The following is a 71,840-nucleotide window of genomic DNA, read 5'->3' as shown; positions in this document are numbered from 1 at the left end:
CCTGTGTAAACATGGATAGGAGAAAAAAAAATTATTACAAATATTGAGTTCTCCAGGAACATGTGGTATGAAGATGATGGGAAGTGACTTCTCCTACTTGTACTTTTGTGTCCCAAAATAACATATTCCTCTACTTCAGAAAGAGATATTCAAATTTATGTGAATCTTTTATCCCATATGACAGGGAGCTAGCACCATGATTTTGACTGCTAAAGGAAACCTGGATTCATGAGTCTTTGTAGTACTCCTTGTAATAGCTGGATACCTGATATGAGCATGGAAATTCACTCCCTGTCTTGAGCTTGTTATGAATCCATTAAATAAAAACATACAATCTAAACTGGGTTTCTATTCCTGATATAGTTTGTTCTGCTTCCTCCTGGTAGAAAAGGCTGACTTCAATGAATCATTGCTCTTAGCAAGTCAGCAGAATGCAAAGCAGGTTTCACCATAAGAATGCAGGTAATAGAATGAAGATGCGTACAGCGACTTAAGTACAATTTAAATGCACAAGGACAGTGTATATGGGGTGGAAGATGAAGGCTCAGAAGCAGGATCATCTGCTGGAGAAGATGCTGGCTTTTTGGTAGCCAAGATGTTTCAGTGGATATGTCGCAGCTTGCTAACTGTCATCATTCCCTCCTTTTTCTATCTTTCATCCTGGACAGATAACTGAAATTGACTCAAGTTAGAGAAAGGTGATGACTATGATGAAAATGTAACCATTCAGAAATAGGCAGCAAAGCAGAAAATTTTAATTTAGGCTTTCAGTCTCACAAAAGTAACTGAATTTGACAGACACAAAGTCACAAATTCCAGGATTTGTGGAAATCCCAAAAAGCCAGGATCTCCTCCAGCTGACAAGCCTGATGATCTTACTGACTTATTTTCAATAGTTATGTTCTTGTCACTGTCATCATGTTCCTGAGATCAATTAAGGTCATTAATGCACGAAGGATTGAAAAATGAGTGGGTGGTGGGCAGGGAGGGCTGTTAAACAATTAGTGGTGTAACTAAAAAAGCAACAGTGCAGTGTTGTTGTGCTGTATATTGAGGAAGTGGTGTAAAACATCCTGGGGTTGGTGTGCATTCAGCAAAAAAGGCAAAGTCTTTCCTATGATTAACTGTGGTGGGAAGCCTACATCTAGCATAAACTCTCCATAGTGTACTAATACCAGAATTTACATAATGGAAGTCATGTTCTTCCTTCACTGACCCTGGACTAAGCTGCAGTGTCAGTATATAGCCACAGGCTTTTTATTCGGCAGCACTCCTGCTTCCTTTGGTGCATCAGATGAACGATGCTCACTTAATGAACAATAATCCAGTACTGGTTTCCCTTTGATACTCAGTGTGTGGCCCTCCAAATGATTTAATACATATTGTTTTGAAGACAGAGCTATGAATTCTCTTAGGAGTTTTTCTTACTACAGTGCATGCATGTGTTCCACAAAGTGAATTATTTCACCGTTGTTGTAAAAGAGGGGCTGTTCCACACAAAAGGGTACATTTCAAAATACCTGTTGATTTTGGTTGCCTAATCTGAGGCTCGATCTGGTTTTTCAAGGCACTTGCAATGAGTAGCCCTTAATATGCAAAAATGTAGATCCCATTACTCTTACTGCAAGTTCTCAAGGCTTTTGTAAGTAATAGCCTGAGATGTCCAGGCAGGTACATAGAAAATTAGGAAACACACAGTTGCAATCATTAAATACAGTGGAATTCAGTTCTTCATAGTAGTATGAGCTGATGCATTTTTCTCTCCCAGGATCCCTGTCTCTTACACAGTAAGATAAGCAGTATCTTAAAACACGGGAATTCTGAAACCAGAGTCCTTGCCTCCACAAACTCTGTTTGTGCCTAGAGACAAGGGCTACAAACAGCCTAGAGGGCTGAGAAGAGAAGACATGGGGAAAAGGAGCAGGAAGGCCACAGCACAGAATTCTGAGGTCCCTGTGGCAGACAATGGCAAGCCAGTGCATGCAGTCATGTTATAAGGACCCACACAATTCACAACAGGAGGCAGCTGAGCTATGGGTGTGAGGTGACTGTCTGCAGTGTGTGCTTCACACATTCAGCACTGTTAGCTGCTGGAAGTCACAAGATGAGCAACGAGCTGAAGGAGCAACAGAGGAGCTGAGCATACAGCAGCATCAGAGAGGATGAGCAGGAGAAAGGGCATTTGTAAAGAGAGACAAGATTCCAAGCCCTACATTGTGGATGGAGGAGTAATAGGACCAGTTGTCCCCGGGGGACTCAACCCTCTGAGCGGGAGGACAGGAGAGCAGAAAGATGCTTCCATAAACCATGGGAAAATGGTCAGCACCCTGCTATATCACACACACAGGTCTGTGGGGCTGAATGGGATCTGTTTACGAAAGGCAGGTCCTGCTGCTGACCTCCTGCTGTGACCAGGTGACCCACTTAGTGGGCAAGGAAAAGGCCGTGTATGTTGTTTTGTCTAGTAAAAAAGAGGTGATTCCTGGTGGACATGAGCCCCTGCAATGGTGAAGGCTGACTGCACACTGATCAGTGTTAGCCAGAGCATGGCAAGCAGGCTGAAGAAAGAGGTTATTTCTCTTTACCTAGCACTGAGGAAGCTACATCTGGAGTACTGTGCTGAGTTTGGGACCTTCCAGTAGATATGCCAGCACAAAAGGAAATCTAGAGGACTACTAAGGTAATTCAGGAAGATGGAACATAGTATCATAGAATCACAGAATGGTTTGGACTGGAAAGAACCTTACAGATCATTTAGCTCCAGCCCCCATGCCATGGGCATATATTGGCAGAGACTGAAGGAACCAGGTCTGTTTAGCTCGTGGAAAACACTAAAGGAGAAGAAAGAGAGGTGCACACTCAAGGTACTTAAAAAGAGCTTAGAGAATGGATACAGACTCCATCATCACAGCACAGCAAAGGAAGAAGAGGCAACAGCCATATTGCAAGAGGGAAAATTAGTTATGTGAGAATAATTGGGTATCATGTAGAAAGAAATCATGTATAATTTCCATCCCAGGAGAATTTCAAAACTCAGTGCTCTGAACAGCTTGATCTAAGTTACTATACTTTAAGCAGATGATTGACTTCAAGAGCTTCCTTCCAAACTATTTTTTTCATTATTCATCTCTATTAGTTATCCAAGTTCTCATTTACTTTAAAGTTATCTCCTTGTCACTACAGAGCACACTCTTCTGTTCACATAAATCACATTTCATTGTTGCTCTGAGATAAAAGTTCTACTCTTTGACATTTCACTGGTGAATGTTTATCTGTCTCTTAGTGCTTTGCCAGGGACCATAAAGGAATGCCATGGTAGAAATAGAGCTGCCATATCACCTAGTACAGTTATCCATATTCATAATGGTAAAACCACTCTCTGCATATGTTAACCAGATCTACCTCAATCTCACTTTGCAGGTCACTATGATAGGAATAAGTCACTGTAACAGACTGTGGGTTTATTACCTTCACAAAGTTCCCATAATTTTGTGCCTAATGGACACTTTTCATAAGTGACACATTGAGTAAAGGCAGTTACTGCCCTGAAACTGAGTCTGCAAAGAGATGGACATGCTTGCAGTTCTTCTATCAGTCTGTGCCATGATATTAGCAAAGATCCTCCACTATTAGGGGCAAAAAGTTTCTGGGTCACTCAGCCTCTAATACTCTCTGCAAAGAGGAATTATCTTGTGCAGTGAAGTCAGAAATAAAATGACGCAGTGTGGGACTTTTGGCTGAGCAACTAAGTGTTACATAGTTGAATCTTTTGAGGATTTGTGCAAGATGAATTCCACACAAGGCAAAGCTCATGGTTCTCAATTTGCTTCACTGGGTATTCTGCAGCACCTGTGAGCACAGTAACTGCTGGGATCTTATTTTTTTGCCAAGGAAGTAAGCAACTGTGAGGCTGCAATTATCTCATGAACCTGAGATCATGCAATCTAAGCAGTTTTTCACAGACACTGCAAAAAGCTATATATTTGAGAGCTGTAGTTATCTCTTAATTTAATCCAGTGTGGACCAAACTTGCCATGTCCCATAGTTCAGCTACCTTTAGCTCCAGAGAAACAGCAGGATAGAGGAGGCTCTGTGCTGAAAAGGACCTACCAAGTTTTAATTTGGTCAGTTTTAACATAAGTGCTTTCCTACCCTTTTACATACATCAGTTACCACTGGAAGCCTGTAAAATCACACACCTTTATGAAGTTTTATGAGGCAAAAATGAAAGGAAACACAACTATAAAGAGTTCATTATTATTATATGGTCTACTTATGAAAATAATCAAGAATAACACATAAAACTGGCCAGGGGTTCTTTTCCTTCAATGTTATATTTGCAGTCTGCAATTTCTTTTCTCAAGGAAAACAGGGTTTTAAGCATTGTTCTGTCCTAACCTATCAATAGATACCACAGATAAGAACAGTGTTGAGATTCTTAAGCCACCACATATAACAAAGCTGGTAAATTCTTTTCTAAAACAGTGGGCTAGTAAACGACAGGCAAAACAGATGTCACACCACAAACACAGCACCAAACGGGAATATGTGTGACTAGCACTTATCAAAGCTGACAATTCAGAAAACCATTAATGTGCAGGCAAATATTGCAGGATGCATCATAAGATTTTCCTACTGATTTTATGTATGTAATGGAAGCACTTGTGAAGAATATGTAGTAAAATGTACTGATGTGCAATTTTTTAGACTACTAGCACTGCAATTCTTTAGGCTTTAAGCCCTAAAAAAAAAAAAAAAAAAATAAAAAAAAAAAAAAGTAAGAAACTTCAGTAATTTACAGGTGGATACAAAGATCTGGTATGGAATTGAATGTTTTCTCATAGCTGTAAGCCTTCAGTAGAAAAAATCATTTGTCTGCAACAGTCAGGCATGAGATCTGTTTTGGCTCCATCTAGAGATTCATTTACAAACTGACTGTGGTACAATCACCTGCCATGTCCCCACAGGCTTTGTGTAAGTGACCAGAAGGTACGTGGTGTTGAGTACCTACAACTATTTTTGATATTTAGGTTATTACTTTCTTCTAAACCACGTGCCCTGCCTTTCCCAGCCATTCCTAGAATGCAGACCCCACGAAAGGGCCTTGTTCTTTCTCAGTGAACTTTCAGAAAGTGACCAAACCTTTGTCAGAGGTTGTAGCTTGACATGTGCTCTGTTACTTCATATTCATCAGCATCCAAAACATAAATTGATTACAGGATCTGTACTTCACTTGTGAAGGCTCCAGATGGATAATGGGCAGCTTTTGGACTGGGGGCTATTTTCTCTTCCCAACTGAGGCCTGCTCTGGATGCAATTCTAATGAAATTTCATGTAACAAATAGTAGTATTGTTGGACTCCAGTTTAAGCACAATTGCTTAAAACAAAATGGTTTCAACACACTAGAGCAATAGCCCTCAGCTATGTGTAACTTTGTACAAGGGTGTTACCAGGAGGAACATTTCCACAGCATGTTACTGCAGGAGCCTTTCTGTCTGATAGAGCTGTCACCACCACCAACTTTTGCATCTCCATAGGGTCCTGAAGGTCTTAAAGACCCAGAAGCAACTCATAGCACTTCGGTACTACAAAGACACAGGTTTAAGTTCAGCACCTCAAGAGTAGACATTGCAGATGGCTAAGTAACAGGAGCCCTTGGGAAAAATAATCCGTGGAGGAAGAATTTAATCATCCTGAATCCCAGACAGAGAAATAACCTGTTTTTCTTCAGGGACACATGGACTTTGTCTACAAATTTATGCCCATTTCCCATGTAGGACAACTGTTACCCACCCACCTTTATCTATACTGTTAAAAAAATCACATAAAAATAGGAAGAAAAACTGAATGTATTTATTTGGTTTATTTCAGAAGTAACAGCTTAACATTGAAAAAAAATATTCATTTCAAAAGTTCAGCTTCTGAGCAACAGTTAGGAGAAGTTCATTCCTATTGTGAAATTTTAGTTCAGGAAGACTCAGATTGAAAACATGAGAAGAAACACAAGAATCAAACACAATAATCAAAATTTGCATTCTGAAAAAGTAGAACTGAGGCAAAAATAACTTATTTTGCTCAATCATGCATGCTTTGTGAAAGCAAAAAAGAAAGTGACAAGGGAGTGAACAAAACCAGTAGTAATCAAGGCATTCAGCAAAAAGTGGATTTAAGTCTAACTGCATGTCAATGTTTTTAATGTAACATGATTCACTAAGATTGTATTTTGAAGATAACATGTATGTGCTATCACTTGATTTACAAGCTCTGCTTATTTTAGTTTATAGATTCTTCAGTACAAGTCTTCCAGAAAGTGCTGGTACATCATCCAGAACAAAAGCTCTGCAAATTTATCTCGGGTCTTTGCTTGTTACTCTGACAAAACAAATTGTAAATCTATATTACTTGTATAGGGAAGAATAATTGGGCTTGGTTTAAAATAACATGTTAAGGGAAGAGATAGAAATTAAAGTGTTATTTCATTTTCATACCCTGGGTTTTTTTTCATAGCTTTTCACAAAACACAAGGATAGAACCTGTAGGAATTTAAGTTAAAAAAAAAAACAAGTAGTGAGTGATGATCAAAAGAGGGTCTTGTTCATTTGAACAAACAAAAAAGAGCAGAGCTAAGAGGGAGCAGTCCAGGAATATTTCCCCTCTGCTGGTCCAGACCAACTCTCACTGCAGCTAAAAACCCCTGGCTAAGACCTGGACACAGTTCCCTTTACAGATAGGTACCCAAGCTGGAATTTAAAGCATTACTACAAGCTCAGTCCTGCAGGACTACTGCAGCCAAAATTGTCTCCTAAAATTCTCTTACTCTTAAAATTTACTCTCTCCAGAGTAAAGCACATTTTGGCAGGGCAAGGAATCTCTGTATTTAGATCAAGTCTAAATTTATTTAACATCCATGATAGATGTCTATAGACCAAAAGCTACTCAAGCCAGTAGGATAATTCGAACCATACGTAATGCTGACTTCAAAAGAAAGCATAGCCATTACTCAGAAAAACTCAATTTGTCAGAAGTGTGGGTAATTTTTACTGCAGAATTATACTTGTGAATTTGAACCCATCTCAGTCACAGAAAATTTCTGAATATACACAAACAACTTCATTGCAGTTACAACTTCCTCATGAGGGGAAAAGGAGGGGCAGGCATTGATCTCTCCTCTGTGGTGACCAGTGACAGGACCTGAGGGAATGTCCTGTAGTTGTGTCAGGGGAGGTTTAGGTTCAAAATTACAAAAAGTTTCTTTACCCAGAGGGTGGTTGGGCACTGGAACAGGTTCCCAGGGAAGTGGTCACAGCACCAGCCTGGCAGAGTTCAAGAAGTGTTTGGACAGTGCTCTTGGGCACATGGTGGTTCTGGGAGATGGTGCTGTGCAGGAGTCAGAATTAGTGATCCTTGCCGTTCCCTTCCACCTCAGGATACTACTCTATGATTCTATGATTATGCACTTTCAATTCTGATGGCTTCTCCCACAAAGCATGCGTGCAAGTGTATATCAGGAGACCATTCGTGTAAAGAAAAGCCTCACCTACTGTATTTCAGAAGTGGGAGGGAATATCAAAATTTTTAAAAAGCATTTCAGGTTAAAAAAGAGTGCTTAAAATTAGAAAATTAGGATTGACACACCAAAAAAAAAGGCCAGTATTACTAGTTAAACATGTTCTCTTACAGTTCAGTTGTTAAATAATAGCTAGCAAAAGAAGATAGAGTCTATCTGTTTTCCAAGCTAAAACCAGGTATGCCTAGAGCCTTCCTTGAATCCCATTTTCCTACTTGTCTTGGCTCATTGTATCTTATTTCTTTTTATCTTGGAGGCCTTGTAATAAAGACGTGAGATACAGTATTAGTATCAAAAAATTAAATAAGCATTGTGCTGAAATTATGAGGTACTACTGTGTTATTCTAGTCATGAGATATTTGGAATGATCAGGACTTGAAATCTTCAATTGGATTTTATGGTGCAATAAAGAGCATAATATTGTGGATAACAGCTGCCATCAGATATGTCAGTGAGGTAATCCTTGCACAGCTCCTAACAAAGTGCAGCAGGAGTGGAGATGTGCCACGGGTAGAGCTCCATGACAGTGCTGCAGGGCCTGGGCAGCACACACTCACCAGGAGACATCCAACACCCCAGGCAGACTCCAAGGACTGGTTAAGTTATACAACATGCCTCTGACTGCCAGAGCAACTCAGGATGGGAAGCATGTAAAGCATGTGGCATGTTGGCTAGTTAAACTGGATTTACAGCCCCTTTGGACTGCCAAAACAGTGCTAAGCTAGTGAAGAGTTACACTGCTGCTTACACCTCCCTCTGCTCCCTTTTCCTCCTCTACTTAACTTTTCATGTGACTTCCTCCCCATGTACACCCCATGGCCCTATGATTGCACATGCCCTTATTTTTCGTTGTTTTCCTCCAACCTACTTGTTTCATCATGAAAGATATTTTCTGCAATTAATATTTTATATGAAGAAATACTTAGCAGTATTCAGACTGCAAAAAAAATGCAAAAGCAGATTTTTTAATCTTTAGAAAAATAAATCAGGGAATATTGTTTGCAGCTTGGGACTTCAAAAATTTGCTCTTATTTGCAAGACGGCCAAGATCACAAGTACTTCGTTTTCACCAGTTAGGCTAGAAACGGCTGGTATGATCATCTATAGACAGACTAAAAAACTATGTGTAGAAAATTGTTTCTGAACATCCTAGTTCTTAGCACTTGCACTTCAAGAGCTCAGTACTTTCTCAGGCTTTTCACTCATGAAAAACTGCAACATGTAAAAGCTTACTTACATCTAAACCTGCATGTTTTAGGGATCTAAAATGCCTGGAATAGTCTGGAGTATTACAAATGCTTTTAGAAAGAATCAAGTATGCCAAGAATGGGAACATTATAGAAGAGACCTGAACATAATCATGCAAAAGATCCAGGAAGACAAAGAAAATGTCACCACAATTTAGACCTGACAAAACTAATTAAGCAGAACATTTTGCTTGGGATTTGGGAGATTAAGATTTGGTTATATTCTAAACTTGACTGTTTTCAGATTCATACCTGTCTGCTCTGGAGTTTCCTAATCTAAACTAAAACTTCGATCCTCTGCCTGCCTTAGACTTTTGGTGCAGCTTCAATAAGGAGCAACATGCTGAGATTTTCTCACCTACAGCTCTGTGGAAAGGACAATCTTCTGGAAGATGGGACATGGGAGGAATGGTTTGAACAAATCCATTGCCTAAGTATAAGCAAACCTGTTGGATGAAGCAGAAACACCATTCTGCTTGCTGGGGCCTCAACATGGACAGCGCTACTCAATTCTCGAAACAGCACATGGGTCCCAGTTCTATAGAACAGAACTGCCAAATCTGGATTTCAGACAGAAGCAGCAAAGCTGATAGAGGTATATGAAGTCCTACCATCTCTCTCCTGAGCCCTGCTTATGCTGAGGTTTAGGTGATTCACCCCTTTGTGCACTATGCTTGGACTTTGTAGTCCAAGTTCCCTTATGAAGTGTGTAACACTCTGAATAACCACTCTGAATGTCACTCTGCATGGCCAGACCCCTTAAAACCAGGCTCTAACTTGTATCTCTCAAGTACCTGAAGGGCCTGCATTTAGTAACTTCTGCTGAGCAAGAGAGGCACCAGCACTGCCCTCAACAAATCACTTAGAAATATAGCATACACTTCAAAGAAAGAAAAACCCAAAGTTTCTATTTAGAAATGACCACTAACAAAGAATCTGGCACACCACTGGTTAAGTGTTCCAGTGTCTAATTATGTTCCATTAAAATTGTTCACTTAAAGCCCAACATTTATCTGGATTCAATTTCAAGACATTTTATCCTATTACAGCTTTGTTAGATCAAAGAATTCTCTATTATCAAACTACTTTTCTTCATGGAGGCAATTATAGGTAGATACTCATTTTGTAACCATGTCTGCCTTTAAAGTAAGGGCTGCAAGTATTACAAGGCATGTGCTTGATTTTTGGCACAAGAACTGGATACTGCATTTGGCACTTGTGTAAGCACTACTGGAACAAAAGTAGTATTGCCTCCCCCATACCATTTGATATTCTCTTTTTAATGCATCCAAGAATTGCATTTGGCCAAGTGGGGGCTTATGTTCAGCTGACTATCCATCATGTCTCCGAACTTTCTCTCGAAACGCTGATCCTTGGGATGGGCTCCCATTCCATTTCCAGATGTATGACTTTACACTTGGTGATGGTGAAACAGGCTGTATGAGCTGGACACCAGCAAAGAAAGGCATATCAATTAACTGTAAAGCGTATAAACCTTAGCATGCCTGAAAAATTTGTGAGTTGTTAGCATTTCAGTCTCCTGTTGCTTCTCCAATAGCTATTAGGTAAAGCTTCTGGCTTCAGTTCTGAGGAACTAACAGGAAGATGTTGGTCATTCTGAAAGGGGAGAGGAGTTCACAGAAATTTTATTTCAGAACGTGTCAGCAGCTGGCAGTTATGGACAGTGAAGGAGTAACAACATGTTTCCAAGATCCTGAACTTTATCATAGAACGTTACAAAGGATCTGAATTATTTTTTGTTTAGGGATTGTCTTTGTCTGCTACATTTTAAACTTAAATTGCCTCATAAATGCTCCAAAATGCATGCATTGAGTAAGTAGACTGTGCCACATTTCTAGGGCAAATTCTAACCTTAGCTATCAGCTAAGATTGTGAGCTATTTCTCTAAACGCCTACTATGGGAAATGCCTGAAAAGCAGCACCAAAAATCCTGAAAGCTATCCTATAAAAGGTGACCAATTACACCAAATTACTGCCTCAAACATAGCTACACTTTAGTATTAGTTTCCACATTGTACTAACATTTTGCAGCTGTTACCTGAAAGAGGATTTCAGAGACAGGCAAGAAAAATGAGCTGCTTAAGTACCAAGAAAACCAAATTAACTTTCTTCTCACTAATGCTTTACAATGTATCCTTTAAACAAAATCTGGGATCTATAGGACACTCTTATCAGACAAGCAAGGTCCTACAGAACTGATTAACTTAAAGAGCTAATATTTTATGCTCTATACCTATCACACAATGTCTGTGATCCATTTGTATGGCTTTATTATGTTCACAAAATGCTTGTCTGTTAAGATACTAAAACATGTGTGTGAGTCAGAGGAAAATAAGTGAAAATGCTGTAGGGAAGTAGTGAACACACTACCAACTGAAACAAATTAACAGGGATACCAAGGTCAACAGAATTTTCTTGGGTACGTCCCCCCAACATGCAAAATTCATTGCTTATTGGTGCAATTCTAAACTGAAGTAAGACTGTACTCTTACAAAATCAATTCCATTAATTATGCAGTGATTATTGTAATTTTCACCGTAATATTTTTTTCCTTCATGCAGCAACTTCACAAAAATGCTTTTCTTCCTTGTAAAACAGCTCATCACTCACTTTATGAGGATGCCTAATAAAATACTTTTATGGTTTCAAACTCATTCACACATTAAACCTCTTTCAAGCATGTAGTCCCATTATTTGCACTGAACAGCTATAAGGAAATGCTAAATTTTTCTGATGTAATGCAGTTCGCTTAAATGGACTAAGGTGTTGGTACTTTTGTATTTACATTTTGGAGCTTGGCTCACAATAGGGGAATTATTAGATCTGGTTTTAGAACTCTGTTGTTCAAGTAGCTAGAAACACTGACCAGTGACTGACACAGCTCGTCTGCCAATGTCCAAACACATTCACAATTAACTATTTTTAGTTAAGCTGCCATCATAAATTTCCATGTTATTTAAAAACTATCTTCTGAGAAACTTTAATAAACTAGCATTGTTGTTAAGTTTTATTTAAATTGAAGTGCAGAACTAAGCCCTTGCAGAAATAGTCATAAAAATCAATGATAGTGAATTTTATAAGGAGATCCTTCACTGGTAGTTTTAATGCAGCTTGCCTGTACCTGACCTGAAAAAACCAAAATATTTCAGTCAGAGCAGACACAACTTGTTGATCTCTTGCACCAAATGCCTCAGCAAGCTAAGACTCCTCCAGTAAAGTGCTTGCAAGATGAGAAGTCAATCTGAATGGTTACATGTTTTACCAGTCCATGGCTTTCTAATCTGCTCTCTGCTACACCTACGCATTTATCAGCAACTGCTCATATCCTCATGAATACTGTGCTCTGTCCACTTTATAGTATCTGCAGTCTAATACTGCAAACAAATTATGTCATTAAACTGAGCGATTATGTTGAATGTGGAAAAAAACTACTATTAAGTATTTTTTCCTTGGCAAAAAAAATACCTGAAGATGTTCCAACCCAGAAGTAAATATCCAGCTCAGAGGTCCCCAGTACTGGAAAGACAGCAACCAGTTGGAGGAGGGTCATTAGGAAGATTAGGGGGATGCAGCACCTCTCCCATGAGGAACGGCTAAAAGAACCAGAGAAAACTTCAGGGTGACCTAATTGTGGCCTTCCAGTACCTGAAGGGAGCCTACAATAAAGATGGAGAGGGACTTTTTTACCAGGGTATGTAGTGACAAGACAAGGTGCAATGGCTTCAGCCTGAGAGATTTTATTAGATTTTAGGAAGAAATTATCTACTGTGAGGATGGTGAGGCACTGGAACAGGCTGCCCAGAGAAGCTATGGATGCCCCGTTCCTGGAAGTGGTCAAGGCCAGGTTGGACTGAGCTCTGAACAGCCTGGTTTAGTGAAAGGTGTTCATGGTAGGGGCATTGAAACTAGATTTTACCTTTGAGACCCCTTCCAACATAGGCCACTCTATGATTCTCTGATCTTAAGATGTTAAGAACAGATTTACACTTGCTGCTTCTTTACATAGCAAGATTTTCACACAGCTTTCTGGTGCACTACAACTAAGCAGGAACCCTGCCCACTCAACAACAGCACACAGCTCAGTCTGTCATTTGTTGTTGCAACTCAAAACCTCATCTGTTACCTGCACAAATCATTCCAAATTTTCTTCCTCCAAATGAAGTTTAAGCAGTATCTACATACACACACCTACTGCTAATTCAAACTACGGCTCTTTGAAACATGTGACTCTAGAATGAATCTCACAAACGCTGCCACTTCTGAAGAGGATCTCAGAAAGAGACCAATCAAGAAAACAGACGTTTTGTGCAAGATTGTTTTATTAATAGACCAGACTTTGAAATATTGCAGCTGGGCATCTTTACCTGCAAGGCAAAGAAGAAAAAGGTATCATTAGGCACATGTAGATCTGAAACAACTCTAGCCACATGAAAAACTAATACATGTTTATAGTTTGTAATTTTGGCTGAAAACACATTTATTTTATTTCACTGGATTTAAGACTGCAGTAGTCTCACACACAGTAACTAATTTCTACATTAACATCTCTTCACTGAAAACAGAGATTTTGACTACCAGACCTAACAGGATAAACATTTCTACCTTGAACCACTGATACCTGTACTTGACATTTAAAGACATGCCAAGACATTGTGCAGATTCTAACTTTTGCTGCACTCTCATTTTTGGCTCATGTCAGAGACTGTTTACATACAAATATGAAAGCAAAAAAGCTGACTTGGGTCCAGTTCCTGTAAAGTTCGCTTGAAAAATTGATGAAATTCAGTATGTTGCCAATACTGATTGTCAATATTTGCTTTCCAGTACTATGCTCTTTCCTCCCAGTCTATACGAAGGAATCAGTACTGGAAGTCTTTTTTTCATTCACTTGATACTACCACTTAAGAAATAAACATCAAATAGAAGAAAAAATAAAGAGAAACAGCAGGAAACTATCTACTTATAGGGAAGAGGAATACTCTTCTTCAGATACACAGCCCTTCACAATGACATTACCTGGAGAGTACTGCCAGCATGTCACCTGAACCTATTACTCTAGTTTGCCCATGATCTCAGTAGAAACTACAACATTCTTATATTTTGTACATGTAGGCTACTTGAATTTTAAACATGCACTCTATTCACAACAGCAGGAAAAGAAAGTTGAAGAGACAAGAACAATCAGTTACCTTAGATTTAGTTTGCAGGAAAAGCATAACAAATGCTTATAAGCATAAAATAAGAAACTGCAAGGTCACTTCCCAAATTAAAAGATGAAGTAAAGCTCTGATGTATGGCACTTCAATGGGATGCTGAGCTACAAGTCCAGTGAAAAACAGGAGCAACCAGATGAATGCATATCCCTTGTTTCTCTGCCAATACACCACTGTCTCAGGCATTTACAACTGCAACAGTGAACTGGAAGCTTCCCATCTCTAGGAAGGCTCCTGAAAACAACACTAACAGTATACATCTGTCTTTTCATTTAGCAGGGAAGACAGAGGAGAAAGGATCTACACTGACAGAAAAGCTGCAGTGTTTCCATTAAAAACAGCATCATGCTCAGAAATCACAGGAGCACACAGTCCCCCTCAGCCTTGGCTATGCACTAACTTCAAGAACAGATTTGCCAGTACTGAACTTTCAAGTTTCTGCCATCAGCAGCAAAATTTCTACAAGAATAGTAGTGGGAGTAACTTAACATCACCCCAGGCACCAAACGTTACAGCAATTCTGCTTCTCAGAGTTACCAACATTTTCCCATAGTTGAGCTAAAAAGATTTTCAAGAACACTGTCCCCAGTAAGGAACTATTTTCCTGAAGCTGGAATTTCCACATGCCATGTAAGCAGTGCTTTAAAACTCTGATAACTTCACAGATGGGAGATAACAGCACAACGTGCAAGGAGCTTGAACTGAGGAAATAAGCTGTCAATCAAATGGAAAGTATTTCCTAGATCTCCTTTATCTCTTTGGACAGAAAGCAGACCCCAATGAGCTCAATGTGCTGTGCCTTGGCTATAAGAGTATTTTTAAAAGACTTGAGGGGAAAAAAAACCAAAACAGCAAAACAAAACAACACAAAACTTCCTTCCACTCAGAAACTTTAATTTCCAAATTTCAGAAAATTTAATTTCTGAATCACCCAAATGGAACTGTTTTAAACTGTAAAGTCACAGCACTACCCATTTTTATGTACCAATCCTCTGAAGCTAGAAATTCACATGAAAACTGCGTATTTGATCTAAAAGAAAAAACAGAACCCCATAAAAAACAACCAAACAAAAACCCTACATCAAGTCCCAACAAGCCAACCAAAAAAGCCGTTTTGACTTTGGAGGAATTAGTTGGGGGAAAATTAGGTTTTTGTTTGATCCTTTCCAAACACCTTAAGACAATGAAGTTTTCTTCAATTCTAGCATACCTGTCAAACCAAAAAGATATTTGACTGAAACTAAGATATGGGCAACACTGAAGGTAGCTGAATGACTAAAAAGCAAAGTGAAGTACAAGAACTGTGAAAAAAGTGTTGGCTTTGAACGGCAGAGACTTCTCACCAAAGCAGGAACAGCACAGTGACAACAATTGATAAGACATTGTTTGGAGTAGGTCCTACCTTTAGGACTCAGCAGTCACTGTTAAATCACTTTAAGTATTAATAAACCTTCTCATTTCTAAAGGACAGACTACTCAAATGGGCAAATCAGTCTTTCAAAATTACCACCTTGGTCACTATACATGAAAGCTTTAAATGAATCATTCTGAAGCTTGAACAATCTGAAAATTTAGACCAGTCCTAATCAGGCTTTCTAGAAAACCTGAAAAAAACACAGTACTTGCAATCACAAGATTTCAATCATATGAACAGGTTATTAATGAGGCTTAAAAGTCTTAACCAAGATCTTAAGACTTCCCAACATAAAACCAAATAAGGCTTTAAAACAAATTATTGGTAATGTTTGCGTTTCCTAAACGTATCAGTGACACTGACAATTTAACTTTGTAAATGTTTAAGCTTTAGTAAGACTTCAAAAATAAAACCAGAACACTATATTGTTCAAGTAGCTTTATACTGTAGGTACCACCCAAGAACGAGTGAGCATCTATTAAACTTGAATGTCTGACAAATGCCAGCAGCCTGCAGAGCTGAGCAGAGCTGAACAGTTGACAGCCTTGGGCAGTATCTCACCATTAGTTCATTCTCCTTATGAGTCTGTTGATCTGGTCTTCTCTGTTACCAGCATCCCCACCTTCCACAAAGTGGATTGTTTTCTTCTTCATTCCACCCCGAGGAGAGGATAACTTGAAGGGCCAAAGGAAGTTGTTCACAACTTTGAAGTTCTTGCCAACAGTGTAAATTTCATGGATCACATCTTCCATGCAGATGATGCCAAGCTTTCCTAAAATTCAGACACAGTTTTCAGAAAGACTTCAGAGGCACTGGTCAATAACAGACTAAAAATTATCACATTGTTACTGTCATGTCTGCTTATTTTGATAAACTTCAGGAAGTCAGAAACCACTTACTATGTCATGAAACTGAATGACTGACTTTTCCAATTAAAATGGATTAGCTGCAGCCAAGTCAACATTTAGATGGCACACTTGGCAAGAGTCATCAGTTTCAACTGTTAAGTATTTGCTGCCAGCAGTGAGGAATAACAAAAAACAACCCTCACTGAATCTTAGGAAAACACTGTTCCTTGGAGAAAAGCTAGGTTAAATATACCTAAACTACTGCAATGTGTAACTCAGGGAAACTCCCTAGCTACTAAGTTAGGCTGCTGAATAAATGCTACAGCATGTTTCCTTAATGCTTTTCCAGAGTCTTGAGCAATATGTTACAAGTTGACTCTTGTAAAACAGTGCTAAAAAGAGATCACAACAGAATAGCTGTACCTTTTGGATGCTTAGCTACTGCACAGGAAAAGAAACATGCACGACACAGCCTAATCTGAAGGAAAATGCAAATCCAAGTGCCAAAAAAAGGGAAAGACTTGAGTGGTTACTTTCACTAATTCTGGCATGACTGCAAGAGAAGAGCGCTTCCCAGAGCAGCCCGTATCCCAACTGTTCACCACAGCCCGTATCCCAACTGCTTTTACTGAATATACTAATCATTACCTAGTTCTTTCAGCAAGTTCAGAAAGTCTGTTTACCAGATCACAAAAGTCAAAGAGAAACTGTCTAATAATAAAGTCTGAAAGTTCAAAGCTATGATGACTCTTTCATGCTACAGCACTTTTTCTTTACTCAAAGACCTACTGACCCCATAAAGGTCAAGGAGGTTACATTTAACATTACAAATTTAAAAGGCTAAAATTTGATTCTTTACAGCTGTTTTCAATACTTTATGATGGAAGTTTGTTCCAGCTTGCTTTGTATTAAACAATTAGGACAGAAGCAGAGATCATAAGTAAACACCAGAGTACTCCAGTGATACTTAAGGACAGTTGCCCAGCTCAGCACTGATCACCCTGAGACACACAGCTGGCTCCCCGTTTTGCTCAGCAGCATTTACCAAGGCGTTTCTGGATCAGGCGGTTGTCAGTCAGAGCAATGCGCTGCTTGTTGATCTTGCCGTAACCTCGCTTGTAGATCAGCTCATGCACGGACTTCAGGTTGGGGTAACTGAAACAAAACAGCCACGTTCGAAAAAAGAATTTTAAGTCTTAGCAAGCCTCATTTCAGGGCAACGTTAACACCCCTGACTTAGATTTCCACACCAAAACAATTAAAGATCATTTCAGCGTGTCCCACATGTAAACACAAAAGCAACAGAGAAGCAAATCTCACACCAAGTTCCTAAGAACACCAGTATGAGAGTGCCATCATACCTAGCAGCCATTACCTTTAAAGCACTGCCTTAACCACACTTTCAATTCAAAGATGGGAAAGCACACAGAAGATAAAAAATCCCTGCAAGTCCAGCATAGCAAAATGCAAAACCCAGTCAACACTTGCACCCTGATTAGATATAACTGGGCCTTGGGCCTTTCACTCACCCCCAGGCAATGTAGGGTTCAACAATCCGCAACATGTTGATAGAGGCTTTGTTGAGTTTTACAAAGGTGCCGTTAAAAATCTGCCGCAGGCGAAGAAGCTGCAGAACCTTGCGAACCTTAGGGCTGACACCATTGGTACTGGAGAAGAAAGTGAACAGCCTGAATTATCAACACCCCAGAAACACTGGGTATCAGGTTAAAAAACAACCCCAAAACACAATAGCACTGCTCCCATACGAAAACACATTTCATGAATTACACAAAGCAAGCTTAGTAAATTAACTTACTATTGTAATGTATTTCAGTATGAAGTTAAAACATCCATTTCTGTGAAAAGAACTAAGTATTTATACTGAAACAATTTCAAACTATCCTTGCCCTGTCGTGAACATAATTCTTCCAATCACACTTTTTTTTTTTTTTACTTTTCTAGAGTAGAACAAAACAAACACTCGAGGAACAGCTCAGTAGAATGTTTGGGAATAGGGGCATGTAATTTTATCAAGTTAAAGGTGAGAAAGAATAACTGCATGTATTTTCAGCCTTGTCTTCTTAAAAATCAGGGATTCCTGAAGACAGTAGCCAGCAAAACGATTTAGCCCTTAATTAAATACACCTCAAGGGCATGTACAATATCTACCAACAACTTCTCAAGCCACTTGTAGAAAGCCTTATCCTATTAATGCATTTAAACCCTCAAAACAGAGAGGTAACAGGAAAGCCAACTCCAGTACTTCTGAACATAAAATTGCTTGTATCTGTACCCAACCTTACCCTCTTATCCTGATCACAAAAGCCAGTTTTGGCTCAGCTGGGACGTAGTAATTGCCAGCTTTGCGGGCCATCCTGGCCATCCGGATCTCCTGCCTGTACATGTGCCTGTACTCCTTGTGGTAAGCCTGGGCTCGCGCATAGATGAGCTTCCTTTGTGCCTTGCGGTACTGCAATAAATTGGAAATTGCTTCAAGTTAGAAAATGCTTTTTAACACATGAAAATCACCTTCAAGTAACATGCCATACTCTAGAACTATCACACAGATCAGTATCACACAGCTCAGAACAACCCTCAGTGCCGCTCCACAGAACCTGGCAGGCTGTTAGACAGCAACAATGTCATCATTCCTGACTCTTCATCAGCACGGTGGTGATGAAGAGTAATGGGTACAAATGGAAAGATGGAAAATTTAGGTTAGACATAAGGAAGAAATGCTGTATTGTGAAGACAGTGAGACACTGGAACGGGCTGCCCGGGACAGCTGTGGATGGGCCAACCCTAACCGTGCTGAAAGCCACGTTAGATTGGATCTTTGCGCAACCAGGTCTAGTGGAAGGAGTGGAAGGTGTCCCAGTCATGGCACAGGGGCTGGAGCTAAAGGATCTTTAAAGCCCCTTGCAACTCCCTACAGGATTCTAGGATTCTCTGATCACACACAAAGCTGCCCCTCAAAAAGGCTGTAACCTCTTGTCCCACGTATGTTACAGACAGCTGTACACTTTGCCCATAACTCTGCCCAGAACTTTGTTATCAGCCACTAAAAGCCTATTTTAGTCCAAAACTTTAAGAATATATCAACACACTGAATTTCTGTACTGCATCACATCAGCAGTAGCAGCAGCAGCTTGATTCAGATAAACAATCTGAGTCAAGGGATCAGAGAGTATTCACCTTTTTTATAGCCAAAATCTTCTTCTGACGTTTGGCTTTCATGACCGCATAGGCCTGCCGCTTCTTCAGCAGGCTCTCGGGCACAGAGGGCACCTTCTTTACTCTAAATGAGAGCAGAAACAAAAGCTTTTAGCTGGGAGAAAGAAACTCAATGACAGTACATGTGACAAACATCCAAACTCTCAAACATAACACGTGTGCAGGCCTTGCTACCTTGAGCCACTTCACTGCATCTTCCCCATCCTCACTGTTCCAGGCCTGGGACAGCATCCCGGGACAGCTCCCTGGGACTGAACTGGGTGCTTTCCTGGTTCAGAACCTGCACCATTCGCAGTTTGTACCAGACAAGAAACCCTGACAGACCAACCAGAGCTGCACACAACCATAACTAGAGATCGGGCACAGAGGGCACCTTCTTTACTCTAAATGAGAGCAGAAACAAAAGCTTTTAGCTGGGAGAAAGAAACTCAATGACAGTACATGTGACAAACATCCAAACTCTCAAACATAACACGTGTGCAGGCCTTGCTACCTTGAGCCACTTCACTGCATCTTCCCCATCCTCACTGTTCCAGGCCTGGGACAGCATCCCAGGACAGCTCCCTGGGACTGAACTGGGTGCTTTCCTGGTTCAGAACCTGCACCATTCGCAGTTTGTACCAGACAAGAAACCCTGACAGACCAACCAGAGCTGCACACAACCATAACTACAAAGACCTGTCCTACTTTGCTACAACTGGTAAGAAAACAAAGTAATTTCAAGATAACTTCTCTCTGATCAATGAACATTTCAACAAGTGCTTGAACAGGAAAAGCTTATTTGGCAGTACTGTGAAATTTATCTGACAGGACTCTCCACTTCCTCAGACTGTCACAGAGTGGGTGATGTTGGAAGGGACCACAGTGGGTCACCTGGTCCAACCTCCCTGCTCAAGCAGGACCGTCCCTGGCACATGGCACAGGATAGCATCCAGATGTGGTTTTGAACACCCTCAGTGAGGGAGACTCCATAACCCCTCTGGGCACCCTGTTCCAGTGCGTGGTCACCCGTCCGGAAGAGAAGTTCCTCCTCAACTTCAGGCAGAGCTTCCTGAACATCCCTTTGTGCCCCTCTCCCCCTCGCCCAGGAGATTTTAAACTCTTAAAGCACTACAAAATTTGTCAGAACTGGGGTTATAGCGCCACAACCACCCTGGCGAGCGCCTACACCCGCCCGGCGGACAATCACTCCCTGCTCCAGCCCCAGCACAGCCCTGCTCGCCCGCCCAGCCCGGAGGAACTCGCCGCCCCGGCCCCACATTCCCGGCCGCGACGGCGCTCGGGGCCCGCTCTCCCTCCCCACCCCGCCAAAGGCCGGTGGCCGCAGCCGCCGCCCGCGGAAGGGCCGGGCCCGTGGCGGCTCCATCTCCGCCGCGCCGATCCTTTCCCTCCCACCGCTCCCAGCCCCGGCGGAGGCGCGGCGGCCCCGGGGGCGGTGTGGGCAGGGCTCGGGCGGCGCGGCGGCCGCGGATGGCGGCGGATGGCGGCGGGCGGGACGAGACTCACTCCTTGTCCGCCATGGTCAGCGCCGGAAGAGAGGGGCGTGCGCGTGCGCGGCGCGCTCTTAGCTCATTCGCCCGCGCAGGCGAGGCCCTGACCGTCGGCAAGACCCCGGTTTTGGACGTCCACCGTTGTGCCTGACCGCCGCGCGAGCGCCGGGGTGTCCGGCGAGTGCCTGACGTAAAAGCGTCCGGGAACTGCTTCCGCCCAGCAGGGCTGGAGCCGGCTGTCCCAGGATCGGGCCGTGTCCTGGGCACGGGCTGTGTCCGGGATCGGGCCGTGTCCTGGGCACGGGCTGTGGTCCGGGATCGGCCCGTATCCCGGGATCGGGCTGTGTCCTGGGCACGGGCTGTGTCCCGGGATCGGGCCGTGTCCTGGGATCGGGCTGTGTCCCAAGCACCGGGCCGTGCCCGTGCAGGGGCTGTGTCCTGGGATCGGCTGTGTCCCAGAACCGGCTGTGTCCCGGGCCGGGCGGGAGCCGCTCCGCCACCAGAGCCGGCCTTCCCTGCAGGAGGCTGAGGGCGAGCTCTTGCTGCCAGCCGCCTTGTATGCGGCAGGATTTCCCCGTTCCAGCCCTGATCCCCGTCCCTAATGCCTGCGGGACGCCACCTCCCGCCCGCCCTCAGTACCGCGGCGGGAACGGGGGCTCAGCGGGGAGGGAATGCTGCCCGCGGGATCCTTCACCGGGACGCACGGGAACCACGGGCTGCGTTTCTGCCGGGAGGTGTTTTCGTCAGGCTGGGCATCTTTTCGGTTCGCCATGCGGAATCAGTAGCTGCGCTGTGGAGAAGGGAGGGCGGCTCGGGAAGCAGCGCTGCCCAGCACAGCAGCTTGGAAGGCTGCTTGCGGTTGTGGCTCCTAAACCTCATCCCGTGCGCGCCTAAAATCACCCAGATAAATTAGTGGAACTCTTATCAGCAAAGGACTGTCCGGTGTAAAAAACCGTGTAGACAGCAGGGCTGGGGATAAGGAATGCCGAGCTCTGCGTTTACTGACTTTATTTGTTGCCAATTAACAGCACGCAGAGGTGTCGCACAGCACTAGTGCCCGAGAACGTAATTGAGAGTGCTTTGGATGCTAGTTACAGGTGTATCAATGTTCATTTTTTAACTATAGTGTCATTTTATGCCGATACAGACTTTTGTATTACTTGATCTCATTAGCAGTATTATAAAGCGGGGGGGGGGGGGGGGGGTGGGTTAAAATCAGCACGCAAAACCACCTGCAGTATGTATTTAAGAAAGAGGTTGTCTGTACTTTCTTCCAAAACTTTTGAACTCGAATTTGCCCAATCCGAGAAGCAGCGTTCACAAAGTTCCCACAACTTTTCTGAAAACTGGCGGCTACACAGGGAAGCAAGCGCAGCGTCGTGCCCTTAAGGCACACGGCTGCAGGCGAGCAGAGGCAGTGGGATGAGTCCTGCACACCCAGAAATCGCAAGGGCACGCTCTGGTCCTCATCCTCTGGAACTGGCAAATGGAGGAGCGGGATGCTCCGGCGCCGGGCGGCCGCAGGGTACCCAGCTACAGGGAGCGGCCGCTGTTATCGCACAGAAGAAAATACTTTCCGTGTGCTGGCACCTGTGAGCTCCTATTTCAGTCAATGGCGGGTGAGATATCAGTGACCTCTGTACTTGGCTGACAGACCAAGAAGCCATGGGAGTTTTCCTCAGCGGTTTCTCACAGCTCAGCAGAGGATCCCCAGGCACGCGGGCATCGTGCATCCTGCGGTGGCCCGGTGGTTCCCGTGGGCTTCCAGCTTCGCTGCGTCTCTAGCCCCGAGCACGAACCTTTAGCGCCCGTGCGCGTTCCTCTAACCCGCGCTGCGGCAGCGCACCAGAGATGGCGCTCCGGCGGGGCGCGGCGCACCCCGGGACTTGTAGTTCGAGGGCGGGCTGCAGCGGGCTGGAGCCGCCGGGAGCTGCCGGGACTCTCGCCCCGAGCGGCGCAAAGCACCGGCCCTCCCGTTCCCGTCGGGGACCTCCCCCGGCGGCGGGGCGGAGCGGGGCGGGGGCGGGGGGTCCCGGGAATGCGGGGCGGGATGGGCCGGCCCGGAGGAGGGGCTCGGCCGCCCGGTCCGCCCTATATAGAGGGGCCGAGCGAGCAAGATGTTCACTGCCAGTAGCGGGGCCGCGGGCGGGACGGGGCAGGACAGGGAGGTGGCGAGCGGGCAGGCAGGCAGCGCCGTGTCCGGGCTCCGTCCTCGGCGTGTGTGACTGAGGCGGGGCTGCGGGGGCGAGCGGCACGGAGCGGGGGAGCTCGGCGGCGGGACCCCCGTGAGCGGAGCCTCCCTCGGTGCCCGCGGCGGGCGGTCCCGGGCAGCGGCGGCTCCAGGTCGGGGTGCCGGGCGGCGAGGAGGCTCCGTGCCGCCGGCCCCGCGGTCCGGCAGCATGAACATCCTGCTGGAGTTCTTCGTGGTGACTTTCCGAGTGCTGTGGGCGTTCGTGCTGGCCGCGGCCAAGTGGCTGGTGCGGCCCAAAGAGAAAAGTGTGGCGGGGCAGGTGTGCCTGATCACCGGGGCGGGCAGCGGCCTGGGCCGCCTCTTCGCCCTGGAGTTCGCCCGGCGCCGGGCGCTTCTGGTGCTGTGGGACATCAACACGCAGAGCAACGAGGAGACGGCGGGCATGGTGCGGCACATCTACCGGGAGATGGCCGAGGAGGCGGCCGCTGCCGCCCCCGGAGGTAAGCGGCGGGGCTCCCCGCGCTGTCCCCGCCGCTCACCTGCCCGGCCCGGGGCAGAGGGAGCCGGGGCTGCGCGCCCGGCGGGTCCAGCCCGGAGCAGCGCTCACCTGCGGCGGGCCCTGAGAGCGGCTCCGGGCTGGAGACCGCCGGGCGCAGGAGTATCAGACGGCCCGACGGCGCTTTGCCAGCCAGAGCCGGCCCTGTGCCTGCAGCGGTGAGCGCAGACCCGCTTCGGACTCCGGCAGCTGCTTTAAAACCTGCAGCTTTTCCTAAAACACGTAGCAGCGATAGTAAATAGCTAACTCCTGATGTACTGCAATGATACCAAAGTAAATAGAAGTTTTGGTGGTTTGAGATTGTATTTGCTGTTTCTGCTTCAGCTACTTGTTTGAATGTCAAAATATGAGCACCCCCCATCCCTTCTGTTCTCTTATCTGTGTTCTTTAGTGGCCGGAGATGGAGAGAAAGATGTGCTGCCCCATTGCAACTTGCAGGTTTACACGTACACCTGTGATGTGGGCAAAAGAGAGAATGTCTACATGACAGCTGAGAGGGTCCGCAAGGAGGTTGGCGAGGTGTCTGTCCTGGTTAACAATGCTGGTGTGGTCTCCGGGCATCATCTCCTGGAGTGTCCTGATGAGCTTATTGAGAGGACCATGATGGTTAACTGTCACGCACACTTCTGGGTAACTATAAACTCCTTTCTGCTGCCCTTTTTGGTAATTAATTTTGGGAAATGAACTGCCGTTGAAGGACTCCTGTCTCCTTGAGGTTTGCACTTGTTCTTTTTCACTTGTAGATCACTGGTTTGGGTTTTTCTTGTTTTGAATGGACTGTTCTGTTTAATATGCTGGTATTAAGATTGTTAACAAATAGTTTTAAATCAGCTGTATCCTCCTAGAATCTAGAGTTTTAAGTCTTGTAGCCATTTCTGTAGCTTTGGATATTAAATCCTTTACAAGCAATAATCTCTGAATCTGCTTGAAGGTTGTTACTGTTAATGAATGGCTTCTTTCTTCACGTACTCTTCTGCCAGCACATTAGCAACTTTAATATACAGTTTTAATGATGATTACAATAGCAAACTTGCACATTTCTGGAAAAAAAAATCTTTAAAACCCCTGCTGAAAATGTTATTTGAATTGCCTTGGAGGCAAATTGTTCCTTTTGAAGGCTGGGAGGAAAGGCAAAAAAGATTTCCCAAGAAATCAAGCCAGGAACACTTTTTCAGGAATCCTGCATGTTTATCCTCATAGCTTTCTCTGGAGGCTGCCTGTAGAAGTAGGAAAATCTTAACTGTGGTTTCTGGGATGGTATTGTCTCCACAACTAGCAGGTGCTAATTAAGGAGAACGAGTATGTGGTCTTACTCTTGTTTTCCCATGTGGTTTATTTTTAGACCCATAGTGGTGTGGAGTTACATAAATTGGAGTGTTGAAGGAGGGCATGATGCACACTTGGGTTAGCATTAGCTGTCAGACTGAGACCATTGTTAGTATTAAAACTGTTCTTTGATTCCTCAAATAAGGTTATGAAATACACTTGCATAACAATGAAAGGATTAGGCAATCTGAAATGTACTTCGACTTAAACCTTCTTTGACTGATCTTACCTTTTCATAATACAATTTTATAAAGTGCCTCATCTTCAAAACTTAGAAGGCCCTCCCAAGCCAACTTTTTAACATGGAAATGAAATGCTGTTTCATAACCCTAAAGGAGCCCCTTCAAATCTGCACTGTGAAACACTTAATGGCAGAGCAGTCTCTTTCCAATGTATTGTAAAGCTTGCGGAGAGTGCACAGGAGATAGTATGTTTAGAAGCTCTTTTAAAGTCTCAAAGTATATATTTTAAAGCAATCTGAGAAGTTCTGAGAATGCTTATGTGACTTCTTATAATTAAGAGTTCTGTGTGCTCCCCTTAATGAAAATTAAATTGGTGCTTAAGCCAATAGAGATGTGTAGTAGATTTAATGACTGTTATTGATGTGGCTTAAATGTTGAATTGACAGTTTCCAAGAACTCTAAATTATGACATCACCATGAGTTAAAATATGGGAGGATCCTAAATTCTCCAGCTGTTCTTCCTTCAGGCCTAAGTCATACACTTATTTATAACGGTTTCAGAGACCTTTTTAAAGCACTCTGTGTTCTGAGTCTTACAGTAATAGAAAACTAAACTTAGATTCTAGTATTGCTATGATTGAGTTTCCATAACAGTTCCATTCATCTATCTCTAAATGTTAGTGTAAAGTGGCTTTAAAAAAAAAAATACTCCAAGAAGTATAGCTATGTCTGGACTGCGGAACTTGATTTTGGCTTAAGTTTTAAAGGAGTAGTCAACACCCTTTAGATTTAATTGAGGATCTGTTCATATGTAAACTTCCTGAAGATTCTATGTCCTGCCTTTTTTTTTTCTTTTTTTTTTTTTTTTTTTTTTTTTTTTTTTTTTTTGCTGTTGGCAAAGCTCTTTTCCTTGTATTCCCCTTCATGGTCCCAGAAAAGATTGGCTTGACCAATAGTGGGTGGACTTCTGTTGAAAGTAATACTACTTAATTCATAAGATATCATCTGAATCAGCTGATTTGAAGCCAACTTTTTTGATGCAAGTCAATGCTGACTTAAATAGAACAATGTGTCTAGATGTGTGAAGTCTTATACAGCTAGTCTTTTCCGTGTCAGCTAAACTGGTGGTCCAAAAGCAAAGCTAATACTCTGGAGCATTATGTAGGCTTTTAAGTATTCTTGGAGGGTGTTTAGTCCAAAAAACTGTAAATGGATTTTGTAAAGACATGGATCTTGCATGTAATATTACTTCAGTAGTTAAGTGTCTGTGCTTTCTGGGGTTTTGGTGTATTGCGGTGTTTTGTTTTTTTTAATGTGGTTTGGGGGAAATTCTTTTTCATCCCTTGATCGTTAATCAAGCCTCAATGTGTTTCTATATAAAAACTGAAAATAAGGCTCTAGTACTGTCCCTTGAAACATTTGACATCAGATTAATTGCCTGTTCTCCATGCAGAATACAGGTGATCTGATCTTGCTTTTGTGTCAGCAGCTACCATCGGAAGACTGCCCAACTTCTGCAGTAGGCAGTGGCATGAAAATCTGTCACTGTTTTGCTGTTGTGACTCCAACTGGGCTATGTACCATATCACAAACTGGCAGTCGAGAGAGCCTTAGCAGCATGCAACGGCCTGAACAGATGCTTTCCATTTTGCTGACATGCATGATTTGTGTAATCCTTCCTATGAGTGTTCTATATAAAAATGTCACCACTGCATCATGTAGCAATTTCCACAGCATAAAATCCACTGCAGTATTAAAAACCTGTTATTTCATGCTGTGATAACTTGAATGCTTCTGATATTGAAAACATAGGGGCAAAATCCATTCCCAGTTTGAAATAAGCCAGCTCTGGTTTACTATAATTTGCAGATGCATAAAATTGTAGCAAGAGTGTAACACTATCTTTCCTGCCAGTCTGTTGCAAGAATAATAACTTACTTGGCTACACTTGTCAATTATTATAACTGAATTTCTACAGACTAGGAAATTTTATTTCTATGATGTGTCAGGATTCAAATTTCAAAAATGTTTTCACAATATAACTTAAAGCTGTTGTTAAATCAGATTTTAGTAAATATAGGAATTGGACTTTTTTCTTGTAGTTTTACAATAAAGATAAAATATCAAAAATACTGTGGTTTAGAGAATGGCACCATATCGAATAAAACTACAAACTCTTAATTTTGGGACAATCTGAGAGTCTTGTACCTGCTCTAACATGTCTTCTGGAAAAATAATCTATTGCTGGATAAGTAAATATGAATATTGGACATCAGTATAATACCTGGGCAATCCTTCTAGTTTTGGTTGCTGGGGAAGGGGCCAGTGCAGGGTGATGAGCAGGTTCTGAAATTCTGTGACATGAAGATCCTTCTGTACAACAGGTCTTCAGCTCTAAGAGATCAGTGATCTGTGTTTCCCTGTCATGTGGATACCTCAAATATTTCAGCTTAAAGCTTTCCTCCTAGAGCTCTCTTCAAGTTACCATAAGGGGGAAGCAAAAGCATTCTGCTCCAGCTCTGTCATATTAAAAAAAAAAAAAAAAAAGCCATATAGAGAGAGACTTGGATCCAGAGTTTAAAGACTTGTGTACTGCTTTCTTAGCCTGGGTATTTTTTTCCCATTTATTTACAGCTGCTTGATTTTTTTGAAGATATGCTGGCATCTCTGTAGGAATTGAAGTAATTTTCAGATGGCCTGACATTAGTGGGGGGAGATAAATACTGATTAGAGAGGGAAACAGTACTCAGGTATTTAGGACATTCATGAAAACCTCTAAAATTTAAATATACCTTGGGAAGATGGTTAATGCAGAGTTACTAAATCAAATACCTATTGATGCAGCTGCTGTACTTATCAGTCTCATTAGACTGACAGGATTGCTATAGCCTATAGTTACCTATAATGTATCAGTATTTATGTATTGTCTTCTCTTCAAGCTCCCTGGTGTTAAATAAAGCTCACTTCTGCCTATAGTTGTAGTTCAAATACAGCAGTATTACACATAATGTGGACACAGAATCTGCTATGGAAGAAAACGCAGCTTATGATATTTGAAACTATACCCTGCTAAGTCTTTTGGCCTGTTGGCATGATTTTTAATTTTTGCTATCAAATTTAGGATTCTAGCACTGCTGATCAAATATAGACAGAATATTCCACTAACAGGCACCCAGCTATATTTAGTATTTCAGATGAGTGAAGTTAGCTTTAATTGGTTTTTTTTTTTTTTTTTCTTTTTAATGATGATGCTCATTAAGATGAGCAAGTTCACTTACAAAGTTTAATCTACGTGTTCTTGACTTGCTTCTTTGAAAAATGAGCCGGATCAAGTTCAAGCAAAACATTTGTGTGTGATTCAAAAAGTATCATCAAAACTAGCTCTTCCTTTGCTCAATTATTCCAACTCCATGCCACCAGTAAATTACCCTGGACAGCACATGTGTTTCATATACTGTGGTAGCATGCTGGGTAGTGAGCATGAAGGAAAAAGCAATCATACTCTTAGCTATTGAAATAGTCGTATTAGTCATACTTAAAACTTATAAATGCTTTGGTATGGTTCTGCTGTTCATATGTTTTTGGGTTCATTTCTCAAAAAATAGAGGGAATATATCAAATGAGAAAATACAATCTTCCAGATGCAGGCTCTAGAAAACGGCACTTTCCCATTTTATAAAGCAGTGTACTTAGTGCAAGTTTTGGAAAGTAAAGCAGTGGATATATATGTATATATATATGGTGGAGTTAAAGGGGCACAATGCTGCTGGTTCAGAGCTTTCCTTTTGGGTTTACTTTATGGTCTATGAGGACTAGCATTGTGTTAAGCACAGTTGTCAGTCACCATCGTGCAGTCTTTAATTTTATAGCCTGTATCATGCAATTTGTGTATATCTGTATCTTAGCTTTGTAATCATGTTTTAGCCATAGTGATCACTTAAAAATATTCATGTTTTTTCTTTTTTTTTTTTTTTTAAGTTTTCTTTTTTGATGCAGACACCAATCCAGACCCTTTAATTAGGTGCCTGTATGTCTGAGCTTTGACCATAGCACCAATCTTACACCAGTTTCAGAATAGTAATGGAAGAGGATAAAAATGAATCTTTCGGCAATGTACTCATCTGAAGAGTCAACACACATAGCTGAGCGTGTAGGGATGGGGTGCTAGGTAGGTCTTAGTCTTATGCAAAACGCCTCTTCGTTTGCCTTGTGTGGGAATCATGAGTTTGAGCATCTATAATTGGGATTCCACAGTGCTGCCCACCAAACTGTAGTTGTTCCACGTGTTTCTCAGCTCTAGTCCCTAAGGGCTATTGAGTCTGTTCTGTCCTGGTTCTTTGTTGTCTACTGTATCTTGATGATAAATAAGTAGTTACATTTCAAGGAGTGTGAGCAGAATAAATTACAGCACTCTTGATTAGTTAGCAACACTCACGGCTGTGGAAAAATCATATTGAAGATTTTTTTGAATGTGTTACAATATCAGCCTTCCTACATATACTTTCTGTGCTAGAGCATCTTCTTTGTGTGATGTAGAATGCTGACTTTTGTTCAAATGACAGCTGAATTTGTGCGTTTCCCTTCCCTCTCACTGATGGTGTAAAGTATTTGATTTTCATTCCAGTCGGTTAACAGCTTAAAATGACCTTCCACAGTGTTTTTCTTGAACTGCTACAGTTACAAGCTTTTGTGACAGCTTCTCTCAGACATACTTTGGAATTTAATTTGCTGCACCATTTGAAAGGCACACAGATCTTAGAGTCTCAAGGAAGAGAAAAATAGAGATTTTCAGATTGCGACCCATGAATTGTTTGTTGCCTGTAGATTGGTGTCCAAGGTGGTAGCACAAGGTGTGATCAGCCATTTACTTCCATTTGCTAAACTGCATTAAGCTTGAAGAATTCAGGTGAAAACTGTGATGTTTCACAGAAAAGCATTGTGAAAGTTCACTTAAGGAAAGGGAAAGTTGTCCTGAAGAGACCATGCCAAGACTACGTGAAACATATCTGAAGTATTAATTATTAAGTGGCTTGCAATTCTACATCCATCTAAAATGAAGCTGGAGTTGCAGTATAGCTTGCAGAGGTAAGGCACTTGGGATAATCTCACTCTTTAGTGTCCTGTGATTTTTTCTGAGGCTTAGAGACTTGTCATCAAACTGTGTGAATATTTTCAGGACTGCTAATCTTCTCTGAAGGCATGGTCCTGGATGAATGATCAGTGTGATGGTTATATTCCTCCTTCTTATGGAACGCAGTAGGTCAGCTGAATAAGCAAAAACCTCTGACCTGGCTTTGGTCTGCAATTATGCAGTTACTTGTGAAGGATGTGGGGAGACAGGAAAACCTTGAATGTGACAGTGGTCTTTGCCAGTGTGGTGCCTAACCTTGCTAGAAGTGGAGAGAGCAGCTCTTCAATATTTCAGTGAAATACTCATCTGAAAGGCCATGTGTATGCCTTTCTTGTCCTGTAGAGGTTAGGAGGGCACTGGAGTTTAAAGTTCCAGATTCTTCCGCATACAGGTAACATCCACCTTTATTTTATGAAAACTGGCTAAGTTAATTTTGTGTCATTATGTTATTAACATTCTGTAATAACCAAGTGACTGTAGCAGAATTGGAGAAGACAGCTGAGTTCGTGTGCTCAGTGGTGGAGAAAAGCAATCCTAATTATGATGCAGCCAAGTGTCCTGCTAACCCAGTGTTTGCAACACTGCCTAAGACCTTTCTTAAATGATCTGTGTGGGTAAGCAATCCTTTTTCATAGCTCTCAGTGTCATCAATTACTCTGACTAGACAGGCTGAGGAAAGATGAATGTTATGTTTTCTGGCACCATCTCTGTCATTTTAGCACTGCACTTCCTAAATCTTTTCTACTTTTATCCTTATCAGCTGTGAACTATTATTCTCTCCCAATGCTTCTCATGCTTTGATTTCGCTTCCGGGGTTTTTCTGCAAGTAGGAAAGGATTTTTTATGTACTCTAGTACTAAATCTTTCCACAATTCTCTGTATGTAAAAACCAGTGCATCATTCACTTGATAAGCCTTGCTCCCTTTGACCTTTGAGGTTTCTGGCTATTGACACTGATGGTAAAACTGACTTACTGATAACTCTGTCTTTTGTGAAAAATGGCAGATGTCTTTCTGCAAAGGCAAACTGAAGCTGATTTGCATGTGATGCTTTGTGCTTTTACCTGTGGTCTTAGACTTCTTCATCTGCTAAAAATTAGAGTTTTTCAGTCTTTCAAAAATGCAGTTACAATATAGGTGAGTAGGCATAGATTTTGAGATTCATAGAATCTTGGGGGTTGAGGGTTTAGTTTGAAAGCAGATATGTCACAAATGGGGCAAGATTTACATCTGTGCTTACACTTTTGAATGAACGCTCTGTTCTTGTAAATAATTATATTAGTAAAATGATTTATATGTCAGTCAAATTAACACTTGACATGAGTGAGTTATCACAACTGGGATAGGAGGGCATGGTAGGCCAAGATATGTTGGAACAGCTGCAGAGCTGAGGTGGCTGACTTAGTGTGAGCCTTTTGAAATTCAAGTTTGTTTGGCTGTTGAATTCTGCACCTAAATGTGCCCTGGTGCTGGTTGCTTCTGCCATCTGTTTGAACTTGTGTGACAGCTTCTCGAGCACTCCCCTTTTCAGCGTTGTTTTGAAAAACCTCACGAGTGTGCGTTTAAAAGTAACTTGTCCAAAATTCCTGTTGATCTAGGATGAAACTACAAGGCAGCCTGTCTTGTGGGACCATCCCTTGAATCTGTATCTTACCTTGAGCTAGTTTTTATATTAAGCTGGTGTTAGAGTGAGCTGGTTCAGCTCACTAACTTGTCTGCAGGGCAGGGACGAAAGCTGCCAGTTTTCTTGCCCAGGTTGATTCATTTTTCTGTTTGAAGGCTAGAATCACCTCATCAGCATTTCAGACTTGGAGTAGCCAATGTGTTGGGGAAAAGGTGAAGAGGAATAGGATAAAACCACATAGCTGAACAGGGCCTCTATGATTATCCTAGTGAAACCTCATTCTTGGACTTTTTTTTTTTTTTTTCCTGAGTAGGATTTACATCCTCTAAATAATTAAGTAGTCATAAATGATTCCAGGCCATAACAAATCCTCCACTGGCATAACAGTCTGGCTACAACGACTTGACTTCAAAAGAGATGTCAGTATTTTAATTACAACTGTTAAAACCCTTAGATAAAGGTAAGCTAGCTTTCTGTACACATCAGGTAATGTTGTGTTAACAGCTTTAGTTTATTTACCTTGAAACAATACTATGATTGCTGTGATCTCTATGCCTACTGCACTGTTTGACTTCTCTGGAAATCAGTTTTACTAACACAGAATGTGGAAAAAAATGAGGCTGGAGCTGTGTTTCAGCTTGTGGGAAATAAGCATAGTTTCCACAGACAGGCAAAGGAATTATTTCTCTCTCTGAAGACTCACCCCCTAAGAAAGTGAGTAGTTTGCTGATGTTTATTTAAAATGCCTGTGCAAGCAGAATCTTTGAAAATTGCATTAGTTGCTGGTTTAGTCACTGTATTAGCTGGAGTCTTTTGATCATTTTATCCTTTGTTGGCGTATGAAGCAAAAATTTACCTGCTGAGACTATTTATTTTCTGTACACCCTTTTGTGGAAGGGTGGGGAGAAGTATGAAGCATAAACACCTGGGTTTTTTAAAAACCTAGAAGCTTCATGCATTTTAGAAATGTTACTTCTTGTTCAGTGACTTACTTTGCAGGAAGCCATAGTCTTTTAGGGTCTTACTGTTTCCTGAAGAAATACTGAAGTTAAATCTCTATTCAGCTATATCATCTTCCTTACTTTTCTGTTTTCAGTCAGTAAGACTGCCATGTAGAAAGAGAAACTTTCCTTCTAGTCTTGTTCCTCTTGTGAGATATTTGGTTGTAGCATAATCACTTTCCTTGTTATGAAGGAAATGATTCAAAACAATGACTTGGGGACTGAGTTGGGCAGGATCAGTAAAGTGACTCAGCTTTCATCTGCCTGCAAGTACTCTAGGAATTGCATTGTTACAGAGGTACTGGCCTTAAGGTATCTATAAAATATGGCAGTCCCTTTCTGCTTAGCCACTTCTTAAAAAACCTGCTACATAAATCATAAAACATGAATGATGACTTCATATTTTCTGTAAGCAGTTCTGACAGTACTATTCTCTAGTAATGTTTTGGAAACCTGTAGACTAAAATACCAAACTTTACTAAATAGTCCAGAAGATGACTAAACTTATGGCAAGCTGGAGAAAAACGTGGATTTAAAAGTTGGATTCTGTTCTTGTTCACTGAATAAAATATTCTGAGCTCTTATCTAATAGTTTTTTCTAAAATGAATTTGTTATGTGTATTTTTCACAGACTCATAGGGGCATGTTTTCATTTTTGTCAAGATTATCAAATAGCTGGCAATAAATAACTGCTCTCCAAATGGTTGGACATTTGCTGCAAACTTGTGCTAATGAAGGTGAGGGACTAATGTGTTTGTTACACTAATGTCAACATAGCTCTGAAACGCTACAAATCCTTTGACGCAGCCATTTGTCAGTATATAAACAAAGTAGAATTTCTAGTCACTTGACTTCAGCAGGGCTTAAGCCACCTTTTGTGGGGAGGAGTAGGCAAGTGTTAACTTCCTGTTTTACTTAAGTAGAAAACTCTAAAGTAATTTCAAATTTGATATTTGAATAAACCTATTTTTAGGTCATCTTTACTGACAGATCTGCCTGTGGAAGAGTACAAGGTTGGTGCTGCTACCTGCTCAGACTGTAATTTAAATTCCTGAATTTGCAGGAGTGTATCTGTGCTGTCACAGCCACATTGGAGCTCTTTGTTAGTCGTGGCTATATAGAAAGCTCAAATATTGACCTGGCAGATTTGAGCAGAAGGATTCACTTGCTAAGATGCATCTTACTTTTCAGTGGCTGCCAACTGTGTAATACTTCATTTAAATTAATAGTAATTATGGTTGGATAGCTATGATAGTCTGAGAGTAAAATGAGATTAATATTTACAGAGAATAAATATCAGCTTGTCTAATAAAATACCTTTGAGCAGGAGGGAAGAGGTCAGCTTTTGCAAGTGAGTACTTTGAAACCTTCGGTTATTGTGCTTAGTTGTGCCCTAAATTTGTGCTGTCTGGGGAAGTTCCACGTTGGTCTAGTCTTGCTTGTTTTATGTGTAAGGTGGATTAAACACATAGCTGGGCCTCCAGTGGCCCTCTTACTATGCCATCTTACCTCTATTATTCAATCTCATTTTTTGGATTGCTTTGGCATTTACAACAAACATTGTTGGCAATTTATGTTTTACACTTTTACATGACTTAGGCAGAGATAATCCTTTTCACTGTTCATTGCTAGCTGTCAAGAATCCAGTATGTTTGGGTTGCTCTAAGCTTTAAAACCATTAAAATTCAAAGTACGAAAAATTGTTTCTGAATGTTCTAAAGAAGCTGGCATGGTACTGTAGTTACTGGAGGACTTCTGATAGCCAGGGGGGCATAATTCGTTTTTGAAAACAATATGGTACATGTATGTGCTGAACTTGGCTTAAATATGTTACTTCCTCAAGAAATTCAGCTGGATGCTCTGCACTGCTTCATTGGGCCCTCTGTCCAGCAGAAGGGGCTTGAGACCAAAGGAGAAATGGAAGTAGAACAGACACTGTTTCAGATCAGGATAATTTATTGCAGGCAAGAGCTCCTGTCAGAGAGATACAGGAGAGATGTAGCAGAGGAGTTGGCATCCTTTCCCATTAGTTAAGATTCTGTGTTGTTCAACTTGCAGTTAACACAGTGATGAAGAGTGCAAGGTCTCTGCTATCTTATGAACTTCTTTCTCTGTGAGAGAAAGAGGGAATGGGCTGTTGAACAGGGAATTAGTGTACTTAAGTGGAGAATCACAGAATGGCTGAGGTGGGAAGTGGCCTCTGAAGGTCATCAGGTCCACCTCCCCTGCTCAAGCTGGGCCACCCAAGGCCAGTTGCCCAGGCTTGTGCCCAAACAGCTTTCTAATTCCTCTAAGGATGGAGATTTTCATCACCTTTCTGGGCAACCTGTGAGAATGTGCTTTGTTTTTCATAGCTGTATGAAATCAAAGACTTGCAGACTCTGGAGGGAAGAAGTCCAAATGTATAACCAGTGATTGAAGCAGTTATGTGTATTGCTGCATATATAAAGAAGCACTTGCACATCAGCCAAGCAGTATCAGCAAGTACAGGCGGACATGGACAAGTCGGTGTGCATTTATGGTTTTGTGTAGGTACAAACATGTCCTTTAAAGGCAACTAGATGTCTGCACAAAAATAGCTGGTGGCATATAGACATTAGAAGGATTGGACACTTTTCAGTTCAGGCCTGACATCTAAAGATGGAAATAATTTTAAAAAACACATAAATTTAAAATCTCTTAGGAAGAAAAAATACAGAAGTTCTTGGGAGCAGAAAGGTGGAGACTGCATATCAGTAACATAACAGCTCTTAATTCCATTTGCTGGTATAGTGATATCAAAGGTAGTTCAGCTTGAATACCTCAATTTCTTCATGCCCAGAAACTATATATAGTAGTGACTTCTAAACAGATGTGAAAAGTGTTCTTTAGGAGAAATTAGGGCTACTTTTGCCTGTGTTCTATGTACCTAAACTCCTGCTCAAGGTTACGGTGCGCACAAAATCTAGTTTGATGGAAAGATGGGGGATGCAGAAAAGCTCTGCTGAAGAGATCTTGAAGTCTGATTAGCAGCAGAGCACTATAAAGCTTACAGTGACACCTTTTCCACATTGATGCTCAAGAGGCAAGTTTCTGAAGTCAGAATTGTATTACTTAAGTAGTGTTCTTGAGTACTTAACCTACACTTTAGATGAGAAAGAGAACAAAGCTGTTTCTGCCCCAGTGTGGGGTAAGATCACAGGAAATTAAGTCCTTAAGGAGGGGGAGAAAAAGTAGTGATGTGATAAGACAACATTAATAAAAGTTTCTGTTGCAATGTCCTTCCCTAAACATTTTTCATGTAGACACAGCCTTTTTAAGCTAAGCCTTGTTAACTACACAAAAGGCAATGTTCAGTTGCCCTAGGCATAGCATAATTAGTTCTAGTAGTAAAGAGTGGAAATCAATGATTAATGTTTGAGAGATAACTAGTGGTATTAGTTTCCTGTGTGCTTTTTTTTTGTTTAATAGCATTACTTATCTTATCTTTACTGTCTACCCATTGTAAACAGCTTTGTGACACTAAGTTCTGATTAAGGAAACTATTTAATTCAGTTTCAGCTTTTGTCTGATAAACTCAACATGAGTTAGCTCCATGTAAAAGAGGAATTATGATAACTGAACTCTTCATAGGAAAAGTGGTGACTATTGGGTTTGAAAACTGGAGAAATTCTGGAACTGAACCCTAAACAATACAGATGCTAAACAATGTAGTAATGTAAATGTGTTCTGTAGCATACTTATTCTTCAGCAAATGGTGTGACAGATGCTTATTGCTACTAACAAACCCACTTACAAACTTCCATAAATAGGATTTAACCTTGTTTTGTGCAACTTTAAGGCTTCTTTGCTGATTTGATATGTCTGTTGAGAAACGGGGGATTTTATGTATGTACATTGGTCATGAGGGTAGAGAAAATTACTTCCATAAATTAAATATAAACCAAGTGAATCAAGTAATAGCTTATGTTTTTACTAATCTAAGACTTCATGTACTTCAATGCAGTATTTCATGCAGAGTTGGGAGAGAAGAAAAGTATGCCATTACTATTTTTCAGTAAATTACAGTTTTAAATTAATTGATGTTTCTTTTCATTTGTGGCTTAACGTCTTGATGGTATTCATTTTATTACCTTCACTTCTTAAACTGAGTATATTAATCTCTGTCTGCTAATGTAGGCTATCGAAGGTATTGGGGACTGTATGTGTGGCTTTGCTTCTGTGTTACTCAGCATCATGATGGACTTTTGTTTAAGTCTGTCATGTTCTTTAGTGGGCTTCTGGTTGCATGGCAATTGTAGCATTATTACAGTGCATGTATGTTAAGCATTAACTGCTGGTGCAGTTCAATATTAAAGGAATCCCCGTGGCCCCAAAACAGTGGGTTTTTATGTGAAGGACAAATAAACCTCCAGTGAGAACTTAAATGTTGTGTTGCCTGCCAGGAGATAAATAACAAAGGGATTTCTTTTGAGATGAAATATTGGAAGGTCTAGCTTTTTTGTTCTGAACGCAGGGCCTGTGCAAGGCACACTTGAGGACAATCTGTGAATAGTTTCCTATTTTGCTTTTAACACAAAAACTTCTGATCCTTTTTGCTTCAAAAGAATCTGGGTAGTCCTATTGAAAAAAAAATCAGAGAAATGTGACTTTATTTTTTAATTCATTACTCTAAGAAGACTGCAATTCTGACCTATAGTTCATTATCGTTTCTTGTGAATAGAAACCAAAGATCAAAAATAGTTCTAATTTCCACAGCTATTCAAATATTTACTTAGACAGTGGCTAATTATCCAGAAGGGGCCCAGCAGTTCTTGAAAACAGTCAGTTGAGACATCTGAGGTCCTTTAAAGTACAGCTTTGGTCCCTTGTGTTAGCAAGGTCAACAGTAGTTATAGACTTCTGTCTGCCTGCTGTATTCAGCCTGTTACTGTCAGAGCCACATCCTTTGTGTTGTGTGGTCTCTCTAGTCTTCAACTCACTCCTTGGTATTTTCATGTAGTCATAGTGCAGTTACTATTCCCACTGTAAGCTAACATTTCAGAGATGCTTGTAGAGGGGAATTCAGGACGGATGTGGAGGCTATATGGGAAAAGTAATTGAGATGATCATGCAAATGACAAGTAATTGTTCTCAGTTCTCTTTGGAACCAAATAAAAAAGCTAGAAGGAAAGTGAATGGTTAAAGTCAGGCTTGCAACTTCATACTTTGGTGCATAAGAAGGCATTTTGGATATTACATTGCCTAACTTCCATGAATCCTCCTATGAAATAGTTCTAGGGTATATTTTCAAGGCCTTTTCTTGAACCATTTGGTGATGACCTTCCCTGTAATCCTGTAAGTGAGGTTTTAACCTGTTTATAAACTGTATGTAAAGTGGCTGTCTTCTGAAATAAGTTGGGCTATATGACTGTAGCTGAAAATAACTTTAGTGTGTTTACTGATAAGCTTGCCATGGGGGTTTTCTGCCTTTCAGGCATCTTCCTTTCCCTTTCAGCATATATAGTGGTGCATTAGTGCAATACCACATAGTTTGGAAAAACCTGCTACAGGTAAGACTGCACAAAAGTTAGAGGTGCTCTTTTGTCAGGCCTTGGTGCATTTCTTCTCAATTACTGGAATAGAACGAGAAACTGGGGCATGTGGAAATCTGTTTAGTTCTAGGGTGGAGTGGCCACATGCTGTCCTGCACAGGAGTAAGAGAACTTGCAGTGTGCTGTGCTGTAGGCTGTGAAGAAGAATAGGAAGAAAAGAAGACTGCATGTCCATGCTAAAGAAGAAGGAGGATATAACATGTATTTTAGATTAAAAACCTTTCCAGTCACTGTTAGTTAAATTAACAAATTAGCAATCGTGGCAGCAGGCTGCTATGGTCTCTGGTAGTTCCAGAGACTCCTTAGTTCCCAGAGGTATCTGAATGTGAGTCCTTGCCTAACCACGCTAATTTTGCTTCTTGGATTTGCCTGAATAGTTTTTAATATGAAGATGAAACAATGCATTTACCCAGAGGTGCACTCACTTGTGCTGTTAGGCAGTTGCTCTGGCCGTCAGGAATAGCTGTGGCTTGGGAGAAAATGTTTTCTCTGTTATACCAGTGCACCACTGTTGTGTATAACTAGTGATGTGAAAACTCACCTCTTTTGATAAGCCTCAAAAGAATAACAATGCTCCTTACCTGAAGGTGCTTTATGGAAACTGGCTTTGGCATAGATTTTGGCATAAAGGTACTTGAACCTTACAGTAATACAGCTTGTTTATGCCATTAAAATAGTTTAGAAAGGCTGTTGAGAGAAGGCAGAAAGTATGAAGAAATGTATTGTATTGAAAAAGAGAAACTTCAAAGACCTTATATGTTGGTACCTGTTTATTTCTTTCTTTGCTATAAAGGCAACTCTCTAAACATGAGGTAGCACATACTTTTCTACTTTGGTGTGCTTTCTGCATTCGGTATCCATTGTTTTGAACTGCATACAGCTAACATTGTTTTCTGTGGATGCTTGCTTTCTTCTTTAAAAATAATTAATCCGAAATTTAATTAAAAAAATCACTTTCCCAAACACAGTATTTCTTCATATTCTCATTTGCTGCATTTAGACTAATTTGTCTTGACATTGCAGCTGTGCTGCTCTTTGTGTTGCACAATCTTTGGAGTTTTGTTTCATTAAGAATGGAACTAAAGAATTTGGGGAAGGGGAGGGAAGAAGTGCTAGACTGTTAGAAGTTAATTTGCCGTAAACCAAAATGTTGAGAACAGATTACGAAAGCTATGAAGTGACATGTAAATGCTTGTTCAGTTTCACACTTGTGAGAAATAAGTCATTTAAGCTGGGTGCACATGAAATAGAAGTTTGGTTACAGCTACTGGGAATAGTTTGCTCTTATTGATATATTCAAAAACATAGAGGAACATGCTCAGAAGATTAGAAATTAATCTCTAGGTTCCAAAAAACTTAAGGACTGAACTAGTTTGAAAAACTAGCTCTACTCTGTTCACAACAGCTTTATATGTTCTGTCTCTTCTACCTAGTTTCTATCTATCTAAAGTATGCTGCAGGTTAGAAAATTCATGTTCTCACTATGCTTTTGGGGTTTGCTTTTTTATTTTGGTTTTTGTTGGGTTTTTTTTTCCCTTTAAAAAAACCAAAACGTTAATTTTGGATGAAGAAGATGCTTAACGTGCATTTCTCGATATTGAACACTGCATAACTTCCCTGACTGTTCACCCTAATGCGTCACAATTCCTTTCATCCTCTATATTCTACTTACTGGTTTCTCCTCAGTGTTGAAAACTGTGGTGTGTTTGTCATGAATAAATGACCCAGCTCTGACTTTAAATACTTCTATGTTTTGGTTAAATGTCTTCCTGTGCAGCTGTGAGAGGTAAAATTGAAGTTTCGAGGATCAAACCAGAAGGCAGATAGTTCGATTAAACCACTTGACTTGATTTGAATTATTTTGGGGGCCTGGTTCATGACCTCTAATGCCATGGACAAAACCCATCTTTTGCTTTGTGTCTAACTTTTTTTTTTTTTTTTTTAATGGAGGATTAGCATGTCCATGCATCACCTCAGAAGACTAATGTGGTCTGTGTACCTGTTCAGACAAACTCCAGATGGGAAGGCCACCCAGGAGGCATCTTGCCCGAAACCAGTCAAACTCTTAACTAGTTTGTCAGCAGCACAACAAGCACACAGAAGACTTCAGGTCTGGTAGGCAGATGTAGTTGAAGCTGAAAGAAACTAGAAACAAGAAACTAGGTTGATCTGGTTTATGTAACGGGTAGAAAAACTGGGAATCAGAGTATGGAGGAAGCTGCTTTGATCAAGGACGTGTGTGGTGCCAGAAGCTCAGTAAGAACACTGATTTATTTGGGGATTGCTTATACCACGAAAGAATAACTTCACTTTGGGATTGTTTTTCCCAGCGAGAGGAGGCTGGGAGGAGCAGTGGGCAAGCATTTACTCTGAGCCTGGAAATGCATCCCCCGGTAGGGTGTGTCTGCCTCTGACAGTGCTTGTTTTCAAGTGCTGACTCCCAGCTGCTGCAGATGGCTGGAGGATGGCAGCAATCGAGATGACTTTCTCTGACATCCATTTAGTGGAGATGCTGATAGTTGGCTGCTAAGTTTTCTACGTATGATAGTTATGATACCTTTATAGTCTCCCTCAGCTTCAGATTTTAAGTGGATTTTTGGGATAATGTGCCATGACAAAATATAGGGCTTGCTCTGAACAGGCTGTCTCAGAACACTGAGGTCTCATGCAAAGATTTCCATGAATTTCTAACTGTCTTTAAAGTAGATGAGCTGTGGGTTTTTTTCCAATTTAGCCATAAATGGCTTTTAAGAGATTACTTAAATGAAGTGACTGTAGTTCTGCTGATGGGAGTTGTTCAAGTCTGCACTTGAGATGCTGAAGACGTCACCCAAAAGTGTTCTCAGCAAGCTGTATTTGTAATGTGCCTATTTCATCTGGTTGAAAATGGGTAACTTCAGCCACAAGCTCTGAAAACTCAGTTTTTATAATCTTTATGCTTTGAAATAGTATGGCATAGTTGAATGGGCTTTCTCAAATTTACTAGTCTGTTATGTTGCATATTTATATATACATACATATATGACTTTGAAAATTCTCTTCCTCAGCCAAGTTAAACATAGACATTTACAGACACATAGTTATAGTTCACCATATTAAAAAGAGCAAAAAAAAAAAAGGAGGAAAAAAAGCAGTGCCATAGCAAAGATAATAGCTTGGTGCACTTGCCCGTTCATTTCTTGGAAGACAATACTGACTCATGCCTTGAAAGTGGTAGGAAAAAAATCTGTCACTACTTCTTTCCCTTCTTTCTCTACCCCAAGACAAACTTCAAGGGCCCTTTTCTGTAGTTGCTGTGGTTTGCAGCCAGAGGTTCAGTCTGCATTATCTAGCTTTCTGGCAATGTGAGGTGGCAATCAGTCATTCCAATGTGATGTGGACAGATAGCTGAGACATAAGTGGAAACTGCTGATGGAGCTGACAAATGTTGGGGAGTGGAGTAAATCATTTAGCAGGACCCAGCTGGGAGTGTGGATGTCGTACAGGGATAGCACAGAGGATCAGGGTTGGCATACACACCGTTGGTGTTGCAGTGTGCAAGGCAGGCTGCAAATAAAGAACACTCTGTAAAACTTCAGTGCCGTCCAAGCGAAGCCTCTTTTTCGGGTGGCCGTGCCCGATGATGACTCGGCTTTGTTGCCGTGCAACATGGGAAGAGAGGCTGAAACTTTGTGTGCCTGGCACAGATTAGTTTAACAGCAAACTGAATTCTTGTCCGAGGCTCTGTGTAAGAGGTTTAGAGATCCCTGCCATGAGGAAAGAAACAAATGCAAGGCAGCTTGCTCTCAGATTATTTTTTATAATTAGCTTTGTTATGTAGTTATGACAGAATCTAGGAGTTGTATGAATCAACAGTAGAAAAGGCAAGGAGTCAGGAGGTCTGTTAATCTTCTATCATCTGCCAGCTGTCCAGTGAAAACACTCTTTTGTGTGGTGTTAGGAGGTCTGGATTAGTCATTTAACACCTGCAGGCAAAAATGTTGTACAAGAACATGTGAAAATCATTAAAGCAAAACTGTCCTGACGTCTGTGATTGGAAAATGCAGACAGCATAAGAATGGAATTAGATGGATTGAGCTATAGTTTGCATGTCTTTTTAAGAATGCAGCTGACAAGACTCAGACCAACAATTAAGCAAGTAGGAAATATTTAAAGGGTATTTGCATGCTCTGAGTTTGGATACAAATTACATGGGAAAAGTTGATTTTTGGGAGGATAAAGCATTCATGGTACTGAGTTGGAATAGATTAGTAGCTCTGTCATTTATAGATTAACATATTAACTAGGCATGTTTGTGATTAAAAAGCATTGTCTGAAGTTCTTGAGCAATTTAGAAGTGATCTCATGTAGTACACTGACAACCTAAAAGCTGAAGTACATCATAACTACACATACCATTTTACTAGTTCATTGATTTTTGTTGTAAATATGGTGCTCTGCTTAATACTTACTTAAAATGGGGAAGTGTTGAGTCAGCTTCAGAAGAGAGATGACAAAGACTCTGGTAGGAGTGATCTTCCAGCAAGTACCTTCAATGTGTGTTGCTTAAAACTTATTTTTTTTAAAGATGTTTACTCTGACTCAGGTTTTTAAAAATTTTGTTATAATCAAAACATAAAAATTGGAGGTTAAAATTAAAGTTTCATCTTAAGATTTGCTTTATTTTGTTTTATTTTTAAACTTTCAAGGAATTAGTAATACAAATGTTTATCTTTTTAGCTGTAGCAGTGCTATGGATACTAATAAAGATGGGAAGTAATTTAAACTAGCAGATTAAACTAGCTCTATTGTGGGTAAAAAGTAACAACAGCAAAAACCTCCACCTGTAGTATTTCTTTTAATATAAAATTCCTAAGGCAATAAGTTACTTGGATAAAATTAGAAATATCTAACTTAAACACTGTTAATAATTAGAACTGATAATTGGTACTGGCCTCAACAGAGACATGCTGGATGGTGTAATTAAACACTTTGCATTTTATTTTCTGTCTAAAAAAATGTGGCTTCCATTTTAAGGTCAAATTATCTCCTTCTGATAACGAGTCTCTTCTGGAAAAATAAACACGTCTGAGCTCAACTGATCCTTTAACCTTAGGATTTCTGTAGATATAATCCTTGCTGCCTTGCTCTCTGGATTCACAAACAAACTGTAGGTTTTTTGTTAGCATTTTTGACAACCTCAAGTTCAAAACGTTCAAAATGATTGTATTTCTATATTCTTGATAACAAACTGAGAGGTTCTGAGAACTCATTGCTAATGTAACTTGTTCATGAAGTGGTTTTTTCTTTGTTACTTACATGTACTTTGTTGTTTTTTGTTTTGTTTTACTTTGTAGACCACTAAAGCATTCCTTCCCAAGATGCTGGAAATGAACCATGGACACATTGTGACAGTTGCAAGTTCCTTGGGGTTATTCAGTACTGCTGGAGTGGAGGTTTGTTAGACTATAATGAACAAAAAATTTGGCACTTTTTGCCAAAGATAATTTTTTTAAATATTATCAGCTAGAGGAAATAAGGTCAAATCTTCAAAGATATTTGGAGATTATGGTGCTGAGTACCATATCAACACATGGCTCCCTGTGGGAGTGGGAGCCACAGGACTTGGCCAGGCATTGCATTCATTTACTTGGATGGTGGAGTTGGCACTTAGAGCAAAAACCTAGGATGGCTGGGGCTTTCAGAATGCCAGGTGATCTTTGAGTTACCTGATAAATGTAGGAACTTGAAAGGAGCCATTCAACCTATTCCTGTCAAATTCTTCAGTGCTAAGCTTGAAGCCAAAGGCAAGGGCTTTCAAAAGTACTGTTTGTTTCTGCGAGGAAATGACTGCAAGCATTCTAGAATATATGGCTCATCTGCTTCACTAGCAGGTGTTTGAGAACTCCGGTTTGTGAGACTTATCTGGTGCATAAAAATAAGTTAGGATTAGAGCTTGTCATTTTTTAAGTCACTAATACAAGCGCAAATGTGAACAAAAGCATTCAGTTAGTGAAAATTAATTAAGGTGTCTAAAATAATAATGGTCATATTACCCCATAAGTGTAGGCTTCTTTGCATATAGGTAAGGCTCAATCCAGGACCTTAAACTGCAGTGTTTCATAACATAAATGAATGAAGATGGTGTAACTTAGGGCTTTTTAGAGTGTTTACTGTCTTGAGAAAGCTACAAGGAATTTCCTAGACTGGGTGTGACCACCAACAGAGATGGATACATCCAACTGAAAGCGCACTTAGTTCAGCAACAATAAAAAGTAATTGCATAGACAGCAGTAGTGTTTGAGTTATTTGTGCGTCTCATAGAAAAACTCAAATCTTGGTTGTGTCTTCTGTTGAAACTAACCATGAAAATAACACTTTTAGGATTTTTACACCTATGCCCTGCCAACTCTTCAAGCTTTTTCAAATCTGGCCCAAGGTAGTATTAGGTATCTCAGTCCTTTGTTGCACCATTTATTATTAAGCAAACTGGTAATTGGAGTAACTTGTCATGTGAGCCTGCCTGATTCAAAAGATTTGAATCCAAGGTAATATCCTCCTACATTCAGCTTTCCTGCTTTCATGATTCTGTGCTAATTACCTCAAAAGTAAAGTGATAAATGAGTTGATGTGATGCTCTATTCAGTGGGCATCTTCTGTTGTTGCTTTGAAAATCTCTGCAGAATCACCTCAGGTATGCTGGCTTTGAACATCATTCATATCTGTCCCTTTTTTTTTTTTTCCTGCTTCGTTCATTGCCAACACAGGATTATTGTGCCAGCAAATTTGGAGCTGTAGGCTTCCATGAGTCTTTGAGCCATGAATTGAAGGCTGCTGAAAAGGATGGAATCAAAACTACTTTAGTCTGCCCTTATCTTGTAGATACAGGAATGTTTAGAGGGTGCAGGATCAGGTGAGTAGTATTCTCTTTCTGCTCTGTGCTTGTAGTGTCATAAAAGTATTTAAAGATAACTCAAGTGTTACCATAAAAATATTAAATATTATATCTGCTTTAGTATATGTTAGTGTTAGACTCAAAAAGAGACTTTCTGAATTCACTGTCTTCTGTCCTTTGCACCCAGACAATGCAAGTTTTGAGCTATAGTGTTTGTAACTTAACAGTGAATATAAAAAAGTTCCAAAGAAATTGAGTTAATGAACTGTTCACTGGGGTCTGTGGTCCTTTGGGTATCCTATTAATCTGTCTTAATCAAATGTTCCAGAAAAGAAATTGAGCCTTTCCTTCCACCCTTGAAACCTGAATACTGTGTCAAACAGGCTATGAGAGCCATCCTTACAGACCAGCCAATGATCTGCACACCTCGCCTCATGTACATGGTCACCTTCATGAAAAGGTAAGAACTGAAGTGCCAGTTATTTGACAATGCAATCCACAAAATACATGAGCATGTCCAGTTTCATGTCCACTTGCTGGATACAAGCACTCTGCCACCCACACAGGCCATAGGTGCCATTTTGCTAGAATTCATAAGTCTCTCTTGGCTTGCAAACTTTCAGGTTGCTTGCTTGGGAAGCCTCATTTAACTGAAGTCCTGTGTATCTATGCATCTTTGTTTTAACCTTCTTGTATCTTCCATCCTCCTTGGATTCCTATTTTCTTTTTAACAGACTTCTAATTCCACTGTTTGAGTTCCTCTTTAGGAATGAGGCATGAGGCAGCTATCAGCAGAGAAATCTCTAGCTGCTTGTTTCTAGAACAAGTGTGTGAGAAGGCCCTTCCCACCTGCAGATTCTTTAGAACTTGCACAGATATGGTAGATAAACTGCAAATTGGTACTTTCAGAAGTAATTTTCAGAGTCTAAGTTTGGCAAAAGGTCTATTTAAAGGAATTCTTTCATTCTAACACACTGAAGTTGTAGAATGAAAACTGTTTCAATCTGCAACCAGGCTAATATTTCAGTGATGCAGGATAATGCAGGAGCTGCTTCAATTCCTATGATATAACATCACTTGAATTATAGTTTATGGAGAGCAGCTTCACAGGTGTCTGTGTTTTGTTTTAAATCTGTAGTGTGTGGGAGGAATCTATAAAATATAGCATTGTATTATTTTCTTTCTGCAAGGGATGGTTGAAACTGAGCACCTTGGTATTTTTTATTCCACTTACAAGGTGGTTATTCTCCTCTGGCTCAAGTGTCTCTTGGTAGACAGGCTCATCAAAAAAAGAGGTATATTCACTGCTCACCTCTTTCCTGGAAGAGAGATGTATGTGTCTATTCTTACACCAAATGAAGGCTACTGTCAGTATATTTAAGAACTAACTCCTTCACCCAGAAGCTCAGAGGGTGCTTCAGTGCTTCCTGCACAAGCGGTGCCTTACAGCAGCAACAGCCACATCAAAAGCCCTTTGGGTTTTCTTGGTTCAACACTTCAGCTTCCAACAGGGAGATCAAAGCTTCTGCATAATCTGTGCCCCAGGCAGCAGCCTTTAGATCAAAGGCCCTCCAGTCACTGCACAAGCAGTACTGCTGGCACTGGAGACACCTGTACCAGTGACATCTACTTCTTGGTGCTTTAGTGGTCATTACTCCTAATGGCTGGAATTGTACTGCTTGCTACTGAACAAGTGCCTGCTGCCATTCCCAGGGCCTGAGGAATCCCATTTTATTCCTTCACTAGAGCCCCTGAGTATTACACTTGAAATAAAAACAATGTTTTGTTCATGTAAGAACAAGGGGAGGATCTGTAGCCAGGTACCCATCACATAATCACCTCTTAGAATTTTATCTGGAGGGGGGGAAGGAAATTGCTCTCTTTACTTTGGACCTTTCTTCTTGAGGATGGATGATTGAGTTTAGAATATAAATCAAGGTTGCTAGACATCTGGTGATCAAAGAATGGCGTTAACTAACACTAATCCCACATTAAAGAATATCTTAAATGTCTGATGACCTCTGCTGATGTGGCTTTTAGCAGACGCTTTGCTTTTACCAGGCCTTCTGTGATGCCCCCCATCCCCCCTGCCCCTGCTCTTCAAAACAATCACACTGCTTGTGAAGAAACAGAAAATCTGGTCTAAGATGGAAGCATGTGAATAAACAGCTTCTTTCTCCTTTCTGCTTGCCTGTATGATTGGGACTCTAGAATTTCAATTCTCTCTGAAAGTATCCCTGTGAAATAAAAATCCTTTAAGTCTTTTGAGAAGACTCTCCAATAGGTATTATATTATTTTTAAGGAGTCCAAGTGCATAGTGCATGTAAGTACATGTATTTACAAGTGCACATAAGCAGAGATTTTGTTTTATGCTGTCTTCTAACAAATCTATAACCTCTTTTTCCCAGTATTCTGCCATTTGAAGCAGTGGTATGCATGTATCGATTTTTGGGAGCAGACAAGTGTATGTATCCTTTCATCGCTCAACGGAAACAGGCTACAAACAACAATGAAGCAAAAAATGGAATTTAACAGTTTTGGATGGACTAACATTTATAGGTGAATGCAATAATGTTACGTGACTGAATTGCAAAGTGCACTTGCATCTAACGGATGCAAATGTCAACATCTTACTGTGGCATTCTCTTGGGTCCTAAACCTGTGTATTGAACTCTAAAGATCAATGGATTTTTATATACTGTAAATAAAACTGACTAGAGTACTTGGGAAATGTGATAGGTAACTCAAATGAATTTACGATGTAGCTGCCACCATTGTCCTTTAGAATATCACTGTATGTACAGTAAACTAGTCATACTACTTGTTGTAGGGATGCACTGTGTGATATCTCTTTCTTAGTCTGCTAAGGCTTCTAAGAGCTGTCTCCAACCAGAAGATGGAATGCTTCAGAAATGGTTTGACTTTCCTTATGTTACTTAGGAAGGAGGGAAATCTTGCAATTTAAGCTACTGCCCATGATCTTATAGCAAATTCAAGGACAGTTTCTGAATGCATCTCTTCACCCATTCACGTTTTCTAAAGGACACATTGCCAAATTGTGGTGTAATTCTCTTTTGTTGCAACTGTGTGTGTTCTATTTAAACAAAGATGAAAAGAAATTTGTAAATCTCTGCCAATTCAAAGGCAAATGAATGTCTTACATACTGTCAAAGCAAACTTGTACTGGGCATCTGTTTTTTTTTAGGAATGCAGTCAGTGATTTAATTTGGCTTTTTTTCCAAGTTGACTTAATTTGAAATATGCTCTGTTCCATTTCCCTCTATCTGTCAGAGTCCAATTTACTATTATGGACTACATGTTTCATTTCTTCTTCCTCATTCTTACTTCTGACAGAGTTCCCCCACCCCCCAAGGAAACTGTTGTGTTGAATTCTCTAACTGGACTTGTGCCTAAAAGACAAAGCAACTCAGCTGAGATACAAACTGTTTATGTAAGTGCTGGTCAAATGCCAATTATTAGCAAAGGAGAAATAGAATAATGCCTGATGCAATTCTACATTCAGAATATGAAAGGGTGTAAAGATTTTTTTTTTGAGTTGTACTCACGTTGTAGAACAGCAAATGACATTTTTACAGTATTTTTTGTAAAGCGAACAATTTTGTGCCTTGAATTTGGTAATCTGTATTAGTGAAGCATTGTAAAAGTGAAATTCTACCTCTGTATCTTAATGTATACCATCCACTTGTAAACTACTATCAGAAAAATTGTGATTACTTTTTTTAGAATGTCTTGTTAAATAGTGACCAATGCCTGTGGTTATTAAAGTGAGCCACCTTTTCCTTAAAACGGTGATTGGAATGTTTCCTTTCAAGACTGAACTAACACAAGCTACATGTTGCACAACTCTTTGGTGTCAACACAGATCAAATATTTATGGCTCAACTCCTGCATCTACTTTGTCATCTACATGGTTTACAGTGTAATCTCTGAAGGCTATCAGTAGGTACTGTGAAATTGAGCTTTAGGAGCTGACAATTTTGTCTTCTAAACTCACTGATGAAGTAGCTGGTTCAAGAGGTTATGAAGAGTATTCATTTTGGTGTTCTATAGAGCTGCATTCAGGTCTTTGAAAAAATGATCTGGTGTGGATGCAGTTTCAGTGAGTTATAAAGTAAATGTAGTTTCAGTACAGCTCTAGTTATTGCTGCATATACATAGCACACATATAAAATAAAAAATTGGTATCCGTGTCAAGAACGGTGTTGTTAACTAACTCTCTTTAGAAACTAATTGAAGGTAGAAGAAAATGTTTACATTAACCCTTACTCCAAATTCTGTGCTCTTTTGAAAAAAATCATTAGAAGATTTCCCTAGGGCCAAATTACCTCCCATGTTCTTACAGCAAAGTCACTAAAAGCAAGTACAACAAATTTATTCTATTACATAGCATCATTAGATTGCACTTTTGTTTTCTAAGATGTCTCAATCTCTGCTGCTGTGTCAGACTAAGAAGCAACTTTTAAAGTCTGATGTATTGATACTTGACACTAAGTAGCATGATAGAAAAGGAAAAATAAGAAGCTGACCACCAGTACCAAGGTGTTCTATAAAGCATTCTGCCAATTTACAATGCTTACTTAAAAAGCAAGTTTCAAGGCTTGCAGAGTTTTACTTTATTATTGGATGTGCGATCATCCTGGTTTCTCTAAATTTACTACCTTTTCTCTCAGTTCTTCAGCTGTGTGGCTGGTGGGGGTGGCTTGTGGCTGTTGCACTCTGTGAGCATGTTTCTAAAACTCATTCTCTTAACTTTTCATCTTCTATTCAAAAGTCATTGATACACATAGAGGAAGGGAATACCAGGTGCCTTGTAGATCTAATGAGAGTTGCTTGAGGGGAGAGTCTTTGAGACTGTGTAGTGCTTGTCTTGCAGAGTGGGAGACTGAGCCTAAATTCAATTCAAACCTCCAAAAGAATTCAACTTGTTAGTTTTTCTGATACACATGAGCTATTTTGGAAACAATCCCAAAACTTCTGTCACCTCTAGCCACACCTTAAAAAAAAAAAATCATGTAAAGAAATCAATCTCACCTCTCCATGAAGATTTTCTGTTGACTGGATGACTTCCCAGTTGGATGGGTGATTCTTATGAACCAGGAAGAGATTTGTGACAGGATGGAGTGGAAACCAGGGTATCCCTTGTTTATATTGCCCTAAATCGCTGCAAATACCATGTGATAATGAGAGTTTCCTTTAACACTACAATCAGAAACTATGAGAATTGTGTCTTTTCAGGGCTGTGGCTGATAGACTGTTTAATTCACATAAAGCCAGCCTAATTTAAGTAGCTCAGGTAAAAGTTCTAATTTAATACTTTAGACTAGTAGCTTAATGTAGGAACTTTTTTCTTCATTCTGTAGGACACTGCTGTGAAAGATTACTGTTAAACCCAGATGAGCTGACGTGGGTGCACCTCTTGGTATTTTTTGTCTTGCTGTAACAACCTGATGGGATATGCAGCTGATGAGAGTTTTTTCAGAAAGCTCCTATCTTAATAGTGCTAAGCTTATAGCCATGTAAACAAGGTATTTGAAGATCATTCTGTAGTGGTCTACTTCCCAGTTAGCAGGACAATTTGCATTACTGGTTCATCTATAGGAGGCTTCTATGGCTTCTCCTCTATTTCCTAGTCTTTAAAAAGAATCTGGGGTTGCCAGATCTGTGCTCTTGGTGTACCCATTCAGCCATGGGAATGAGATAGACAAGTTTAGGCTTCAAGTATCCTTGCTTTTGGTGTCAGTAGTTTCCTGTATCGTGTGCTTGGAGGTTATTTTATGTATTAACGTAGTTGCAGCTTGGAGCACCTAAGCTGGATGCCCATTGTAGTTTGAATTGTTCTTCCCCTCCATTAGGCCTGTCTGTATATTTAGAGTTGGTAACACAATATATATAAATATATTTACTTTACATCATAAGGACTTGTGCAGAAGATTTAAGTGAGGTGAGCTAATCAGGAACAATACCCTTTAGCTTCACAATGAATACATAATTCAGCAGCAGCCATTATTCTTAACACTCAAACACCATCATAATCTGTCCTAACTTTTGTGTATAGACAAACATTTATGAGTCTGGTCTTCAGGAGCAACTGGGGAAAATTCAGAGAGATCAGAGCTGTGTAGTGAATGCACATAAAGGACTAAGTTACGGGCCACTGTTTCTGAAAGTATGCGCCTGCTCAAGAATTTGGTGCATATAAAATCATTAACCTAACCTCTGAATTTGAGTCCTAATTTTTCTTGTGTCTCTGGGTAGATAATTCTACCTAATTTGACTCCTGATTCTTCTGTGTCTCTGTTCAACAAAAGGTGACAATCATAATGCAAATGGTAATTGCATATTTAACCTCAGGAGTTTGTTTCTATCCATTAAAACCCAGGTTTTCCAAGCACAGAAGTTTTGGGGCTCTGCTCAGCTTTCCATTGCAGCCAAGTTCATAGCCCACAAACAGGAAATAAAACTATCACAGAGATGAGGTGTTCTAACAGTCCCTGAAACAGCAGATCAGGCAGAATGGTTGATGAGGGCACCTATTTAAGTGTTGCTTTGTTCTGAGGCTCCTAAGCCTAAATTCCAGGTGTTTAGTCACACACCTTGCAAAAAAAAAAAAGGCTGGAGAGTCTAGAGACAGTACCCAACAAAGTTGGAAATGTAGTTACAGAAACCCCAGCCCCCTGGTATTCTAATTAGCCTGCCATGGTTTTTTCCCTGACCATTAAATGCTGATGTATCTAGTGACAGAAAGCGTGGCTTTAAAATGGCTTCAGTGAAATGAAGAAATTCATAGTAACTATTTAAACATAGTTTAAGTAGACAACCCAAATATTTAAAATAACTTTAGAAATAACATTCCAGCTTACGTACTTATCTATCTGCTTAGTGCTGACAATACACAAACAATTCATTTCTTCCACAATTTTTTTTAAAAAAAGGCTTTTGAGCTAAATGATGAATGTTCAGAAGTCAGGATCAAGTGCTTGTGTGTGTTTGTGCCTAAGTTAAATTGGCAGGATGTTTGGTTCTCTCTTCCTAAGCAGGGTAATTGTAGCACTTAGTTAAGGAGCCACAATGTATTTGGAAAAAAAAAATAAAAATCAAACCTTTAAACACATCCCTGTCTGCACAGGCTGACCCAACTGCCTTTAAAATGTTATCTATTCTGATTGAAAACATTTTGGCAAACAATGTGCCTGAGCCAGTGCCTATGGCACTGGGATGACTGGAGCTTTTCTCTCCTAATCCATTTATCAATAAAAGCTGCTGTGGCAGTAAGATATGGGGAATAGCTAATGCTGGAGCATTTGGAAAGCTAGTAGCTGTATGCAGGGACAGGTTCTTAGTGGGAAAGGAAGAATGGGGTGCTAAGATGGCTCTAGGGATCTCCCCTTTGTACCTGCTCCAGCAGCTCCTGTTGCAGGGTGTGTGCATGCACAGTGTCTGCTTGTGCTGACATCCAGCCCTCCCTTCCCATGGCAGCTGCAGGCAGCCACAGCCCTGAGCTCATCTACCAGGGCTCTTCTACACACAGCCCTGCACAGGGGTTGTTCTGAAATAGCTGCACTTAAGTGTGCAGGGCTCTGTGTGTGTGTGCTACCTTTGTATCTTGAAATAAGCATAAACTGTTCCAGCCCAGCTTAAACAAGAAGGATACTCTGGAGTAAGAAGTTCTGCTCTGGGACTTGGGACTAGCCAGTGCCTTTGGAATGCCTCTCCCACTCCCATTTCCATCAACTGTCACATCTAAACAAGCCCTCAGAAGATAATTACAAACTTTCATTCGGATGCAACCACTTAAGATACAGATAAGCAAAGTTAGCTTAAACTTGTTCTATTTTCTGAACAGGCACGTGCATTTGGATCCACGTTTAGGACAAATGTTACTCAATACAAGTTAGGTCTCTACAGAGATCAGTAGTTAATGGGCAAATGGAAGCATCCCACAGTAATTAAGGATGTTAGGTTATCCTGCTGTGCTGAGAATATTGACCTGTGCACTGTTTTAAAAGAGCTTCTGCCTAGTTGAACCTTCGGCATGTAAGGTAAGGAGTTATACGTCAACAGTAGGATTGGAGCAGAGGGTGGAATTAAGGTCTCTCAAATATCTCCAAATTTAGCTAGTGTAAGTGCTCTTCTTTTTATTGGTGTCTTCAGAGGTCTCACCATCAGGTCTTGTCTTGTGGCTCCTATTAATTCACTATGGTAGCAGCAGTGGGAGCCCTCATGCAGATACAGCGCCAAGGGCCCAGTGTCTCCTCAACACCTCTGCTTTCCCAGGGCTTGCCTGTGAACTGCAGTGCTTGAAATGATGAGGCTTGCCAGTTTCTTGTCCAGCAAGTCCTCACCATGGTGGAAAATAAACATGAGGCAGATGGGACCAAGGCTTCCATTGGAGACATCATAAACTAGAACAGTCCAGCAAAAGTATTGACATGTGGATTTCCTCATCTCTTGCATCCACAATCCAAACAACCTGATAAAAAATGCCATCTTTTCTCTGCTTGCAGTGACTCTAAACAAAGATAATTTAACAATTGTCTTCTGTATTTTATTTTTGGATTACAGAAGTGATCACTTGTTCTGTTCTTTAAAAATTTTGACATTTAAAACTAACATATGACTCATGTAATACATCATCTGTTAGCATGTGAAAAATAAGGTACTCCATTAGTCCCAGGACTAACCTGGGAATTTTGGAGGAATACTAGAGTGGTTCTGAAAATCCAGGTTGTTCAAGCAGTCATGCAGTCTCTTCTACATCTTTATTTTGTGTAGCCAACTAGAAAAAATGAAGCAGTTAGAAGATGTGTAAATGTTCTTGCTAGATGGGATAACAAACTACGTAACAACAGGCCTATGAAAAGTTTATAAGCTTTGGGAGTATGTTTTGAAAATAATTTTAACTATATTTTAATATGGAATCCTTATTTATAGGCAGAGCACTTCTGAGCCACAGCTGTTGGTAGATGGTGTTTTCTCAATGAAATAATTTATTTCTCCTTTGCTTGAAGGGAACAGCAATAACTTTCACCAAGTCCAGGCCAGGTTGGGGCTGGGACTGAGATGGGGACAAGGACCAGAAGATAATTTGTCCCTAAGTTCTTCATACCTGGAAAAGGTGCTAACTTTTAGCTGAAATTAGTGGCTACAATAGACTTGAAGGTAATTGTTCCCAGAGTCTCCAACAAGCAGCTTTTACCTTTCTCTATCTTTTTTGGTATTATAAATATTTGCAGTCCCCTGTGGAGGTTCTCCTCTGAAGACCTAGAGCACCTAATAAGAGCAGTCAGGTCAGCCAAGGTAACCCCTTTTTACTGAAGGGACAAAATTGCACATGAAATTCCCTAACCCTTGAGCTTGTGAGACCCAAGTTTCTTGTTTTCTAAAAAAACCTGCATATTTTAATTTTTTTTCCCTTCCCCCGATGCTTGAATGATCAGATGTGGAGATCCTGTCAGTGTTCCTGGGATTCACCTTGGGAAGTCAAGCCTTTGTTACTAAATATTTGGAAACTGACCTAAAATTATACTCTCACTGGGGACTCATAACACAATCTGCTGCCTTGAAAATTCTTACACGAAACAGCTTGTGGGACTGGGATGGCTGGGAAGCGGAGAAACTAATACGGCACTCTGGGCCAGAGGGAGCAAGGCAGAGAAAAAGCTAAAGCCCCACTGGGAAATTCATTAACCACAGCTCCTACAGCTGCTGTAACTTCCTGCTCTGTCACTGTCTGGAGCTTTTCCTCGAGTCTCACTCCCTGAAGACAATTCCAGTGTCATGGTCAGGATTCTGAGCTTTCTCACCTGCCGAGGTGCTGCATCCTGGCCTCCTCTTCCTGCCGGGGCTGCCAGGTCTGGTCCCAGAGGGAACAGGAACCCAATCGCATGGGCAGCATGAGAGCTCCCCATCTGTCGTGTCATTTTCTCAAGGGGAAAGGGGAAGTTATTTACCATCATCTTTGTGATTTTGTTTCTCTGCCAGCCTACACTGGGAAGTTTCAAGTGCCCTCAACAAAGCAGGAGAGAGAGCTAACACTTGCAGTCTGGTCCATGCATGGAGGTGATTTTTTGGGCCCAGCCTTCTAAGCTAGAGAAGTTGTCCCTCAAGCCTCTGTGATGCACTGCCCACCTAGAGCCCTATGAAGGGATCTTTAGTCCTGGAAAAGTCAAATGTAGGCAAAGAGCACATACCTGACGGGAACTCCAGTGCCCATGGGCAGTCATTTTCTGTCAAGCACATTTAACTTCTTCCCAGGCAGGAGCTTGTTGCAATGCATCTCTATCAAACAGAAAGGCACCACACATGGGAGAATCTCACCCATTCAAGAGCACCAAGCAATGCATTGGTTGCTGAAACTTGGTAACAAGTCCTTCCCAGCTTCACTAGTACCCTGGTCTCATCTCATGCCCAGTTGTGCTATCAGCCGTGTGAGGTGGTACCCTTGAGGAATGGTTCCAGATTAAATTAAGTCTTTCCACATAGGAAATGTGGTTTAACTGCTTTCACCCCTGAAGGCTGTTAGGGCAGAACAGCCATTTGAAGCCATCCAGGCAGGGTCCTGTTAGAATCAACAGGACTCGCTGGAGCTGGACACCTTCGCTGATGAAGCAGCCATTGCTTCTGTGCCAGCAGCAGAACTAACTGGAAGGATTTCTCTTGTGCTCTATAAATATCCATCTTCTTATTAAGTGGCATGGCAGCTGTCTGGACAAGATAAATTGTTGACTTTCCACCTGGTGTCCTATGAAAGGTCCCTACTGCCATAGTGTCGTATAGCTTTGCTTCTCCTGTGCCAGTGCTGAATTCCCTGACTCATGGAAACCCAGCCATGAGTACTGGCTGCAGCTCCCCAGCTGAGCAGGAGAGCTGGTGAAGGACAACTAAGATGCAGAGGGAAAAAAAAGCATAAAGGCTTGTAGGAGACTCTCCTCAAAGAGAGCTGTGTAGTAGCAATACTGTGACATTAAATCACTGTATACTGTTCCTTTGAGTGTTCCACTGGTTTGTTTCAGCTACAGATTCCTGGCAGAAATAGTTATTTGTTCTCACACATTACTTAAAAAAAAAATAAAAATTGCATTTAATCTTAACTACAGCATAATTAATTTTTTTTTTTTTTTTGTGCAAATCCTTCCTGCATGAGTACCTCTGCCTTCTTCCTTAGACAGTCATGCTGTGTTAGGTCAAACCACAGATTTTCAAACCAATCTGTCTTTGAGTTTGTAGCTTGACTCACTTGGACACTCCATTTAACTTCTAAATCTGCTTCACATGACAGATATGTGTATCTCTAAGCAGTGAGTGTGCTGGAAAAGAGCAGTGATTATTAGCAAGCACACATTCAAAGCAAACTGGCATTTGAAAACAAAGCTTGAGTACAGAGAAACAGAACTTTATAGCTGTCTACAATGCATGAAAAGCAGATCCAGCAAACAAATACCCCCCTAGTTCTTAAATCTGTGTTTTGAACTGACTTTCAACCAGGTGTTTCCACTTTAATTTGATCCCAGGCATTCCTAGAGGTGATGTAAGATCCAGATCCACAAGGTAATAATGAAGTCAAGAGTTGAAAAATTATCAAGGCCTAATCTGGCAATTTAGTCCCTTGTAAATCATTGTGGTTAGTTATTGCAGAGCCCTTCTTACCAACCAAGTTCTCTTGAGGGTTTGCATTAACTTCACCACCTGTTTGACTGTCAAAGAGATAAATTTCCTTGAAGGGAATCTTCCACTCCTGACTTTATTTATGTCAGGGGTGGGGGGAAGAGGATAGATTGGCTGGGAAACTTCAGCGACAAGGGTCTACATGTGCTGGATCAGGGACTGATGCCATTCACTTACTCTGTTTGATATTACACATACGGTCCCAAAATGAACCGTAGAATTAGGAAGTTCATCTGGCCTGTTTGCTGGACAAAAAGCTCTAATGAAATATAGACAATTGATGATTTTTGTTCTTTTTTTTTTTAAACAATCAGATGCAAAAGCCAAAAGATCATATCAGTTATTCTGTAACCCAATACTTCATGTTTTTCAGAGCACCTGTGCATTCAACATCTCAGTAGCTAATACCCAAAAAGTCCATCAATGAATTTGAAAAAGATCTACTGGGAAATAAACAAAAAACCAGGATAAATAAAAATAGATCAGTGGGATGGATCCTCAGCTAACTCTCTGGGTTGCAGGAGCAAACCACGAGTTAACTTGTAAGCTCTGACATGTGTTAATGAACTGAATAGCCTGTGTCTTGAATCAAAGATAAAGCAAAATACTTTCACGAGTTCAAGCTAGAGACTGTTACACAAAGTATAAGCTCAAATTGCTGCTCAGGCTTTTTTTTTTTTTTTTTTTTTCTTCTTTTAAGAAAGACCTTTGAAACAACTGAAACTTGAGTGGACTAGTGGACTAGAAGTAGAGAATGAAAAAGATATTTTAGGTTTTGAATCTGTTATTTCCTCAGAGAGCAGTTGCTTATGGCTGTATTTTCTAGAGTTTCCTCTGTTTTGAAATAGTGCAGCTTCTAGTTTGGGCTTTGTAGTGAGGGGTTTTGGGTATGGACACACACAGCTCTCATCTTTGCCTCCTTTCTTTCAGCATCCCCAGTCTGCATCCAGAATCCATGGCTTATTCTGTGTAAAATCTGCCCAGTGGCAAGCAGTTTGCTACTGCTCACAGCAGTTTTCCATACACGTCTCATAAGTGACACTGTAGTAATTCAATTGATGCTGCCTCTGCTGAATGGCAAGAAAACAGCTTCCACTGCTTCCCTACACCATCAGTGTTCCCAGCCACACAAAGCAACTAGTGTGAAAAAACCTTTTACCTGAATTTAGACAGTGTCACATTTCCTTGGCTCTTTAGGGGTGCTTTTTTGTTATTCTGTACTCTTGGAGACTGCTGGCAGCAGTGGAAGGGACGTTGTACCTCCACTGGCGCGAGGGTAGAGAACTCCTTGTTCCTCCAGGCTGGTTTACCTGCCAAGGCAGTGAGAGCAACCAACAAACTGCTCTTTATCAACAGGGTTTTTCAAAGATGTATGAGAATATGTAGGGTTGGGAGGGGGTGGAGGGACATCCTTTCAGCCACAGACAAGATCTGTATTGAGAGATGTAAACTACTCAATAGAGGTAAACATGCAGAGCTCTGGAAGATGCCATGAATAAAGCTGGGAATAAAAATGCATCTGAGGAAACTGGAAAAAGTAAGTAAGATGATATAGAGTTTAGGGAATACTCAGGATGTGATTCAGAGAATTTTTTTTCAGGGTGAGAATCCTACATGTTCCTTATGATCAGCTGTATTGGGGGCAATGCCAGGACTGTGGTCTTCAGCACTCTTTGTCCTGTTCTCCCCAGAGGGAACTGGGGGAGAGGGACAGAACTGAAGCTCTAAACCACAAGTTTGAGGGCACTGGAAATGTCTCCATGTAGATGAAAGTCTTTCTAGCTCACTGGGAACAGTGTCAATTAAGCCGTCATTGAAGGTATACTCTATATCCTAAATGCCCAGTGGCATTTTTAGAAAAGACTAACAAGTTTTAGGTTCCAAATCCCAACAGTCCACAGCCAAAAAGACCTTGGGCTGTTTACAAATCATGCACTGGGTAAAATCCATTACATTACTTTGATTATACTAACGTTACCCTTTTTTTGACCCAAATGTTAGCCAAATATGTGGAGCTGCAGGTGTTGCATGGGAAACAGAAGATGGAGTCAGCTGTCTCTCTGAGACAATCCTGTTTACTTACAAAAAATGTCAGAAACTATCCTTTCTCTGGAGGTCTCAAGCTGCAGGTGACAGTCCTTTTGCTCCCTGTTTCACATCGCTGTCAGCCAGTGCTCCATTTGGGATACTGCCTCTCCCCAGGCTTTTCTGAGAATCACATGTCTGGACAAATTTAGCAATGCAGGAACCACCCAGGCAACATAGGAAGTGGCATGACACTGTAGCTTGTTTTTGGGGAGTCTTGGAAATGCATTTTTTAAACTGTCTTGTCACTGAGATAAAAATTAAAATATTGAATAAGCAACCAGAATTCAGCTGCTTTCCAGTCAAGTCCCAGAACATTCAGCTGTGGGGCCATGGTCCAGTCCATGCTGCCTCATTTTCTTCTGGCTCAGCTTCAGCTAAGGGAGGTTCTGAGGAGCTGTGTGGAGGGAAAGGTCCTGTTGCAAACAGGGGTGGCACAGCTTTGGCTAATGCTTCCTCCTTCAGTCAGAACATTTCAGGTTTGTTTCCTAGAAGAAAGACCTACTCCTTGTCAGGGACCCAGTTTTCTTCTTTCTGATTTTGGCCTAAGGGCCAAATGAACATTCAAAGCAAGCTGGGATGGGACATCTTAATGCCCAACGAAAAAAGTGGGTGGATAGAAGGGTTTGCAGTTTTGATTTCTCGCTCTTTGCAAAAGTCAAACCTGTAAGCCTTTTCTTTTGTGTGACTAGAGATCTTCCAATTTCCAAACGTAGAGCAGCTCAAGCAACCAGATGTGCACAACTCCCTGACAAATTGCTGACTGCAGCAGCAGATAAACAGTCAGGTCTGTGTGGTCATAGGTTGTTCTGTGTCCAGGCTGCTCAGCTCAAGCAAATGTGGGTTGGCTTTAAACTCTCATCTCCTGTCTTTAGCCCCTACATCCTTCCTTTGCCTTCATCAGCAAACTGGAATTAGCTGTATCCTCTACTGACTCGGGCAGGTGGCAGGTGAAGTGTGTGGGAGACTTGTTGATAGACAGTGTATTTGTGTATGTGAAAAATAATCACCTGATCTACGGCCAATTTCTCTCCACTGTGATGTGCCAGCTTTCAGTGAGAACCACGCTTTCAGAGGAGAGCTGGGAGATTTCTCTGCCTTTTGTGGGCCAAAAGCTTAGGAGACACATGGAGAAATGGTAAGAGGGATGAGAGGCTGGGATGTGATGATCACTTTGGATGACTGGCCTTGACTGGCCAAGGTGACAGTGACCCAGGAGGACACAGAGGGCAGAGGGATCTGATAAGGGCAAGTGCCAGAGTGAATGTGCATTGACCCTAAGTGGAAACCTTGGACCCAAGTGTAAGAAAAGTGAACAGACTTGTGCAAGCAATTTATTCTGGCATTTCTCAACTGTTGAGTCCTTGGATCATTTAATTACAGTATCTTTCACTGTGTTGATAAGAAGATATAAAATATACACATGCTTAAGATATATTAAAATGAAAAAAAAATACCCCATCATTTTAAAAATAACATTGGTCTATAGAAAACTAATTAATATTTTCCTAATCCCTCTTTCTAACGGTTATCTTTCTGAAAAATGAGCAAGAAACTCTGTAAAAGATAAAGCTGAAAAAGAAAGAGCCAATGTAATCAGAGTTGTACAGAAATTTGGGGTTAAATCCCACTGGCTATTTTTAAAATATAACCCTATAGGGAGAAGATTTTGTGTGTTCAAAGGTATGAATTAAGACCATGTGAGACCAAACTCTGAATTTCCTGGCTCATGTCAGCCTAAGCCATTATAAAAAAGTGTGTACAGAGGTGTGGGCACTTACAATTCATGCCTTTCGGCTATCTGGGATACGCTTTCGTGTTATTCATATATGAAATTTAACAAAGAACTTGGAAGAATAAAGCCTGAAGACGTAAATCTTCAATTATAATTTGAATACACACACTTAGTTATGAGAAAACAGCCAAATCAACCAGTAATTTTCCAAACATGTGAGTTTAAGATGATTTACTGGCACTTGGGTGTGCGCACATGTACACACACAGAGAGTTGCTTGCATCCAGCTGTACAAGAAATCTCGGAAAATATCCCAGCCTGCTTTACAGAATTACGGTAAGAAGAATGTGACACCCTTTGCCATTATGTTTGCTGCCAGTGATTCAGGCGGGGGTGGAGGGGGAAGGGGAAAGCTTTTGGCAGAACAGCTCAGGGTCCCCCTACACTTGAACTTTGAATAAGCAGTGACTGTATCTTCAGGAGAACTGTGGGTGTTAGAGCAGGACAGTGAGATAGAGGGAGAGTAAAAATACCTCAGCAGGGGTTTTCCTTCTGCTTTATGGAAAATGATGCAAACGCCTTCGTGAGTTCCTTGTAATGGGAGTGAGAAGGGACACAGGATTATTTTTTTTTTGATTAAGGCAGACAGTGGTCATCATTCTTAGTCACAGCTATCTCACAGCGGCTGAGCAGCTCTTCTGTCTTCACCTGGATTCATTGCTCATCCAGTGCCCTGGGAGACTATTCCCAACCAGATTTGAGAGGGCTGTTTGGATGAGAGGAGCTTTTGGAAACAAAGTCTACTTCCTTGTGATTAATCCCTTTTTGATTTCTGATTTCTGGAGCCATCTCCAGCCAAAAGTGTGGCTGATACTGCATCTATCTATCTATCTATCTATCTGATTTGCTGATTTGTCTTTGCCCTAGAGGAACAGCTCAAGAAATGTCTGAGAGAGATGCAGCCTTTCCCATCACCTTCACATACACAGGACTACCTGAAAGTGAAGGTTAAAAGGCAGCACTGGTACAATTTCAGGATTCCAACCTTTGCTGAATCTGCGGGGCTGAGAGACTAAACCCAGCCCTCCTGGGGCTTTGCTGGGGCAGAGTTCCCTGCCTATGCCCACAGTGAGGGGCTTCACTGCAGCTGGGCTCCTCAGCAGTGTTTTCCCCCAGACAGGCTCCTGGGAGGAGGTGCTGAGCAGCAGAACCCCATCCTGCACTGGCATCATACTTGCCTCCATCCGTGCTTGGGTCACTGAGAACAGCCTGCTATTGCAGTCCCTGGAGAGTTTGAAAGGAGGGTTGAGGAGCCCCAGTGTGAAAGAAGAAACATTCATGGCTTAAAAATCAGAAAAAAAGCTGCTTCACAGACTACAGCCTGTAAGAAATGAAGGCTGCCTAATGAAAAAACAAAAATGCATGTACCTGGGCACTCCCAGGTACACCTTGTTTAGACAAACAGCACCCACTGGGTCTTTCTGTTCTTCCTGAACTTAACTCAAAATATAAATTGATTTTCTGCATAGACTTTGTTAAAGATATGGGCACTTCAGGTGTATCTGTCTCATGTGTTATGACTAAAATCCACATTAGATCAGCTCATATAGCCAGCTGAAGTGTTTCCTCTGCCTTTAATGGTTATTTGAGACCCACAGCTAGTATCTAAGAGCTTCCTGACTGTTTATAATTAAACTGTAACCCTGAAAATATTACTAAATCCTATCAAATTCTTCTCATATTTCCTTCCAAATCAACTCTACCCTTATGAGCTGAGAATTACGTATTATGCCTCATGGCAGGTTTTCAAATAACATACCAGAACTGTGTTTGCCACTTGCTAGCCCTAGTAAATTTGATATTTACTCTGTCATCAGCTAAAGTGTGTTGGGCTCCTGTTGTGTGACTTTGGGGATTTGCTGGGGTTTCTATAAAACACAGGCCAGCTGCAACAGTGAAGGCAGCTCACTTTAATAAGCTAATAAATACATTTAATGACCCTCATTATGTCTCACAGTGATATCTGGTATTAAAGTGCAAGTGTTAGCCAGAGAAGAATGTAAAATAGAAAGTCCCCTGCTGAAATGGTGAAGTCTGCGTGTGTGCATGTGTGTATACATAAACACACACACATATGCATATAAACCCTCTGGAAGGTTCCTAGGGAAGATTGCAATGGCATTTATTTTTCATTAATTCTTGAGAGATTTCAGCTGTCTTTGCAGATCGAAAGAAGGAAATATTTTAAGCTCTAGGAGAGTAGGGTAGATTGGAGTCTTAGGATAGACCTGCCCTAACAGGAAGGTAAGTGCTTGCTGGCCAGCAGACACACTGCACACAGGCTGTGCCACTGGGGCATCTTGTGCTTTCTACTGGACTGGGGGAGGAGGGTCTGAAATCCCCACAACTTTGAACTGCAGTGGTAAAATTGGTCACCAAATCTGCACTGGGTGTGTGCATCAAAAGGCTCCCCTTGGGGCTGACAGACTGGAAAACAAACCAGTTACCTTCATTAACACAAGCTGAAGATAACACCAGCAGTGCAGGCACCGAGTCTCCTCCACCCTGTGGAGCTGTTGGCTTTCTGGGCACTCCCCTAAAAGGATGCCATAGATAATCCCCCAGGCCAACATTCTGGGGTGATCCTCCAACCACCTGTGAGACTGTTCTGCCTCGGTGTGAGGGAGGGGGACACCGTAAGGAGCATGGAAAAACTGGAGGTCCATGTATCCGCTTCCTTGCCCAGTATTTGCAGCAAAAAAAGCCAAGGAGGAAGGAGCTATGACTGTGAAGAAGGGCAAAAGCCTGTGTGTGCCTGCACACTGTATGGTGAACACCACGGAGAACACAGCACCAGCAGGCACCCAAGACAGCTGAAATGAATCTCCTCCAGGGCTGGAACTGGCCAAGTCAAAACAGCACAGCCTCAGGAAGGATACCATTACCCCCAAGGGATGTCTCCCCTGCTCAGACTGCTATGGACTCAAGCACAGCACCAAGACTGCTGTTAGAAGGGCAGGGAGGTTTGGCACTTCAGGCTAAGTGGAGGCTATAAGGGGATTTAAAAAATCCACTCCCTGATCAGGTTCATGAGGTTGGATGGACAAAATGAAAGGGAGACACTATATGGGGAAAATATTTGAAGTAATTAAATCAAAAAAGACCAATTTTTTTTATTTCAAAACAAATTTTCTGGTAATGTATTCAGCATTGGGTTTATGAATCAAAATATGCCAATCACTAGATCATCTGTACCCAAGTGTCAGCATGTGCTCTAGGCATAATCATATCTTTTTTATGTACAGTATAGATAAACTCATGAATTAACAGACTCATGAATTAACAGGCTAGAATGAATTGGAGCACCACATAAAGTAGAGGAGAGAGGCTTGAGTTTTTTCTATTGTCACCAGAAAAGCAAGATTATCTTAGAATTCCAAATATGTCCAATCTTTATTTTTAGTTAATATGTTAATCCGCTTAGCAAAATCTCCCTCTCTTGCAATGCCCCTCTGCTTTCCTGCTTGTGGGAGAGAAAATGATCTTGATTATGAAAGAATCCACTCACGCCTTGTTTTTGGTCATTTTCCCATAAACACAGAAACTTTTCTGTGTCAGTCAGGCAAAGTACTTGCACTGTGATTTTCCAAGCCAGGCCATGCCCCTGCACACTGTAAGTGGATGGGAGGGAGCTCTGAGTGTGTGCCCACATGAGCTCTCTGCTCTGGGTCCTTTGCAGAGAAATGCCATGGTGAGCTCTCTGTTCCTTCTCTTTCCATGCACAGCCTGTGCTTTCACCCCACAGGGGCCCCAGATAACTGTCTAGCCTCAGCCAAGCCCTCTTCTGGGTGCATCTAATCATGATTGCAATTTCCCTGGCTGCGGGGAACATGGGTGCTCACATCAGATATGCCTCGTGGGATTCTCTGATAGTGGCAAGTACAACGAGCCACATTTTTGCTTTGATCAACGACTCTCATCAGGAACAAACTGATGAATGATAGCTTTTGGAAAGAGATTTTGTAGCAGGTCAGGAGGATGTAGGACAGGCTGTAAAGCACTGGACCACAGGGTTTCGGGGACAAAGGAATTGTTTGGACAACAGGCTGCAAGTAGGGAGAGCCAGAGATGAGGCTGGGACCTGCAAAACAAGCTGGTCACACAGCAGCAGAAAGATTGTTCTCCTCAGAGTTCACTAACACTGTTAGTCACCAAGAAAATATTGGAAAATGTAAATTATGGATGAACTTCTCCTGGACTAGAAAGCTAAGCTGACTCCCAGAGCATCTGAACAGGAGATGGGAGCAGTATACGACTGCTCTGAAGTCAGCCACCCGTGTTCAGTGACATGGCCCGAGTTTTTGTGTCCTCAGGCAGAGTCAGGGGTTAGAGTTGACTATCTCTAACCAGCACTGCTGTGTTTTCCTTTGCATCACCACAGAACAGTGTGGCCATGTGTTCTGACTCATCCTAGGAGATCCCATGCTCTTTTTCCTAGAAGCCTTGCAGCAAGAGAAGCTGTGAGAAGCACAAGCCATGGAGGATCACAGCCCCTGAAGGCACAGAGGAAGAGACCAATCTTATGATAATAGTTTAAGTCTCAGATTTGTGGGGTTTGAAGTGAGTTTTGAAGTGGAGTGTGAAGTGAGCATTGAGAGCCTCACAATGGCAGTAGGCTCACCAGTCCTGTTGCTTACTCCCATGGTGGACCCTTCTGTAGATGGACATGGATATTACAGCTATTTTCTCATTTCCACGTCTGTGTATGCCCTTGCAGCAAGGCTGGTACAGAGGCTGCTCTTTGGCAGGCTGTCAGGTGACATGCCAGGGCACAAACCTTGGAAACAAGAGCAGCTGGGAAGCCACACCTCCCTGGTAGATTTTTCCTGTCACATGTTACCAGGTAATATTCCAAAGTCTTCCAGGCTGCACAACAACACTGTCAATCCCCAACTGCTTTAGAGAGTTCTACACCACAAATCAGGAGAGCCTTGGAGACTTCTACAGCCCCAGGGGCCATGTGCAGCAAAATGATAAAAGCTGGCATGTCTGCTGGATGTGACAGGATCGATGCAGAGCATTTCCTTCGTGCACCACAAGAGGTTCACTTGCATTTTCCTGCAAGGAAATGTGCTTCCAGGGAGTGTCCGGGGGAATGCAACTTGTCTCCGAAGGAGAGGGCTGCATTTAAAGAGATCTGGGTGATCTGCACTGCACAAGGGCACTGGCACAGCCTGGTGCATCCTGAGAAGGAGCAGTCATGCCCTGGTGAACCCACCTGGGCTGGGGTGGCCTACCAGTGCCTTTCGGTAGGAGACTCATGAGCAGGCCTTTTATTCCAAAGAAACCTGGAGGGCTTTCCACTGTTCTGTGAGTTCATGGGAAAGTGTCATACCTTTGTTTTTTGAATAAATTTTCTTGTTTCGTATTGTGATGATGTCAGCCCAGAAGTTTGAATCTCTGCCTGGCTCCTGCAGTCCTCATTAGCTTTGCTTTGGCAATAGCTGTACATTTGCTTTAACAAAAACAGACAACTCTTGCTGTGGCACTTCCTAGTGTTTTGGAATCAAAAGGTGCTTTTACAAGCACTTTGCAAGACAGAAGTTCTGCACCTGCCAAGGGAGAGAGAAGGGAGCTGAGCAGGCAGCTGGCTGGGCAGGCAGGCAGAACAGGAAGCAGAAATGGTGCATTTCCATTTAGCATTTCCAAATTTTCAACACAAATTGGCTTCCATATATCGTGTTTTCATCAGAAAGAGAAAAACATTTATCTAGAAAACTTTTAGCTATCTGTGGTGGCAGGGATGGTGCCACTATCTGGGACATAGGAAAACCAAAGGGAATCTTTCCCTTGTCCTGAATCAACTCTGAAAGAAGCTCTTGTAGATCATCAGGAGGAGGCCTTGCAGCTCCATTCACAGTCCCAAAATTGCCTCTTCTGGATGTACCACGTGCTGCACCACTGGTAGTTGTTTGGCCTGAACTGTTAAAATGATGTGTCTGGTATTTCTCTTGACTAAGAACAGAAGAAGAAAAGAGCTTTTCATTTCCTCTGCTCACAGTGCCTTTCCCAGTTTTATTCATCTTGATAACCTCAGCCATTCTCTGCTCCCAATTTGAAAGAGCTGGGTGAGTCTGGTTGAAAGCAGACTTTTTTCCACAGAAACAAAGGGCTCCACCACATCCTTGTGGTGACAAGAACATTCAGACTGGGGGTATGTCAAGAGATGGCAGCCCATCCTTTTAATTAAAAAGAAAGAGTTATTTAATTTATTTGTATTCCTTTAAAAATGCCTGCTGAGGTGACACAGGCACAAAGCAGACACAGCCTACACAACCCTGAATGACAAGCCCCCTTGTTGGATAGACAGTGAAAACTTCCTGCTCAGTGAAACCCAGATTATTTCACAGAAGCACCTCCAGAAAGAAAACTGAATGTTGTGCCAGACAGGAAAATCAAGGTAAGTGATTTATCTGTGTCTGGCCTGCCTCTCCCGTGCTCTTACCCCACCTTCATTCTTCCTTGTATGCTTTCTGTCTTAGACTTGTAAGCTCAAGGTGTTGAGGGAGGAGAAGGCTGGCTGAACTTTCATTTCCTGCAAGGGTTTCCTGTATGATGTAACAATGAGAGTGGGAGCAGCAAACAGCTCCTCAAGCATTAACTGTGTCAGGATGTTTGAGATTGTGTGAAGCAAATGGTACTCAAAGGCTCGAAGCAAAGTTTTTCTCCATCGGTAAGTTTAATCATTAGGGGATTATTTTTTAAAAAGTTTTCCTTCTCCTCAGCTCTCGTTGGAATTTGGAGGTTAAGAGGGGGCACAACAAGCTGAAAGGAAATGTCCCCTCTCTTCAAGTTTATTATTGAAAGTGGCCAGATGTCATTTGTTTGTGACTAGAAAAGGGAAGTTATATTACAGAATGTGACACTTCAAACCCCATGGTAAAAACAAAAACAAAAATGGAAAAGTGTTCAACTGCTCTCATTTACATTTGTGACCCACAGCCTGAGGCCCTTTGACATGGATGCAAGGACTGAATTTTATCACTCTTATGTACACTGTGAGTGTTTTCTGTCCTGTGTGATCGATTGGGAGTGTATGAGATGAATCCAGAGTCATCTGGACTGGTGGGTGGTATTCCAGTGGAGGACATGGACTACATGAACTGGCTTCAAGTAATATAACATTAAGGGGTTTTTCTTTCCTAGTCCCAGCTGGAATACCCTCTTGTACTTGGACTAAGACCTGTGAGTTGTTGCCTTGTGTGGGATATGAGATCTGCTAAGAAAAGCATTGTAAAGTTCTTCAGCAATGAACTAATTATTCTGGCACTTGATTTGAAGCAATAATGGGAGTGGAGGAGGTAGAAACACCCTAGCTTGTAGCTATCCTACTAACTTTGATGAAGAGGCACCAGACAAAACACTTGTTACCATCAATTCCTGGATTCATATGAGCATTAAGGATCTTCTGCCACAGTCAAAGAATGAGAAGGTTTATACTACCCTGTAGCACTCACAGCAGCAAGGCTTCAACATGCCCACTTGAAATAACTTAGGCTGCTTTTGTTTTTCAAGGAACATGAAAGAGATAAACTCACTAGGGAATTTATGGGTTACAGCAGAAATTATACAGATAGCATGACATCAGATTCAGGTTCCCTACACCCAACCAGTTGTTATGAACTTCTCCAGTGAGAGAATATCCTGGAATAAAAGACACATTCACTCTACAAGTATATTCACTCTACTTCTCCATAAGTCTTCACAACAGCCAGATAATTTCTACACCATGAATAGTCAAAGAACATGAACAAGAGGTGAGACCAGGAATTCCTGTCCCATTGGCTTCCAAGCATGAGCAGAATGTTCTAGCCATATCAAAAAGTGTTGGATATACCCTGAAAAACAAATAAAGACCCCTGTGCTGTCACTCAGATTGTCTGCAAAGTGCTCTCCAGGAGGATTTCTTTTACCAGCCGGGATTTATTACTCTTGAGTAATTAGATCTTGGATCTAGGAGATATTCAATTAGAAAGCAGTTTTAAAGTGCTCAAGGTTTTTTTGAGCAATATAATGGAAAAAATAAAACAATAGTACCAATAAATGTTCCCAGGCACAAAAATGTGTTTATGTTTCTCCATTGTTGCTAGGGTTCCTGGCATATTTCTAGCTAATGCTAAGTAAAATTCTCCCAAAATTTTCCCTTTTTCCTGTGTCAGGAGAAAGCCATGTCTAAGCTGTCTAAGCCATGGGTTAGATCCATAGGTAGAATGACTCTGCCTGTCCCATGCTCTGGTGGGCAAGAAGGCTCAGGAGTATGGATGTAGCTAGAACATGCCTCTAGGTCTCATGGTTGGCAGAGTTTGAGATACCAGCAGAGATGCAGCTACTGGGACAGAAAAAGAGAAAACATTTTTGCTCATCCACTCCTACTTCATTAGTCATACTCCCAGCATGTTTTGGAAGACTACAGGAGACTTACCAGGAAACTACTGGAGAAAAACTTCACACTTTTCTGGGAGAAAAAACAAGTAAGGAGGTCAAAAAACATGCTCAAGTACTCAACAGAGAAAGTAGCTTGTCTGCCATGGGTAAATTTTACTCTGAGCCTGAAGGTCCTCAAGTGTGCTTTTTCAGGTGCCATCACAGAGAAGCTGCTAGCTGTGCTGCAGGCCATGTGGAAGCAGAAGCATTCAGCTTGTATTTGTGTATCACCTGAAGATGTTTGGGTTTTGATTATTGCTAGTGACACCTGTGTCACAGGATAAGACCACTCCTGCTGCAATTAACTCTCCATAAAGAAAACTACCTGAAAGAAAAAGAAAGGAGGGCTTAGAAAGTCACCTAATACCTACCTTTTTGGTCATATTGTTATCAAGAAGTCTTGTCAGGATCTTATGAGGATATCTGTCAAGTCATCCTGGGTAACAAGATAAGAAAGTGTTGATAAGCCACTGGCAAAGGGATAGACATCAGTACTTGCAAACTGAATAATGGGGTGTCCTTTCAAAAAGAATCAGTTGCTGGTTCTCAATGTCATCTGCAAAACAGAGGTGAAGGAACTGGGTGCTCATCTCAGGATCAGGTGAAAATGCTTCCCGGGCTAAAGGAGCAAGACACACTCCTTAACATATCCATATGTGATTTTCCAGACACTGCAATGAGAATGAAGAGTCACTCAAAGAGCTGCACAAACTGATTTCCTGTGTAATCAGTACTTACCTACTCACAGAAATCAGAGTTCTATGGACAATCACTATGGATGCCAACTACACTGTTTTTCATTAGACTTAAACTAGGGTGGAATCATGCAAAGCCTCTGGAACAACACACCACCTGTTAGTTACACTGAGGACTGTTACAGCCTCTGTGAGATACAACTATTGGCTCTGTCTCATGTGTGTCAGCATTATCCAACCCAGCTGGTTGAAATATTCTGGATTGCTTCACAGATCTGGTACAGATAGCCTGTCTCTGAGTCAGTGAACTGCCAGGTCACAGTGAAAACATGCTTTTCCTCTGTGCTGTCTTTCTTCACTAGTAATAGCCTAATTTCCTTGGAATTTGACATATACAGATTATGAGTGATTTTGTGCATTTTAATCTGATCAGTTGCTCACAGTAACTGATCATTCCTCAAACTGAAGAAATGAAGGTATTTCACAAGGGAAGTCAAATTCTTAAGTCTTCCCTTTAAGCTGCATAAGGTATAGGAACTAAACTCTTGCCTTAAATGTGCAATCACAAAAAAAAAATATGAATGGTGACCCTGACACAAATCAGAGCAGACTTGATTTAGTTTGAGCACTGAAAGAGTTTGCAGAGTTTTTTCCATTTGCCATGCAACTTAAGGTCAGACTGTCCCAGCTGCAGATAATGCAGAACTGTACTGTAAGTGAGGGGCAAGGTCTCAATAAGCTCATTTGGCTTATTTTTCTGTAATAGCTGTACCAAACAAGTGGCTGACACAAGACTGGACTCCACAGGGCATCATGCAGCAGGCAATCTGCAGGACCAGGTCCAATTCCAGTCCAGAGTTCAATGCCCCTTCCAAGGGTGATTTGTGCCTAGATGGAGCAAATTTTTGATATGCTGTGTGGAGCAGTCATCAGTCTTAGGTGGCCGGGACAAAGCTGAAAGGTGAACGAAGGGAGTGAGAGGAAGGCATTTCAATTGAAAAGAGGATCTCAGAGATTTGTGTTCCTGGCATATTCCTATACTCAGCGGGGCTTTCCAGCCCAAAGTAACAATGGACCAATTTATATGTGCTCAGTGGATTTGGGCTCACAGACCTAGCTCAGCCAGAGGATTCCAAGAACATTCCTCGCGGAGCTGTGTTTGCCCTGGAACTGGATGCTGTCCTTCCATAAATACACCAGATGAAGAAGCAGCTGCTAGAAAGGAGGCAGAAAGCTGGCTTCCCTGAACCCTGTACATACTGCTCTGTGCTATTATCCATGAGGAAAGGGGGATTCTGATCTGGATCGTGGATTTAGTAAACAGTAAGGACACATAATGAGTTTATGCTGCAAAGTAAGGAAGACTGGCATAAAATGGATGAAATGTCAGCTGTGGGGAAAAACACAGTGATACAAAAGAGTGCTATGAGTACAAGGCTGGACATGGCAGAAGCAGCATCATTGGAGTCTTCTATCACGCTGCATGAAAATGCAAATGAGAACCAAGTCTATCAGTGAAGAGCACTTGAGATTGAATCACAGAAGACAGGAAAGGCATATGTCTGTGCTGATCCAGGTCAAACATAAGTAATGGTAAGATTATGGAACAGAAGGTCCAAACCTGGAGCAGCCTGTAAGCCTCCTCTAACAGAACGAGTGATGA

At 41.4% G+C, this 71,840-nt stretch overlaps 2 protein-coding genes across 2 annotated transcripts; one reads left to right on the top strand and one right to left on the bottom strand.

Moving 5' to 3' along the window:
- Nucleotides 1-13,137: 13,137 nt before the first annotated feature.
- Nucleotides 13,138-21,172, bottom strand: RPL7 (ribosomal protein L7). Its single transcript, XM_041464416.1, has 7 exons — nucleotides 21,052-21,172; nucleotides 19,507-19,609; nucleotides 18,615-18,781; nucleotides 17,841-17,978; nucleotides 17,357-17,466; nucleotides 16,025-16,235; nucleotides 13,138-13,200 (listed from the first exon to the last, which is right to left on the bottom strand). Exons 1-6 carry the CDS (start codon nucleotides 21,063-21,065, stop codon nucleotides 16,027-16,029), a joined length of 741 nt encoding a protein of 246 aa, XP_041320350.1. The 5' UTR covers nucleotides 21,066-21,172; the 3' UTR covers nucleotides 13,138-13,200; nucleotides 16,025-16,026.
- Nucleotides 21,173-23,076: 1,904 nt separating this feature from the next.
- Nucleotides 23,077-49,300, top strand: RDH10 (retinol dehydrogenase 10). The gene is made up of 6 exons (XM_041464415.1): nucleotides 23,077-23,726; nucleotides 24,174-24,412; nucleotides 43,955-44,053; nucleotides 45,365-45,510; nucleotides 45,821-45,952; nucleotides 47,902-49,300. The coding sequence occupies exons 1-6, from the start codon at nucleotides 23,435-23,437 to the stop codon at nucleotides 48,023-48,025; spliced, it is 1,032 nt and encodes a 343-aa protein (XP_041320349.1). The 5' UTR covers nucleotides 23,077-23,434; the 3' UTR covers nucleotides 48,026-49,300.
- Nucleotides 49,301-71,840: the final 22,540 nt, after the last annotated feature.

This window comes from Pyrgilauda ruficollis, unplaced genomic scaffold (genome assembly GCF_017590135.1).
Source record: "Pyrgilauda ruficollis isolate IOZ18807 unplaced genomic scaffold, ASM1759013v1 scaffold18, whole genome shotgun sequence".
Taxonomy (NCBI): Eukaryota; Metazoa; Chordata; class Aves; order Passeriformes; family Passeridae; genus Pyrgilauda; species Pyrgilauda ruficollis.
The sequence above is the reverse complement of the archived record's forward strand: the minus strand, read 5'-3'. Positions and strand labels throughout refer to the sequence as shown.

Coding starts and splice junctions, on each gene's coding strand:
- RPL7 (XM_041464416.1), bottom strand. Junction 17,979..18,614: donor TTTGTGATCAGGATAAGAGG/GTAAGGTTGGGT, acceptor TTTCTTCTCCAG/TACCAATGGTGTCAGCCCTA. Junction 17,467..17,840: donor GAACCCTACATTGCCTGGGG/GTGAGTGAAAGG, acceptor GTTTTGTTTCAG/TTACCCCAACCTGAAGTCCG.
- RDH10 (XM_041464415.1), top strand. CDS start 23,435: ATGAACATCCTGCTGGAGTTCTTCGTGGTGACTTTCCGAGTGCTGTGG. Junction 44,054..45,364: donor TCAGTACTGCTGGAGTGGAG/GTTTGTTAGACT, acceptor TTGCCAACACAG/GATTATTGTGCCAGCAAATT. Junction 45,953..47,901: donor ATGGTCACCTTCATGAAAAG/GTAAGAACTGAA, acceptor TCTTTTTCCCAG/TATTCTGCCATTTGAAGCAG.